At 38.9% G+C, this 72089-nt stretch overlaps 1 protein-coding gene across 1 annotated transcript; it reads right to left on the bottom strand.

Annotated features, from left to right (window-relative positions):
- Positions 1-29807: 29807 nt before the first annotated feature.
- On the bottom strand, positions 29808-30230 carry LOC145986839 (protein GVQW3-like). Its single transcript, XM_083121312.1, has one exon. It carries the CDS (start codon positions 30228-30230, stop codon positions 29808-29810), a length of 423 nt encoding a protein of 140 aa, XP_082977438.1.
- Between the last annotated feature and the right edge of the window lie 41859 nt (positions 30231-72089).

The raw sequence follows: 72089 nt of genomic DNA, 5'->3' as shown, positions 1-72089 counted from the left end.
CGCTCAAGCGTGGGAGATTCGATCGAGTATTTTCGAGCGAAAATGGTCAAATGCAGTACTCTAATAATAAACATACAACCATGCGAAAAGAAAAGAAGAAATGAAGCAAAACATACAAATATATTTTGTCACAAATTGACGTTCGTGTTAGTATTAAAGTCAATACACAATTACACAATTATTGTTAATAACCATTGATTGGTTGATTGATTTGCTTTATTTTACTTCGCTTCTTGTGTCACTTTTGGCTAATTTGCGAGGATGGGTATGAGTGATGATATGATGAAATTGATGAATGGACACTCGCAAACATCCATGCAAACATCCAGGATTCGAGCCCAGGACCCCTGGCATTGTAGATGTGCTAACCACTTTGCCACGGGGGCCGGCTGTTAATAACTATGGCACATTTCAAGTATAAATGATACAGTGTGTCCACAAAGTTCTGTCCCTTGCACTTTCAATAGCTGTAAGTTGGTAACGAAATGTCGGGAATGAATACGACTTTAACACAAGAGAGCATGATCCTTTGGCATGTTTTTGCGGTTGAAAGAAATACACCACGTACCTGAAGACACGCAGGAGGGGGAGGGGTGTCGCGCAGGGTGGAGAAAAAAAAGGAACAAAATCATAACTTCTCTCAGTTCCTGGTTTACGACAACTTTCTCTGAACTTTCAGTCTCTACGTACACATAAATGTCGAAAGAGGCTATTTTTTTTGGGTTGCAATGTATAGGGTGACAGAGAAATGAACTTTTATGACGTCAGCAGGAAAATCTACTTTTTGTACATTTTCACGGCAGTTTGCAACGCTGCGAGCATCAAATTGCGCGGCACGGTGTATACTGGGTATCTACACAACATGGGAAGAAAAAAGTACCGGCATTGACGAATACATATTTATTTTGTATTTTTTTTAAAATTAGTAACAAACAGTAAACTCGTCACATGGGTGGCATGGTGTTCATTTCCGACATTTCGTTACCAACTTACAGCTATTCAAAGTTCAAGAGACAGAAATTTGTGGACACTCGTATCAATTTACGTGTAGGATACTAGTCATAGTTCAATAATGGCCAACAATAAAGTAATACTTTTGTTGTTCAGTAACCATGCGTTTGCAAATTAAAATGGTCGGGACGAGATGGTGCTGTCATCGTCATTTTGTTGGCTCACATCACTGGCGCACGCAGAAAAAAAACGTCGAGAAAATAAAAAAATCGAACGGAAGTCGCAAATAAATCGGAGAAAACCAGTGATAAATACAAACTTCCGTTAAAATAACCCCGCATTACCATTCTTGCCTTTGAACAACTTTTAAAACGATGGTTAAGAACGGTATTTAAGAAATATGGTACAGTGTATCCCCCAGAACAGTTATGTTACAATTCCAGCCCCCTCCGAAAAACATTTTGCGTACGCCAATGGCTCACACCACCTATTTCTTAGTGATTTCTAGCCAAAGGTGCCGAGATCGTGCCAAGTCACATTTATTTTCACCACGGACTTGCATAATATTTGAAATGAAATTGAAAGTATATTTAAGGAATATCATGAAGACAGATGTTTTCGATCGATTAGGCTACAAAGTACGAGTAGCAGAAGAAATCCCGAGTGTAAACTCAGTTTTTTGGATTTGTTTGAACTTCGAGAACTGTTTCTCATAAGTGTGAAAATGCTGCTATATCATCTTGTACCGACCTCTTCAACTGAGAAATGAAAATGAGTACGTATGTGCGTGTTTGTATATTTAAGTATACATGTGGGTATACACCCTGTACATTTTGTATGTCTCGACCTTGAGTCAAAAACCCTGATGGAACTGATATGCAACCTATATCCAAACACCATAAGTTTGGTGCAGTGAATTTCGGTGAAGTCCGGAGGGCTCATTTAGCCAAATCCACTCTCCTCACCTCCTCGTTGGGGCCCCCTGGGATCTTTCAAGATGCGAAAGAGAAAGTGGTGTGCGGAAACAACGGAAGCTACCGCATATATATTTTCCCTAGAAAAGCTGCAATCATGATGAGTCATTCCAAGGCAAAATATTTCGGACGTAAACTAGCCCCCCATTCGGATGTCCGGGAGGGGGATGTCTGGGAAGGACGCATTATGACAAAGGACACTGATGGGGAAAAGAGAAGCAAACAGAAGGTAAGATTAAGGATTGGAACGTGGAATGTCAGAACCCTGTTACAGTCAGGAAAGCTGGAAAACTTAAAAGCAGAAATGAGAAGAAACAAAGTAGATGTTATGGGAATATCAGAAGTGAGGTGGGAACAAAATGGTGAAATAGTGAGTGATGAGTTCAAGATGTTTTATTCTGGAGGTGATCAACAAGGAAACCGTGGTGTGGGAATAGTGCTAGGACCACGTGTGAAACCTAAAGTTATAGCAGTGCGTTATGTGGATGACAGGATTATAATGGTGAAACTTCAAGGAAAGAAGAAAGACTTAGTGTTAATTCAAGTGTATATGCCACATAGTGGGTTGTCAGAAGAAGAAGTGGAGGAAAACTATGAGAAGATAGAGGAATTGATGAAAAAAGAGAGAAAGGGTTCGTGCATTATCGTAATGGGTGATTAGAATGCTGTAGTAGGAGAAAGGCAGGATGGAAGTACAGTAGGAAGATATGGATTAGGCGAGAGAAATGAGAGAGGGGAAAGCCTGGTAAATTTCTGTAAAAGAAACTCCCTAATTGTTGGAAACACACTGTTCCAGCAACATAAGAGAAGGAGATACACCTGGATATGTCCAAGAGATTCCAAAAGATACCAGATAGATTACATACTGGTACAAGAAAGATTTCGAAATTGTTTGAAAAATGCGAAGACATTGCCAGGAGCTGACATTAATTCAGACCACATCTTGCTAATAGGAGAAATCAATCTTACATTGAAGAAGATAACACAAAACCAGGTGAGCAAGAAACCCCACTTAGAGAAGCTAAGGGAAGAAGAAGAAAGACAAAAATTTGCAGAACATTTCCAAGGAAACTATACTAAGTTTAAAGCTAGTTGTAACAACAAGGATGAGATGTGGGATGGAATAAAAAGCTGCTTACAGAAGGCAGTGGATGAAACAATAGGCTACAGGGAAAGGAAAAGTGCAAAGAAACCATGGATTACTGAAAGTATGCTGGAAAAAATGGAGGAACGGAGAAAATGGAAGAATATAAATACAGAAGAGGGAAGACAATTACAGGATACTGAATAACCAGCTAAGAAGAGAAACTGACAGGGCAAAAGAACAATGGATGAAACAAAAATGTGAAGAAATTGAAGAACTGGAAAAAAGAGGAAGGTATGACTTGATGTATCGTGAAGTAAACTGCTTGGGCTTCCAAAAGAAGAAATGGAAAACAATGTGGATGATAGGAGACGAGGAAGGATGAGAAATCACAGACAGAAAAGGAATATCGAATGTGTGGGGAAAGTACGTTGAAGAGCTCTACCAGAAAGAGAATCGACCAGACAATCTGAATGTAGAAAATGAAGACGACGTGCCTGATGATGAGAGAGGATACTATATCCTGAATAAAGAATTTGAGCAAGGACTCAAAGAAATGAGGAATGGGAAAGCAACGGGCACTGATGAAATTCCTGTTGAACTTATCAAATGTCTGAGAGATGGAAAAAGAGAAATACTACACTTATGCAATGAAATCTATGAGAAAGGGGATTGGACACACAAGATTTCACGGAGACTATTTTGGTACCTCTGCAGAAGAAAAGCAATGCCAGAAAATGTTCTGAGTACAGGACAATCAGCTTTATATCTCACTCGGCAAAAATTCTTCTAAGAATTCTGAACAGACGCCTATACTCGAAGGTCAGTTAGAGGAAGAACAGTTTGGTTTCAGGAAAGGGAGAGGTCCAAGGGATGCAATTGGTTTACTGAGGACCATTGGGAAGAGATATTTAGAGAAAGGAAAGGAGGTGTTTGTAGTATTTGTAGACCTGGAGAAAGCCTTTGATAGAGTGAATTGGGTTAAACTCTCAGAAATTCTGAAGAAAATTCGGGTAGATTGGAAAGAGAGGAGACTTCTAAGCAACTTATATATGAATCAACGTGTTAAAGTGAGAACAGGAGACGAAATGACAGAAGGCTGTGAAATTGGAAGAGGAGTACGACAAGGATGCTGCCTATCGCCTACTTTGTTTAATATCTATTTAGAAGATATAGTGAAAAATTGTTTCCAGGGAACAGGTGTCAAATTGGGAGGAAGAAGAATAAACTGCATAAGATTTGCTGATGGCATGGCATTATTCGCTGAGGATGAAATAACCATAAATATTATGTTAGAAGAGTTAAACAGCAGCTGTGAGCAGTATGGGATGAAGATTAATGTAAAGAAGACAAAGGCAATGGCTATAGGACGGAAACCAAGGAATATTAATGTACGAGCAAACAGTGAAAGAATCCAGCAAGTGGATAGCTTCAAGTACCTCGGATGCACTATAAGCAGTGACATGAGCTGCAAACAAGAAGTGAAAATGAGAATCGCAATAGCCAAAGAAGCTTTCAATACAAGAAAAAATGTTTTTTTGTGGACCCATGGACATAGGTCTAAGGAAGAGATTAGTGAAATGTTTTGTGTGGAGTGTAGCACTATATGGTGCAGAAACCTGGACGTTGACAAGAAATGAAGAGAAACGGCTCGAAGCTTTTGAAATGTGGACATGGCGAAAAATGGAGCGTGTAAAATGGACGGACAAGGTAAGAAACGAAGCCGTACTGAAAAGAGTTGGTGAAAAAAGATCTATACTGGAGACCATCAAGAAGAGGAAAAGAAACTGGTTAGGACACTGTCTAAGAAGGAACTGCCTGCTAAGGGATGCCTTGGAGGGAATGGTTGAAGGAGGAAAAGTCCGTGGAAGAAAGAGATATCAGCTTATGGATGATATTAAATTAACTGGGTCGTATGCTATTACGAAGCGTAAGGCGGAGAATAGGGAAAGCTGGAGATTGCAGTGAAAAACCTGCCAATTAGGCAGAAAACAATGAATGAAATGAATATATATCTATGCATGATTCTGCTAATAACTAACTAACTAACTAACTCTCTAGCCTTCTTAAACCCGAAGGTTCATGGCTGCAGCAACACAGGCCTTCCATCTGTCCCTATCCTGAGCAAGATCTATATACTCTTGTTCATCCCTACCGATTTTCTTGTACGTTGTACCTCCATCTTCGTCTTGGCCTTCCTACAGGTCTCTTACCATCAGGTTTCCCAACAAGAATCCTGTAAACTCCTCTTTCCTCTCCCATACGTGCCACATGGCCTGCCCACCTAAGTCTTCTTGATTTAATCATTCTAATAATATCTGGACATGAATACAAATTATGTAGTCCTAAATTATGTAACCTTCTCCACTCACCTGTCTCCTCATCCCTTTTAGGTCCAAATATTTTCCTAAGGATCTTATTTTAAAATACTCTCAATTTATGTTCCTTTCAATGTAAGGGACCAAGTTTCACACCCATGTAGTACTACAGGCAAAATTACTGTTTTGTATTTTTTAGCTTTTAGTTTCTTAGATATTAAACGAGAAGACAAAAGTTTATGAAGAGAGAAGTAACATGCATTTCCTGAATTATGCCTACTTTTTATTTCCTCTTTAATATAATTTTCACTTGTTAATATTACTCCTAAGTATTTGAATTTGGAAACTGGTTCAAACGATCTGTTATCAATAATTAGATTTTGATTATTACCTAACACTTGGTTTCGGCCTGTAAGCATATATTTAGTTTTATCTTTGTTAACTTCCAAACCTATCTCTTTAGGAGTCTTGAAAAATATTTTAGCATTATTCTTAATTGTATTTATATCATCCCCTAATAAGTCTACATCATCTGCATATGCTAACAACTGAGTCACACCGTTTAATTTTAGTCCTTCGTTACTTTGTTTTACCTTTTACTAATTAAGCTATTCTGCTAATATTATTCTATTTGAATCTTACTCGAATACGAGGGGGGCTGGAAAGTTCATGAAATCACCCAGAAGAAATAAAAATTGAAACAAATCGTTGTAGCCATTAGAAAGAGCATATATTGTGAACCTCTTATCCTGCATATGATCCTTTTGTCATTGTTATTTTTTTTGTTTCACGTTCAGTAATAAGAGATGTCGGAGGATCTAAGGAAATTTGAGAATAATGAGCTTCGTAGTGCCATCAAATTTTTCGTGTTGCAATACAAATCCCTTATGGATATCCATAAAACTTTGCATGAGACTTTGGGAGAACATGCCGCAGGATATACAACAGGATCCAAATGGGTGAGGCATTTTAAGACTGGATATGGGGAGACTGAAAATTAACCCCGACAAAGTGCACGACATAATCATGGAGGATAGGCGCATCTGGGGATATCGCGTGAGCGTGTGGGTGTCGTAATATCAGAGTATCTGGACATGCGGAAGCTCAGTGCGAAATGGATCCCAAAATGTCTGAATGCTGACCTGAAGAGAACACGGGTGCAGATGTCACGGGAGATCGTGCGCAAATTTCAACACCCTGATGATTTTTAGCGCTGTCTGGTGACTGAAGATGAAACATGGATTCACCGTTATGACCCACAGACTAAACAGCAATCCATGGAGTGGCGCCACAGTGGGTCTCCTCGACCGAAAAAGTTCCGAAGCCAAAGGTCAGCGGGGAAGGTTCTGGCATCGTATTTTGGGATAAGGACGGTGTCATCCTCATAAAATAACTTAAACAGGGCGAAACCATCAATGCTGCTGTTTATTCCCAATATTTGATTGAATTGAAGGCGACTCTGAAGAAAAAACGTCGGGGAAAAGTGAGCCGTGGTGTGCAATTTCTCCAGGACAATGCGCCCTCGCACAAGGCCCATTAAACCATGCAATTGCTGGCGGATCTTGGCTTTACCTGTGTACCCTACCCACCCTATTCACCTGATCTGGCCCCATCCGACTATCACCTCTTTTCAAACCTCAAAAAACATCTCAAGGGCACAAATTTTCTGTCCGAAGAGGCACTGGTTAAGGAGGTGGAGGGCTGGTTTGCATGGCAGGACAAAACCTTCTTTTTGAAAGGGTTTCAAATGTTGAAACATCGTTGAGAAAAATGTATTGAGCTTCGAGGGGAATACGTTGAATAATGTATTAAAATGGTTTTTCCAGCTGCATTTCTTCTGGGTGATTTCATGAACTTTCCAGCCCCCCCTCGTACTTTAGTCAAATGCCAGTGTAGTTATGTTTTATCTCTGTCCTTCTATTTCGTTCGTTCTGTCTTATTTTAATCTACTGTATTGTTATAATTGGCATGTACGAATTTTCATTATTCTATCGTCGTTTGAGAACCAGAGGAACGTTACTCCAAAAGAGGAGCTTCGAATCTGGAACTTCAGGAACGACAGAGAGCAGTGAGATCGTATCAGAAGATATGGTGACTTTGTTTATTGCGGATATCTACATTTAACCCCAGTGTAATAAACTTGTTAAGTCGACGCGAACTTTCATTACTTATACCCGAACCCTGAGTGCATAAGAGCCTCATATCTCCGGCTAGAATAGAGTTAACATTATGGGTAAATCTGAATACTGATGACCATCACAACGTTGAACCCGGTACGTTACAGTGATTAACGCTCAACAGGTTCATTTCAGAAATATGGTGTCTGCCACGTCGAACCTGGAACGTTTCAGATAGTGGGACCCGTTTCTGATTTTTACTGCCACTGCAACCTGGGTGCATTTCTTACTGCGGGGTGCGAGTTCACTCAACACTAGGTCTGTAAACAGACCCACGCAGGCGCGGATACTACTCGTAATAAACAACTACTTTAGCATCGAAAATTTGGCGTATATATCCCCGCGTTCTAGTCTCGAACCCCTGTCAAAGACAAAATCTTTCTCAAATTACAATAAAATCTGTAGTTTATACATCTGCAAGTTTTGACAAATTATTCAAAGAGTTCTTTCTGAGTTAACAAATATTTGTACATTGTATAAATTTTAAACATTCAACTATCAGATACATCCATAAAGGTTAGTATTAGCAACATCTTTTTAATTTTTAATTGGTGTTCATTCAATTACGTCATGATACTTAGTACATCGGAACAATCAACTCTACTCCTTTGGTCAAGACAAATATTTCAGTTTTCAACCTTTAAACTTTGCACCTTATACATTTTTTTTCCTTTTCCTGATTCTGGTTGTTATATTAAATTTATCAAACATTGTAAGGGCGTAACAAAGTGCGCATTGGTTTTTTAGGAATGAATACGATTTATCGTAGTTCAGTCTCACCTTGATTTTCACCTCACCTACACGTAGTACACCCCGTTAACTGCTTCTTGCAGGCCGACGAGGCTCTGGCGCCTGGGCCCATGCTTTCTGGCGTTGTATTGGCCTGTGTGCTGAGTGTCCCTTGACAGCCTCAGCATTTAGATCAAGTAAGGAGATTTAAGTCCCAGAGATCATTTTAGTTCATTTTAACTAATGAATGAATGAATTAATTACTTTTCAAAATTGAGCGAGGAAGTTAGTAGTGTAGTTGATGCTATAACCAGGACGAGAAATGATGACCCCCTCAGGCAGATTTGCCTACACTTAAAACTAGCTCAACATGAGCATATGAGCTTATTGCTCAAGTGTGGAACCCTGTCTAATCCAAGATTTTTGTAAAAATGCCCTTGGGAATTTCCTGTGAAATGATGAGCCCTCTCAGATTGATTTGGCTACACTTACAAAAGCCACATCTGTGAGATTTTTGTCCATAATCCTGTCAAAAATATGCCCCTCTTGATATTTTTTTTGGATACACTTAAAACTAAGCCAAATGTATTAACACACACACACACACACACACACACACACATACATACCCCCCTCACACACATACACACAAACACATCTGTACTCCTCAGCCACTCTCACAATACTGGTTGATATGTAATGCAAGAGCTCTTGCATAATATTGGATAATAATTTGTTGCACAGCATGATGCAAGAGCTCTTGCATTACATATCAGCCAGTATTGTGAGAGTGGCTGAGGAGTACAGATGTGTTGTTACAGTGCTTTTCATACTACAGGCCTGTTTGGTTTAATATATAACATTTCTTATTATTCAATTTCTGATATATTGAACAAAAAGGCTTATATTTTGTATAAAAAAATCTGATATTTGTTACATCCAGCTTGTTTGTTGTAATCCACTCATATTTAGAGTCAGGCTTATATCTGTCCCAGCCTGTTATACAAAAATCAATACATAACACTCAATGCTAGGTCATTGCCATTCTAGACATGCATGTCTGTGCAGGTATTTGTGCTAGGTCAGTGTAGATCAATATTTATTCTCTTTTTCCACTTGTAGGCTATTAGCTTTACAACCTGTCATAGGTTTATTAAGTATAGAGTTTTGATTTGAACCCCAAGAAATTTTATATAAATACCAAAGCCAAAAATATTAACACACATACACACATACAAAATATACAAAGTGCACTGCTGAACCCAACTGATATTTTTATTAAGTATAAAGTTTTGATTTGAACCCCAGGAAATTTTATATAATAAACCAATAACAAAAATGCCAAATCAAAAATATTGCAATCAATGCAATAAAAATATATCCAGCCCCAATTGGGTTAAGCACCAAAAGAATTGTAATCCAGATAAAAGCAGAATACTTACAAAAATATGCCCCAAATGCCATAGAGAATATAGCATGCAATACTTCACATATAAACATACAGATACTTCTTCTGCACAGTCATCAACATTTCCAAACAAAATTGATTGGAAATATTTGTGTGATTGCCCTGTATAACTTAGATTGCAAGGCCAAATTTTGTAATTTTCTGAGCTTTTTACTATTTTTCTCCCCTTTGCAATAGGGTATATCATGTATGTGTTTCCGGCATAATCATACTGCATTTCTACAAGAAATTAAAAATTTATATTAAAACAGGATATTAGATACAAAAATATCTTGTTTCTGTCAGAAATTACATCAAAATTGTCTGCAAAACTTATGTATTTTTTGAAATCATTGGGGGAGCAGATGTTGTTGCATCCTATAGTTAGGAATGAAATATTTGGATATGATGTGAGAACCCTAATTATATTGTCATGATCTGGTTTGTATGGAAAATGAACCTATTTAACAGCATCTGGGTTCTTGGACAAGCCCGGGTAATTTGTCTGTTCCAGAACAAACTCATCATGATCCAGGATATAATTAAAAGTTAAAAATTTGCCAGTTGTTCCCCACAGTTTAGTTTTTATACATGATTTTGTAAATTTTGGAAACAGGTGTGTGAGAATAACGGGGCAAAAATAATTGTTAACAATTTCACACCCAACCCAATATCCAGAATAACAATTATAGAGCCACAAAGGCTTATAAGATTTTAATTTAATTCCTCTCCTATTATACAACTCAAAATGTGTTTTGGGATCTATGCTGGGCATCTACAATTGAAAAATTGTTAATGTTATCACATCCAATCTCATATTCAATATCTTCCTGACCATCTATTATCAAAAAAATAGATTCGGATGGGTAAATTGTAACTCTTATTACTTCCCCAAGTTCAATATTAAAATATGACAGAGTACATTTCTTGAAGAAGTAATTGTTTTTTGTGATAATCATAACATATGTCTCTTCTGTGTTTTTATTCCTAACAAAACCTCTTCCAAATGCCACGCATTTCAGATAAAAATCTAATGGGGCGATCCTCATAAGAATAAACAATAGCTTGGGTTAATGGATCCATGCTACAAAAGAATCAAAAATAAACCCCTGATATCTCTGCAATTTTTTTAAATTCAAAAAATTGCACCATTCCAAGCTCCAGGTATTGTATCCTGGAAACATTTTGGGTGAGTATTTTAATTTGCTCATCACACTTGACAGATAGGATAGGAAAATTGCACAGAGACGTGCTAACAATATTTTTTGGCTAACAATTTCAAGTTCCCTGAGTGGGAATATGTTGTTTCTAAGATCAGCATTAATTTTGTAGTACAGCATTGCTGTGGAACATGTTAAGTCCTTGGATTCTGTCACACCCATTCTAATACAATTAATATCACAAGTACCATTACAAGGCACGCACCGCATAAAATCATAATTCCAAGCGATGGCATGGAGTAATCATTTTTCCACGATTCCATATCATACAAAAAAATTAAACTGCAATTGGAGCTTCAGCAGTTCGGGACTGTGCAATATATTGTCTACAAATGTAGGAAAAATAATATTGTACGGGTTGCAAACAAAACTCCCAAAGCTTGTGTGTTTCAGGTTCCTGAAATTTGAAACAGAATCCAAACTATCTGGAAGTTCATAAAAGTGAAGCTATTCTACAAGCGGGTCTATCTCAGCTTTTGCATGATATATTTGAGCAAGAGGTGATGTGTTTATAATATTTGTTGGGTTGTAATATATTATTCCATAATTTGACCTATACTGGTGATACCTGGGAATGGATATAATTTTTGAATTTTGGCTGAATGAAAATATATCAATGTTCTGTGTGAAGTCTTTCAATTCTCTAAATTGATCCAATCTTGTGCTTATAATTGTTGCCCTTACAAGTTTTGCATATTTTATTTTATTTACAATCTGTGCAAACATCTTAAACCTAATAGGACCGAGCTCCATTATATCATAGGTTAAAACATCCAATGCGAGCAGAGATTCAACATTGTTTTTAGCAATAAATATGCTCTCTTCTATATCCATCATGTCCATAATTGATAAGGAGACACAAATTTACAACTATTGTAATTGATTGAAGCAATGCGGTGAAACTTCATATTGCATTGATTACATATTTGTTCTGATCAAAGGCATGAGCTATGGCACATCCAGATTGAATGGCTGCATATATTAAGTATAAGCCAAGAAAGAAAATGCACTGCATTAAACACAGACACCATATGTTCCATAATGCTCTGCTGTAATGCCGAGACTCATGGCCTCATGGTTGATGTGATACTCATTCATCATGTACAAATATAATTCATTTACACCTAGATCCTTCAAATTTTTACAGAAATCTGGAATATTACAAATATCTTCTGGTGAGCACAAGCTGTGATACACAGTGACATATTTTAAATTTGGAAATTTCTCTATGAGGATTTCCCTATCCTCATCTGTGGGGATACTATCAAAATGGATCCATGTGACTGTTTCTGTGTTTGGGATCATATCATAATATGGGGAGAGAAGAAAGGTGTGACCCACATTTGTTACACATTGCAGGAATTTCTCACCGTACAAATTTAATCTGTATGCATTTTGATATTGTTTTACAATGGGCCTCCCATATTTCAGTGAGAGCTTCTTTCTCAATTCTGGCCTGAGCTGAGACCTGACTTTCTCAATATCAACTTTGTCGTCAAAATAGAGATCAAATTTTTTTATGAATGGGTATATCTGAACTTTCTTCCATTTTTTTTCTAGATGCTCCAATCTCAACAAATTTTATGGACTGTGGTGGATCCTCCATTGCTTGAAAAGGCAAAACATACAAATTAAAAACTAAAAAATTGAACTACAGGCTCGTTGATATTATAGATGTTATACAAAATTGGATGTATTATCTTATAATGGAGCATGAGTCTCAACTGATCCCTAAGGCTCACATGTATTTTCCTATTATTCCCCCCAACAAACTGAACAATGTGCAGGTTTTTAAACACCCTTTTGAATTGCCTGCTTTCTGAAAAATCTGTATCTTGTAAAAGCCACTTGACCTTTGCACTTTCAGTTTTGGATCCCCCAATAGTGTCCAGATAATCATATGAGTATGCATATACAAATTGCTTGTCTGGTGAGGAATAATTGCGTTTGTAATCAGATCTGTCCCACTACAAGTGATCACCCCTAAATATTTTCTTAAACCCATCCATTACATCTTGTTTTGCAGACAGATTATATATGCACACAAGATTTATGGTTGATATGAATTCCAGATCCTCCAGGGTTGTGTGATCATCAATAAATTCATTTTTCAGATGCACTATGAGAATTTTCACAACAGTGTCCAATTTTTTAATCTCCTCAGCAATATTCCTGAGCGAATCTGGTTTAGAGAAATATACAAGCTTGGTGCTCAACATGTCTCTGCAATCAACATCCAAGTATAATCCCTCACAAACAAAATCCAAATTTTGCTTGCCCACAAAACTCATGTTGTGTTCAAGCAATGGGCCCGTGTAGACATATGGTCCATAAAATGAATTATAATCAGGTGGGGGCGCCTTATCTAAAAAAAATTTATCAATACATTACTTTGCATGCAATAGGTATTTCTACACTGCCCTCCAGAAATTAAGCAACAACAAGAAAATGTGAGGTAAAAGAAAAAACAGTTGGAGAAAAGAGAAGAAGAGTGGTGGGCACGCTGAAAGAAAGCAAGGAATGCGTTAGGGAAAAAAGGTGAGTCATAAGGTGCGATCATCGTGCCCTCGCACGGATTTCTGGCGTACCAGGTATTGGAGTCGAAGACGCGCGTGCACGGAAGAGGTCACCATTTGTTGCTTAATTTATGGAGAGCAGTGTATGTTAATAGCATATAATTCTACACACTAAGCATTTACATGAGTAACTTATTAAAACATGCAGCATAAGAAGAATTGTTGAATTTTACATTCATGAGGCATTTGCTGAATTGTACAATAAATTTTTTGTATTTTTCTACATACCCCAACTTCATATAAATAATAGGGGTTGGTTTAGATTTAATAGTGCACATATTATAACAGATGGGGAGGGGAATATATATTTCAACATACGTTGAAACGTTTATATATATATATATATATTATACTTGGATGTTGATTGCAGAGACATGTTGAGCACCAAGCTTGTATATTTCTCTAAACCAGATTCGCTCAGGAATATTGCTGAGGAGATTAAAAAATTGGACACTGTTGTGAAAATTCTCATAGTGCATCTGAAAAATGAATTTATTGATGATCACACAACCCTGGAGGATCTGGAATTCATATCAACCATAAATCTTGTGTGCATATATAATCTGTCTGCAAAACAAGATGTAATGGATGGGTTTAAGAAAATATTTAGGGGTGATCACTTGTAGTGGGACAGATCTGATTACAAACGCAATTATTCCTCACCAGACAAGCAATTTGTATATGCATACTCATATGATTATCTGGACACTATTGGGGGATCCAAAACTGAAAGTGCAAAGGTCAAGTGGCTTTTACAAGATACAGATTTTTCAGAAAGCAGGCAATTCAAAAGGGTGTTTAAAAACCTGCACATTGTTCAGTTTGTTGGGGGGAATAATAGGAAAATACATGTGAGCCTTAGGGATCAGTTGAGACTCATGCTCCATTATAAGATAATACATCCAATTTTGTATAACATCTATAATATCAACGAGCCTGTAGTTCAATTTTTTAGTTTTTAATTTGTATGTTTTGCCTTTTCAAGCAATGGAGGATGCACCACAGTCCATAAAATTTGTTGAGATTGGAGCATCTAGAAAAAAAAATGGAAGAAAGTTCAGATATACCCATTCATAAAAACATTTGATCTCTATTTTGACGACAAAGTTGATATTGAGAAAGTCAGGTCTCAGCTCAGGCCAGAATTGAGAAAGAAGCTCTCACTGAAATATGGGAGGCCCATTGTAAAACAATATCAAAATGCATACAGATTAAATTTGTACGGTGAGAAATTCCTGCAATGTGTAACAAATGTGGGTCACACCTTTCTTCTCTCCCCATATTATGATATGATCCCAAACACAGAAACAGTCACATGGATCCATTTTGATAGTATCCCCACAGATGAGGATAGGGAAATCCTCATAGAGAAATTTCCAAATTTAAAATATGTCACTGTGTATCACAGCTTGTGCTCACCAGAAGATATTTGTAATATTCCAGATTTCTGTAAAAATTTGAAGGATCTAGGTGTAAATGAATTATATTTGTACATGATGAATGAGTATCACATCAACCATGAGGCCATGAGTCTCGGCATTACAGCAGAGCATTATGGAACATATGGTGTCTGTGTTTAATGCAGTGCATTTTCTTTCTTGGCTTATACTTAATATATGCAGCCATTCAATCTGGATGTGCCATAGCTCATGCCTTTGATCAGAACAAATATGTAATCAATGCAATATGAAGTTTCACCGCATTGCTTCAATCAATTACAATAGTTGTAAATTTGTGTCTCCTTATCAATTATGGACATGATGGATATAGAAGAGAGCATATTTATTGCTAAAAACAATGTTGAATCTCTGCTCGCATTGGATGTTTTAACCTATGATATAATGGAGCTCGGTCCTATTAGGTTTAAGATGTTTGCACAGATTGTAAATAAAATAAAATATGCAAAACTTGTAAGGGCAACAATTATAAGCACAAGATTGGATCAATTTAGAGAATTGAAAGACTTCACACAGAACATTGATATATTTTCATTCAGCCAAAATTCAAAAATTATATCCATTCCCAGGTATCACCAGTATAGGTCAAATTATGGAATAATATATTACAACCCAACAAATATTATAAACACATCACCTCTTGCTCAAATATATCATGCAAAAGCTGAGATAGACCCGCTTGTAGAATAGCTTCACTTTTATGAACTTCCAGATAGTTTGGATTCTGTTTCAAATTTCAGGAACCTGAAACACATAAGCTTTGGGAGTTTTGTTTGCAACCCGTACAATATTATTTTTCCTACATTTGTAGACAATATATTGCACAGTCCCGAACTGCTGAAGCTCCAATTGCAGTTTAATTTTTTTGTATGATATGGAATCGTGGAAAAATGATTACTCCATGCCATCGCTTGGAATTATGATTTTATGCGGTGCGTGCCTTGTAATGGTACTTGTGATATTAATTGTATTAGAATGGGTGTGACAGAATCCAAGGACTTAACATGTTCCACAGCAATGCTGTACTACAAAATTAATGCTGATCTTAGAAACAACATATTCCCACTCAGGGAACTTGAAATTGTTAGCAAAAAAATATTGTTAGCACGTCTCTGTGCAATTTTCCTATCCTATCTGTCAAGTGTGATGAGCAAATTAAAATACTCACCCAAAATGTTTCCAGGATACAATACCTGGAGCTTGGAATGGTGCAATGTTTTGAATTTAAAAAAATTGCAGAGATATCAGAATCAAAATACATACATTGTTACATAATTAACACAAACTCATCCCCAGATGACATATGCAGCAATGTTGATGTATTTGAGTTTGAGGTTGGGTCATACATTCCAAATTTAATAGGGTATTCTGTCACAAAAACAAACAATAAAATTTATTATCACAGAGTTGATATTTGTTTCAACCCAAACGACAATGGCCAAGTTCTAAGATTATTTTGCAATGCTTCTCCCGATTTGCTTATCGACTACAGTACAGAATGGATGCATTTTGATCTTGTTGGTGGTTACAAAACTATATACACTAACCTAAAATATTATCCAAACTTGAAATATATCACCATAGGATATAATCTGTATAATTTGAAAGGTAAAATCACTTTAAGAGCTATCAATACAAGATACAAGAATGAGGTATTTTTGGGATTGATGTATAGGTTTGGGGTTTATTTTTGATTCTTTTGTAGCATGGATCCATTAACCCAAGCTATTGTTTATTCTTATGAGGATCGCCCCATTAGATTTTTATCTGAAATGCGTGGCATTTGGAAGAGGTTTTGTTAGGAATAAAAACACAGAAGAGACATATGTTATGATTATCACAAAAAACAATTACTTCTTCAAGAAATGTACTCTGTCATATTTTAATATTGAACTTGGGGAAGTAATAAGAGTTACAATTTACCCATCCGAATCTAATTTTTTGATAATAGATGGTCAGGAAGATATTGAATATGAGATTGGATGTGATAACATTAACAATTTTTCAATTGTAGATGGCCAGCAGAGATCCCAAAACACATTTTGAGTTGTATAATAGGAGAGGAATTAAATTAAAATCTTATAAGCCACTAAGAAGATATGGGACAAGAATAATAAGAAGAACAGACAGGAAATATTTTAAAACAAATTATGTAAAAATTTGCATTCAAAACCCAACAATTCACTATATTGGTGTTGAGTATTTCAACAACTGTGTATTTGTAGGTGAAACTATTCACCCGGGCAAGAGCCGTAAAATTATCATACCCAAGGGTATAAGATATATTGTTGTTAGGGTATATCTTGAATTCAGTGGAAATCACAACAATTACATTTATGCTTAATTCTTATTTTCTTGTAGATGAGCAAGTTTGTTAAATCTGAGGAGCTTAGCTATTTTGTTGATGAGTTTAATAATATATTGGGAAGAATAGTGTTGCAACAATAGAGAGTATCGGATCTAGAGGAACACACATACAGTATTTAGATTTGGGTAAAATAACACTTGAAGATTTGTGGCTCTATAATTGTTATTCTGGATATTGGGTTGGGTGTGAAATTGTTAACAATTATTTTTGCCCCGTTATTCTCACACACCTGTTTCCAAAATTTACAAAATCATGTATAAAAACTAAACTGTGGGGAACAACTGGCAAATTTTTAACTTTTAATTATATCCTGGATCATGATGAGTTTGTTCTGGAACAGACAAATTACCCGGGCTTGTCCAAGAACCCAGATGCTGTTAAATAGGTTCATTTTCCATACAAACCAGATCATGACAATATAATTAGGGTTCTCACATCATATCCAAATATTTCATTCCTAACTATAGGATGCAACAACATCTGCTCCCCCAATGATTTCAAAAAATACATAAGTTTTGCAGACAATTTTGATGTAATTTCTGACAGAAACAAGATATTTTTGTATCTAATATCCTGTTTTAATATAAATTTTTAATTTCTTGTAGAAATGCAGTATGATTATGCCGGAAACACATACATGATATACCCTATTGCAAAGGGGAGAAAAATAGTAAAAAGCTCAGAAAATTACAAAATTTGGCCTTGCAATCTAAGTTATACAGGGCAATCACACAAATATTTCCAATCAATTTTGTTTGGAAATGTTGATGACTGTGCAGAAGAAGTATCTGTATGTTTATATGTGAAGTATTGCATGCTATATTCTCTATGGCATTTGGGGCATATTTTTGTAAGTATTCTGCTTTTATCTGGATTACAATTCTTTTGGTGCTTAACCCAATTGGGGCTGGATATATTTTTATTGCATTGATTGCAATATTTTTGATTTGGCATTTTTGTTATTGGTTTATTATATAAAATTTCCTGGGGTTCAAATCAAAACTTTATACTTAATAAAAATATCAGTTGGGTTCAGCAGTGCACTTTGTATATTTTGTATGTGTGTATGTGTGTTAATATTTTTGGCTTTGGTATTTATATAAAATTTCTTGGGGTTCAAATCAAAACTCTATACTTAATAAACCTATGACAGGTTGTAAAGCTAATAGCCTACAAGTGGAAAAAGAGAATAAATATTGATCTACACTGACCTAGCACAAATACCTGCACAGACATGCATGTCTAGAATGGCAATGACCTAGCATTGAGTGTTATGTATTGATTTTTGTATAACAGGCTGGGACAGATATAAGCCTGACTCTAAATATGAGTGGATTACAACAAACAAGCTGGATGTAACAAATATCAGATTTTTTTATACAAAATATAAGCCTTTTTGTTCAATATATCAGAAATTGAATAATAAGAAATGTTATATATTAAACCAAACAGGCCTGTAGTATGAAAAGCACTGTAACAACACATCTGTACTCCTCAGCCACTCTCACAATACTGGCTGATATGTAATGCAAGAGCTCTTGCATCATGCTGTGCAACAAATTATTATCCAATATTATGCAAGAGCTCTTGCATTACATATCAGCCAGTATTGTGAGAGTGGCTGAGGAGTACAGATGTGTTTGTGTGTATGTGTGTGAGGGGGGTATGTATGTGTGTGTGTGTGTGTGTGTGTGTGTGTTAATACATTTGGCTTAGTTTTAAGTGTATCCAAAAAAAATATCAAGAGGGGCATATTTTTGACAGGATTATGGACAAAAATCTCACAAATGTGGCTTTTGTAAGTGTAGCCAAATCAATCTGAGAGGGCTCATCATTTCACAGGAAATTCCCAAGGGCATTTTTACAAAAATCTTGGATTAGACAGGGTTCCACACTTGAGCAATAAGCTCATATGCTCATGTTGAGCTAGTTTTAAGTGTAGGCAAATCTGCCTGAGGGGGGTCATCATTTCTCGTCCTGGTTATAGCATCAACTACACTACTGAAGTTTTTAACAAAAGATGTATTTTATTTTCTTGTTAGAGGCAGTGGCGGCGATTAAGGGTGCTTGGGGGTAGACTTTTTGCCCCCTCACTATGTCCTCTTAATGCTAAGACTTGTCTACCAAGAAAAAGTAAACTGTTCTTGCTCCCAGTTATAGTTCCAATCACCACTACTGCTTAGAAGCCTATCCTCAATTTTGATGTAGATAAAGGGGTTTACCAGAGTATTCTGTGACGGTATGAGATAGCCTATGTTGCTAATGTTCCCATACTATAAAAAAATACGTCAATCAATCAAATGATGCAGACATCGTTTCGTATGTTGGGACGATGCCGACGATTTCTTGACTCTGCAGCTCTACTATTCCCACTTAGAGGCCGTGTCCGAAAGGTGCAGGACCATCTATGATGCGGGCATCCTCCGAGTATGGTCTTGCAGTGCGGTCTTCAAGTCGTGGACTGGAAGTGAAAGACTTTCGAATTGCACTTCGACTGCAGCGCCAAATACGATCAGTAGATAAAACTGAGGACTCGTTTTTCCCGCGTTTTAAACTTTTTTCACCATAGAAATCACATAGCATTCTCAAATGTTCTTACACATACATTTCCACACGCGAGAAGAACTTCAACCAACAATTTGCTGGCCTAAACCTGTGTTGCTGGTTTTCTACCTCCTTCATTTCAAACAAATGAACAACGAGTGCGGAAATCACGTGACCAAGTCTGCAACCATCTGTATTCCGAGCTAGGGTCTCGATTGCTTGTGTACTTAACTCTTTCGAACCGCACTAGGTGACGTCATTTCCGTGAAGACCATACTTCAAGTCTTTCGGACAAAGCCCGAGTCATCTGGGATTGCATTTAGTGTTGCTCACGGGACGGGACATGTCCCGTCTCGTCTCGTGTCTCGTCTCGAAAACGAGACGAGACACGAGACGGGACAAGCCTTTTGAAATTCGAGACGGGACGAGACGGAATGCCTTTCTCGTCTCGTTTTCGAGACGAGACACGAGACGGGACGGGACGGCTTTTGAAAAGTCTCGTCTCGTCTCGAATGTCTCGAAAAAATAAAAGCAAAATTTTTAATCAGTTGCAAATACTTGTTTGCTTGGAATAAATTATTTCAATTAGAAACGTTGATAAGCGTGTGTTAAGTCAAAATAAGAAGACTATTCTAGAGAGAGGCATGAATGAATACCTAAACTTATTTCCTATACTCTTTCGAAACACATCGTTACTCCCCATTTTTTTAAAAAAAATTATTCCAGGTTAATAACTTTATGTTACGATAGTACTCCAGATACTAATACAATTCTGAATAACATCAAGTAAAAGGGCAGGTAGAGAAGGTGGAAGGAGGGGGCCAAAAGATCGTGGAATGTGTGCGTCCGAGGTTTATCTTGTAAAAATAGTCTCAGCTCTATAGGTTGGAAAGATAAACGGACCGACGGATATGGTTTATTTTTATTATTTAATTTTTACATCAAAGGGTGTACAGAAGTGATTGTTATTAGGAAGTAGGAAAAGCATTGTAGGAAACATGGCAGTACAAATTGATAAGGAGTTGTTGGGAAAGTTATTAAGGAGTCCAAGATATAAGCAAGACTAAGGGAAGGAGATAATTAGGGACAAATAATCTTGCATTATCCCACTCCGAACAGCTGAGAGCTAAAGAGGAGGAGAAAATACGGGAAATATGGAAAGAAGTAATTTGGTGATTTAGTGTTTATAGGGAACCACGACAAGATTTTACCACATGATTATTTGCACGGGTTGCGAAATTATTAGAATGTTATGGAAATTTCGGATATGTCTTTGTTGAGAAAATTCTTGTTGTTTCCCTCAGGCATTCTGCAGGTGGTTGGATTCGATTTTTTTACGTCAGTTTGAAGATTATTTCCAATGTTTTTTTATTTCTTTATTTCTTATTTAAGGAGAATACTATTCCTTGGATTGTAATAACGAAATACTGAGGCTGATATAGAATAGATTTCAAATGAAGGAAGTGCACTAAGTTCTGTATAATCGTCGTAGAAGGAAACTTTGTTCTATGAGGGGACTCGCCGATGGTACAGTGGTAGCATCGTCGCCTTGTAATCAAGGGGTCCCGGGTTTGATACCCGGTGAAGGCACATTGTGATTTGAACCCCACTTTAAACTGTGGGTCCAGTCCCGATTAGCCTTTCTGTAAATCAGATGAAGGAATGTTGTAGCTGTTCTTTTTATTCTGTAAATTTAGCCTTCAAGTTTATGAGCAACATACATGTAGTATCTACTGTCTACATTTTCACTCGTTATTAAACACATTTCACAAAGTAGTTTTATCGAACTTCAGAGGGAAGCTGACAGCAATGTCAGGGGGCGGGAGCTTGTTTACGACCAGGGTGTATTCCGAGACTATTTTTCGCCGTTCCCCACTGACAAAGGTTTCGCTTTGAACAATGGACACCGTTGCTTCAGGGGGCAAACACCAAACATAGGGCGAGGTTGACCTGCAGTAGCGGGTACGTGCCATAAATCCAGGCCTAAAGTAGGAATGAAAGTTGATGAAAGGGAGGGGCAATAAAAATTCTGTAATTTGGTTTGTTTGCTGACAGGAAGTTTTTCAGGAAAAGCTGAAAAGGAAAACGGCAGACTTTGAATGAAAGAGGGACAGTGAACACAAGTTATTTGTATTATTCGCCGACACACAAGCTTCCATTTCGAAGGTGAGGCTATCAGTAGCGAAGTTATTAGAGTGTTGGAAGCAATGACGACGCCAGAGGGGCAGGGGGACGCCCCATGTCAGACACTTCGCCCCCCCACCCGGGCCCCCAACTGAAGTTAATTAAATATCGAATAATAAGAGAGTTCATTTATAAGAGTATGACGATTTTCACCTTTTCAAAGTGGTGTATTCTTCATGATATCACTTTCCTGCTTATAATACCAACTTGATTAACAAATATTAATTTGCTTCGTCAAAGATTCGAGCGCCGACCTGGGCATAGGTGATTTCTCATTCATTTATGTCCTGTAATAGCCGAGATTAACCTAAGTTTTAACCAGTCTTAAGAACTGGGAAAAAGTGTTGAATGTGGATGATTTTAAAACATCACGAATATTTTCAGGACCACAAGACATCATCTGTAGTACGGGCATATTATTCTAATCGTGGTCGTTAGTGACAACGCTAATTATTAAAAGACATTCAAAGTTGATTCAAGATTTGGTTGGTTGGTGGATTTGGCGTTTGAAGTCCACTTTATGCACACTAAGGCTAATCGGGACAGGACTTATAGTTTAAAGTGCCTCCACTGGGTATCGAACCCAGGACCAAAGGCGATCGAAGAAAACCCGTCACTGTATGTCAGTTGTTGTGGATTCATCGCGGTTTCTTACTATTCAGGGACTTGAATTTCGAGATGATGAGTCTGAGGAAACCTTAACAAAGGGGATTTCTTCGATACTCTTGAAGCTAATGAGGGGATATTATTTGGAAATGTATTGAACGTGAACCTTAAAATGCAAATTACACTTAAAATTCGATTCAAAACATATCGCGGGCAGGTAAAAGAACGCTTATTAGGATTTGCCACTCTTCAATCATTGGATGCAGGTTCGCTCTTTCTCGTACATATCAAAATCGAAGAACTTCTTCCCACGAACTCCATAGGTGCCTGTAATTGGGTAGCATAGACATACGTTGGAGTGGTAGAGTAAGAGTAAGTATTACCAGGGTCAGAATATTTCTTGAATTATGAGATAACTGTAACCTTTGTCTGATTTTTTATCCTGTGATAACATTTCCCTGAAAGGTGAAACACAAATTTTGCCCAAAACTCTTCAGCGTTACGAAGATAGTTGTCCTTAAAATCTTTGAAAAGGCTTGCTCGAAACAGGATGCTGGATGCAAACTGCCTCATTTGGCTGTTCTTGCCATTGGGAAGAAATGTCAAGTCCTGGACGTACCAAAGGTGCGCAATGTGTTCTCCGAAGCACATAGAGCAGAATTCTCCTACAAGAGAATTGCACTTCACTAAGTGCCTCACATTGTTTCTAATACTTAAGAAGATTAATTTCTTCCAACGTCACGTTTATTTTGCAAGAAAATTAAACTCTTAGAAGCATTATTTTCATCATTTATATTATTATCTTATAACTTAAATATTTATATCAGTAGTTTCATCTCAAGAAAGACGATGAATTATAAAAGTATGAATGTCTTTCAATACTGAAATAGGCCACTAGAGACAACGCAACTTACCAATAAAAAAGAATTATGTCTTTATTAAAATGAATCATGTGGAGATAAACTAGTAATCAAGAAGTAAATTTAGGCAGTAAACGTCCGCTCTAAATAAAAGACACACACAAAACACCATACATGAATATAATAGTAATAATAATAATTATTATTATTATAATTATTATTATATAAGTATATATATGTGCAGTGTTTTCGGGCGTTTTAATGTGACTGCCCCCTTACAATATTTTGTTGCGAGGCTTCCCCACCCCCAGTCAAATTTCCCTGGCGCCGTCACTGGTTGGAATTAGGACGAGGAAAGTAACATTAACTGTTGACAGTGTTGCACCAAAGGACGTGATATGTGCTACTGTTTGTATAAATGATAGGAAATTTAAGCATAAATTTATAATTGTTGAGACTTGAGAGTTGGTTCCTTCATTTGATGTTAGGAAGAGGTTTTCTGAGACAGAGTGGGATTATTTTACACATACATGGGAAAGGGTGCTTGTTTAAAGATAGAGACGTATTTTGCACATATTTTAAAAGTTCAGATAAAACGAGAATTTAACCTTACTGTTATGAAAAGAAATAACGCAGTACGGGGAAATAATAACTTCACATTTTTCGCACCTGGTGAGAGGCAACACAAGAGTATTGCAGGAAGTCTATGAACGAGGATGAAGAAGGATATGTGAAATTTGACTTACCTGCGGGTGAATTAGTTTATTCTAATATTCTTAAGGTTGATATTGTTTTTTTTTGTTTTTTTTTTTTTTTTTAAGTCCACTTGATTCGCAAATAGGATAAATCGCGAACCGACCTACAGTTTAAAGTGCGATCCGATCCACTTTGTGCTTCCATTGAGTATCGACGCATGGACCCTTCATTACAAGACCTCGACGTTATTACTACGCCATCGGGGAGGCACCCAATTTACACAAATATGTTGATTCCAATAACACGTTATATGCATAATCTGATAATGATGCACTTTGGGTGCATCTAAACATATTTTTTTCAACTATAGCATGTCTAAAAGAATCATTCAAGTGAGATTTTTATAACTTCAGGAGGCACGGCTCTGTAAACATGCGATATAAACTTAATGCAGGTTTGCCTTCCATACGTGGTGGTTTTGTCACGTTTCTTCGCTTCGTAAAACATACACTTTTGCAGGAAAGGCTTCTTGCATCCTCCTGGGGCCTTGCTCTAGCTAAACAAAAAATATATTTGTTTAGCATAATCGAGGGTTACATATTCCTGCCGAACTTACTAGAAAACAAGGATTCTATTGGGATCATACTGCTTTGAATGACAGTATCAATGAAGTTTTATGTACGCTACTACTTATAATAATGAGCATAAAATATTAATCAGGAACTTTATTTTTCGTCAACTGGATGTAACATCTTTTTTTGTTATTCAGCAAATATTCAATTCATCACCTTTTTTGACATTAATTTTCTTGCCAGGACAGCTGTTTTTATGCAGGTTTTGACGATCTTAACTACACGTAAGCTAGATATTAGCTAATATTCGTGCTGTTATATTACTATTCTTCTACCATCTTTGTAACATGTCATGCAATAACAATAATAGAATTGATTAATTTACATATTCAAGTGAATAGACCTATGAATTATATTAATGCATTAATTTAAACATTTGCTTAATTGTTGTCGTTAATGTTATTATTATCATTTTTTCTGAAACACTTGGCTCGGACACCCTCCCCCGACATATATTTCTAGATGCGTGCCTGCCGAAGGATAAATTAGATCAAGCGGTGGTGGTACCGGACTTAGAGGCTAAAGGGAAAACAAAGAAGTATGTGCGTCATAAGCTGGGCATAAGAAACAGCACAATATCACAAAGAAACACTTTTTGAAACTTATGTCATAGAAGATGGTTAACAATATTAAGAACAATAAATGCTTTCTATTTGTAATATACTAAATATTGAAATTTTAAATAGTCTTTTGTGTTCGTATTACACATTTAAAAACTTTTTTGTTGCTCCCCAGCGCCAAGCTTAGAATTTAAAGAAAAAATGTACATTTTCATAGTGCACGGAAGTTCGACATTCAGAAAGAAAGAAGGTCTATTGGAAATCATTTCAAGACTTCCAAAAGGTATAGCAGTAATGAAAAAGAGCAATCACTTATACCGTGTTTGTTACAACCTGTCCGGCTTCCCGCGGTAGCTGATCGCTGGCTTTTCTAGCATAAACCAAGCGGTGTTTCTGCTGAAGACCGCCTGAACTCCGTGCTGGGGAAAGCGAAAGCCAGGCAGCAAATTAAAATACGCAACGTGGCAACAACGTCTACGTAAGCTCCTCTCTTCTGGCTTCCATTCGCTCCTCGCTGCCCAGCAGACGACTTTTTCTCGTTTCTCGTTGGCACCAAAACTGTCGAGCGATCGCTAGCGCGGGAAACGGGACAGGTTCTAACAAACTTGGTATAAATGTACGATGGATAGACAGTTGTATGAAGCGAGAAAAACCACAAAGTAGATTTCATAAGATACCTAGCAATCAGTAACCAAGAAACTGCATTTTTAATATTAATGTCCTCATGATTAACGAACCTTATTTATTCTCACCACGCAATGGGTAAAATATTTGGAGCTTTATCCCACTTTCCGGAAAATTATTTCGTGTTTCTGCTAGTTTTGACTCTTGTTGGCATGATATCCCGGATCACTTTTACGAGACGAGACGGGACAAAACGAGACGGGACGAGACGAGACGAGACAGAACCCTTCGAGACGGGACACGAGACGGGACAAACGAATATTTTCGAGACGAGACACGAGACGAGACAGCATTTTCACGAGACGGGACGGGACAGACCAAAGTCTCGTCTCGTCTCGTCTCGTGGGCAACACTAATTGCATTGCATCAAAACCATATTCCATCTACCCATATGAACACAAGATTGCGACGCAATGGTATATCATAAACAGTGTTTTGGATGTTAAAAGGGGAAAACACCCCACAGCGTGCTGGAATCGTTTTCCATTCGAATTCTCCTACGGGAACGTCGCATCGTTTCCATCGGATAGAAAGGCTTATTTTGTTCCTGTCGCCGTCCAAAGGATGGATTAAAAGCTGGTCCCGAGCATACTCCCTGTCTCGTTATTGGATTTTACTCCACTGTTAATGAGATTAGCAGTTGACAAAGCTTGAGTAGTTGAATCGCATTATTCTGCCAAGTCAGAGATAGAAAGGGAAAATTCAGGCGGACCATACTACAGTGACTTTCTGACCTTTAGCGGAAATTCCATGGAAATTCTTTCCTCTTTTTTCTCTCTTCTTATGACATGCATCCGTCCCACTGTCACGCTAAAAAAAATCAGGGTGCGACGTAATGTGTTTCTGAAGCAAGGGTGATGTTGACTTGTTTCTTTACTCTGCCCATTCATGTAAATTTTCGAAAACACAACAAACTAGCATTGAAGGAAGTTCATTACTGAGAAGCGGAATTTACGTATTAGCATGCTCATTGACGTCGCAAAGGGGAGGGGACCTGTTCGTCGAGCCCCCCTCCCCACCGGGCATCTTTTATTTCAAGCTACAAAAAATCGGAAAGATTATTATTTTTATTGTTAATAACGGAGATAAAGTTCTATCAGTTAGGATTCGAACACAATAAGGAAGCAGCAAATTCATTAAATTGAAAAAATGGGTAAAATACAGGAACCAGAATAAATGGTGTCGGGTCATTCCATGTCAAAAGTCAGGAGAGAGTGTATGAGTGGGTGGTAAGATTTAAAGACGAAAGACGATATGTCAGTGATGAACACGAGAGTGGGAGGCCAGTTTGCGTGGCATACTGAACCTGCATTCTGTTCTAGATTTCAGAGGGTTTCACTCCCTCTGACCACAAAAAATGAATAACAATCGTTGCTCATCTATGGCAAGTCAACAGTGTAGCGGCCATGTTGTACGAGCTACTGCGCAGGCGCATACCGCCCGATCGTCACGACACCTTTATGGCGTGTTGCTAAGGAACCTTTTTGAGTGCCGAAACACAAATTTTCGTTGTGCCTAAATCTCCATGAAGTTTAGAATAAAATTCCTGTCGTTTAATGATTTCCACTAGTGCATTTTTCAATTTGCTTACCTGATATTTGAAGTGATAAATTTTAGGTATTTTCATATTATTTGTAGTCCGAAATTTATAAAATATACTAATATGAAGACTTCAACATCAACCAATCAGCATATACGTAGTTGTGGTTTTAACATGGAAGTCAAGAAATTTAACAAATTTCGCACACATTACAATACAAAAAAGAATCTTCATAGGAACCCATTGCCGTCCTAATATGAAATTTTGCACACAAATAGTCAATTGATGTCTTCAAAACATATATTTTCAAAAAAAAAAATGGTGTTTTTGAGATTTAAAAAAAAAAGAAAAATTACAAAATGCAAATAGCACAGTCATGTTACATTTCAAATTAAATCTCATTAAGAGCAGAAGAGAATAATTAAGAGCAGAAAAGAATGACACCAATTTGAACTCTCTAGATGAAATAGTTTTTGATCTACAGCTGTTTAAAGATTTCGAAATGTCGTCAAATGTTGGGATTTTTGAAAGTCAATAACTCAAAAACTAAGAGCCGAAAAAATCTGAAATTTGGCAGTTTTTGTCCTCTTGATAGGTACAATGTATATACAAAAATCTAAAAAATATGAATCCTAAAGGATCAAAAATGATTTTTATCGGTTAATTTGACATGGAATGACCCTTTCCCAATTTTCAAAAGTACAAAAATTAGAGTTTTATGTGAGAGGTCATAAAATATAAACACGTTGACTAATATTTCTCATACGATAACCACATTGAAAAAAATATTAAAAAAACAGTTGTGTAGAATATTCACTCATCTGATGGATCGAGTACAAAAGTATGTACGAGGACCACTATTTATATTTTGAGCCTTGGCAACACTGATATGAAGTTAGGCGCGATTTGACGTTTGCACGGAATCGTCTGGCATTATTGACCATAACGTACTTCAAATGTTTTGTCAATAGCTTCATTTGTGTTGTTTATGTTGCCTTGGAGATTGCACGACAACAATAAAATGCAATTAACTCGTGAACATTTTCGTGCGATGATTTTTTACGATTTTCGACGTGGATTATCAAGACAAGAGTGCATCGATCAACTTACTTCCACATTTGGAGATGAAGCCCCATCCTTTGCCACTGTCAAACGCTGGTATAACGAATTTAATCGTGGCCGCCATTCGCTCACCGACGAGATTCGCGAAGGTCGTCCAAAATCAGTTGTTGTTCAAGAAAACATTGATGCTGTGCAAAACCTAATACTGCAAGATCGTCATGTGACATACTGTGAGATTGAGGCAACCATAGGCATTAGTTCCACCAGCATATATAAAATATTACATGATCATTTAGCTGTGAGAAAGGTTTGTTCTCGTTGGATCCCACACAATTTGACAAAAACTCAAAAAGACGCTCGCGTCAATTGGTGCAAACAAATGCTCAATAAATACGATCGTGGTGCTTCAAAAGACGTATATACGAGGGAGAATCAAATGAAAACCGCAATTAATTTTTTCCCACTATTTTAATGCAAGGATTATGTTTAGTTGTACATTATTTTTCTATATAGTCCCCTCCCAGTTCAATGCACTTACGCCATCGGATAGGTAGTGCTTCGATACCGCGTGAGAAAAATTCTTTCGGTTGACTGTGTAGCCACTCGTGCACCGCCGATTGGACGTCTTCATCAGACTTGAAACTCTGCCCACTTTTAATGGGTCAAAGATGTGGAAATCAGATGGTGCCAAATCTGGTGAGTATGGCGGATGTGGTAGTCACTTGAACCGTAGGTAATCGATGGTTTTCATGGTTGCACGAGCAGAATGAGGACGGGCGTTATCATGTTGAAGCAAAACACCTGCACTCAGCAATCCCTTCGCTTTGTGCTTATCGCTGGCCTCAAATTGTTCTTGAGAAGCTCCGTGTAGGTGGCACTAGTCACTGTCGTACGTGGGGGCATGTGGTGTTCCAGAATAGGACCTTTCTTATCCCAGAATAAAGTCAACATGACTTTCCCTGCAGAGGGCTGGCTGCGAAACTTCTTTGGTTTCGGCGAAAACAAATGTCGCCATTCTTTGCTTGCACGTTTCGTCTCCGGTTGAAAATGGTGCACCCAACTTTCATCCCCGGTGACAATGTGAGCTAGGAAATCCTCACCTTCCTCTTCATAACGCCTCAGCAGCTCTTGACAAGCATCAACCCGACGGACTTTCAGTTCCTGCGTCATCTGTCGAGGAACCCACCCGGGGGGACACTTTTCTGTAGCGGAGTTCGTCATGCACTATGTGTTGTACTGAACCGAAGCTCATATTCAGCAAGGAAGCCATTTCAGTCAGGGTGACACGCCGGTTTTCCTGAATAAGCCGATCTGCTGCGGCTATGGACTCCTCTGTCAGAACTCGCTGAGCCTGACCTTGACGGGGAGCATCAGTCAATAAAGTCGTACCTTCTGCGAATTTCTTGCACCAATCGTAGACTTGCCGCTGTGACAGACAGGCGTCCCCATACTTCGTCTGCATTATCCGATGAATATCAATCGGTTTCACACATTCACTCCATAAAAATAGAATAACTCCACGCTGTTCCTGCTTGGTGCAACTGCGTAGTGGTGCAGCCATCTTGAATCAGCTGTTACTCACATCCAACCCCACCTACCGGCACTGCTTCGTACTACCAGTTCGGAAAGACGTCAAGGACTGTGTCTGCAAATTTCCAAACGCCTAGAAGGAATACCAGATTTTTAATGGCACTTTTGCGGTTTTCATTTGATTCTCCCTCGTAAGATTGTAACAGGTGACGAATCATGGATATATGCATGTGAGCCGGAACGTAAACAGCAGTCGACTGAATGGGTGTTTCAAGATGAACCCAATCCAACAAAAGTTGTTCGCGCTCGAAGCACATCGAAACAAATGGTCGCCTGTTTTTTCGGGAAAACTGGTCATGTGGCAACTGTGCCTTTAGAGGAACGTAGAACGGTCAACTCTGAATGGTACACAACAATTTGTTTGCCAGAGGTCTTCGGTCAAATACGGAAAACAAACAAACGCCGTCGGATCATTCTTCATCAAGACAATGCCAGCTGTCACACATCTCGTCTAACAACCGACTTTATGAACAGTCAAAAAATCGAATTGATGGGTCATCCGCCGTACAGTCCTGATTTGGCACCCAATGACTTCTTCTTGTTCCCGAATGTCAAGAATAAATTGCGTGGACAACGATTTTCGTCGGCGGAAGACGCCGTTGATGCTTTCAAAAACCATATTATGGAGGTGTCTCAAGAAGATTGGAAAAACTGCTTTGACAAATGGTTCGAACGAATGCAAAAGTGTATTGACCATAAAGGAGAATACTTCGAAAAACAATAAAGCAGTTTTCAATGCCAAATTCCTGTTTTTTCATTGTTAGGCTCAAAATATAAATAGTGACCCTCGTAATAATAATAAGAAATCTAGAAAAATATAGGTTCATTTTTATTAGTTTGAAATAGTTGAAATAATCATAAGCATGAGGATGACAATTATCCTTATTATTTCTACTATTCAAGATCTGACACCCCTTTCCCCTATTAAAGATCCTGGCGACGCCCATGAGCATGCTTGATCTTCCTGATCAGAATGTAGGCATTCGCTAATAGCTCTTGATAAAGATGTCTGCAAGTACCTGCGTACAGAGCCTTTGTCTTGATTTCCTGCGTTTCCTACATAACGTCATTTTATATACGTAAACAGATAGTTCTTGTTCTTGTTTTGCACTCTCTGTAACTTAGCTAATGTTTGGTATATTTGTTCAATATTTTAGACTAGCTCTGATGACGTCAGAGAGTAGTGACTTACCTGACTCAGTACATCTTGAGACTCAGTTTTTCCGATATAGTAATTTTTTATTTAATGTTAAGAACAAAGTTAACAAATTACCACAAAATTGCCTCTAGTACGACCTTAATGTTGAAAAATCTATTAAGTTCTGAAAAGAGATGCTTAGCACAAACAGTATAGTGCTTGGTTAGAAAAGAAATATACTTTTTTACATTCACGAGTACTGAATTAGATTTTATTTAATAATGAACGAAGAAGCTTTCGCATATCCTAAGTGGCATATTGTGAATGCCATCACACTATCTTGGGTTTTAAATAAAATAGTGCTCTTTTTGTTTGAGAAAAGTACTACCACATTTTTGGTCCTTGTACGTGATACATTTTTACCTCCCCGATTGTGTAGTGATGACGGCATCGCTTTGTAATCAAGGGGCCCCGGATTAGATACCCGATGGAAGCACATACACAGTGGATTCCAGCTTGCCCCCGTGGCGTAGTGGTTAGCACATCGCACTACGACGCCAGGGTTCGAATCTCGACCTCAGCATGGATGTTTGTGAGTATCCTTTCATCATGTCATCACTCATCTCCATCTTCGCAAATTAGCCAAAAGTGGCACAAAAAGCGAAGTAAAATAAAGCAAATGAATCAATCACAGTGGATCCCACTTTAAACTGTGGGTCCAGTCCCGTGTAGCGAAACTCAAGCATGCCACGTATGTTACCCTGTTCTAATATACTTGAACTTTATTTTTCCACCTTTGATGCCCCGGTTCACCTCTATTTTACTAAACTTTGTCCTTCAAATTTAGCGAAAGCGTCTGATGTTGCGAGTGGGGGGTGAGAGATATCACATTTAGTATGCATCTAATTTTAAAAAGTATATTTGTCGAGAACAGCATTTACATATTTTATTTTTCGGCAACGTGAAGTTAACCCACCCAATTTTGGATCGGTCCCCGTTCCAAAGATACAGTAGCACTAACAAAAATGCATGCTACAGAAACCAGCGGTAACATACTACTAATTATAGGCAAAGTATCATGAGTTTTCTGTAAAATTCGTAAATCGTGAAGTTAACTCGCTTAATTTTGGAGCGCCCCTTACAAAAGTATAGGAACATTCACAAAAATAATTTCTGGCAGAAATTCGGAGTAACGTAGCAATAATGATTTGGTTACTTTTCTGGTCAAGTGCAGGGCAAGTTCACAGACTTTTGTTTTTCTCGTTTGCTGGGGGGCAAGGGCGTCCGGAAGGAGGGGCAAGTGGGGGCGGCGTGCCCCCCTGGAAAATGAAAGTCAACTTAAAATTATATATATCACACATATAATTTCATTTCAGCCACAATAATATGTGTTAATTACTGCGTGAATATGATAAAATCAAATTTACGCCATGATTTTTGAGGGAAAGACACTATTATTGGCGAAAATTAGCCTTGTTTGCCCCCTGTAAAAAAATCCTTCCTTGCCCCTCTCTGGAAAAAAATCCTGCGGACGTCCATGCTGGGGGGAGTGGGAAAGAAGGGGGTGAACGGACTGATCTCAGACCCCCCCCCCCCTCCTCTGGCTCTGTCGCTGATCGGGATGAAGATTCTACAGGCTTATTCAGCCAAATTCTGTACAAACCGGAAACACGTCACACGAGTTCGCCAGCGAGTGCGAGGCTTGTGCAAGCGAGGTGGGCAGAAAGCAACGATGCCTGATTACTCGGATCTTCTCCCTTCTGGTCCTGCTATGCCCATGCTTCTCCGTCTGTTTTAGGATAGAGGTCCCAACACAGACTACAGCGTTGCAACACTTTTCCGCTCTTGTAATTTTCACGTGTTGCCTGTTGACGTTCCAAAGGTGAGAGCGAGCTTCTGTTTAGGAATTTTCCCTTCCCTCCTCAAGATCAATTGTGGTAATACAAATGTCCGGTTTCACCTTTGGTTTATTCTTTCTGAACGCACTTAACAACAATTTACACGGCGAGGAGATACTGTTTCGCACCATGTGTACATTTATTTGAATATCGTCGGAATGGGCAATGCTACTGAAGAAAAACGTGGGGGTACAAGAGAGTATGAATTTCTCCACATGTGGCAGGTCGAAGCTGTTTTCAAAGTTGATTATTAAGCTAGATAAGACCTGTAAAAAATATGACGAATAAGAATTTTCGGAATCCCATGTATTCCTTATGGTGAATCAACTTCAACATCAAGTTACGGCTAATCAAATGGGAGTTTCGACGTTTCTGCTGGGCAATCACTTCTTCAAACTGCCCTCTTCCCGTTGATATCATTTTCAATTCCATCGGAAGTTTGATATTCCCAAGATAACAAATCAAATAATACTCCCATGTGCCCAATGCATTTCTCCTTGCCTCCTAGCAGTGTTGCCAAACCTGGTGCTCAAAAAAAGAGCTAAATTTCACCTTAAATGGAGTTAAAACTGACTTTCAAGGACCTACATTTACGAAGTGCTTTATAGAGTAATGTTAGTTGTCAAAGGGGCGGGGCGCTGCTATTACCGTTAACTCTAAATTGATGACAATTTATTTTTAGTTTTCACCATCTACAGGGTGGCGCATATTTTTTCTACCAATGTTAGTTGGCAACCCTGTCGGAACGCAGGTGCGCATGCGCACAAGTCTCCCATGCTTAAGTAGCTTCAAGTCGAGCAATCAGTCTGCCATGGAATGTTCACCTGTTCAGATACGAATCATGGCAGTGGACGAATTCATCCCAACGGGTTGCGTTCAGAAAACGGAGCAAGCAATGCGAAGAGAGTCCAAGGATGGCCGCCGTCAACCCGTGCCATAGCGTCAAAAGGCCATAGTATGGGTCAGACAATAGAAATCCAATGGCGGAGTGCAGAAACAGAAATCTCCAGGTCGGATGAGTCGTATTCTCTGGAGTCCTGATGCTTCTCAGTGCTGTGCCAGTTGCATCTCCTGTGTGCCACCTCGGTTGAACACCTCCACTGCCACGATTCGTGCCTGAACAGGTGAACATTCCATGGCAGAGTGATTGCCAGACTTGCAGCTGCCTAAGTATGGGATACTTCTGCGCATACGCACCTGCGTTCCGACAGGGTTGCCAACTGACATTGGTAGAAAAAATATGCACCACCCTGTAGATCCGGCGGCATCACCCATGGTCGTACGAAATCGAAAATAAAGGATTCCCTGATAACAATATTATGCCAATTTCACGTCAACACGGCGCTATGAAAAAAAAAGTAGCTTGGGGATATAAGAGGGGATGGGGCGACGCAGCCAATATAACAATATCACGTCACGTGCCAAATGTATAATCATGGCAAAAGTTGGTCTATGTGGACCGGAACCAGTGATGGTGTCATAGTGGGGAACGGGGCGGGCGCCCCAGTTCACAGGCAAACGAGTGCACGAAAGAGCCAGATCTGGCTCCAAGAGAGCTAAGTTGGCAACACTGACTCGGGGGGAAAAGCCGCGCGGAGACTGTCTCGCATGCCCTCGGTATTGTTCTAGATATTTCCATATTACAGTTACCTTGTTGCTATGCTATTTATGGCTTGTTGATAAATCTCTCAGTTCTTTAAATTATGTTGAGAGGTTGGCACATGAAGGCTATTATATTTGTCCATCCGATACTAGTTGCCTGTGACATCATAAATAATTGAAAAATTAAAGAAACCCAATATTTCAACTAAATAACAAACAACTACAATGTAATGTCAAGGGCATTTCAAAATATTTCAACTTGTGTTTGCTGAAAGGGACTACACTCACATATTGTAATTCTGGGAATGTACAGTCACGGACACTGCTGGCTTGTAATGAATATATTGACCTTCAATGGAATCGTTACAAGCCGGTAGTGTCCGTGACTGTACCTAAAGCCTGTTCGGCGAAAGAACAAACTTCAAAATTCTATTTTTGTCTTTCCCGACGAAACCCAGGGCGGGTCACATGAACCGCTGAACGAATCGGCTTTGTCCAGTTGCCGTGGTGAGGGGAAAGTCTCGTGGTATTCTGCGTTGCCAAATTTTTCGGTTTGGGTCGTTTTCGATACAGGTGGCCCCCTCAAAAAGGCCAAGCACAGCGAAGCCTCATGGTTGCCGCCGCCGCGTAGCAAGCGAATGGGTCTCCGATTCCCTGCCTGTCCCTGAAATGCGAGCGAAAGGTTCATGTTGACAGCAAAAGGTGTTGTGCACGACTGGAAAAAATCACAAAAGCATATTCTTTGGCCGATTGGTCATTGCAAGTGCTTTAACGTGGCCTTCAATTTCCTTCTTCTTTCTTAGGGCCGCTTTAGACTGAAACATTTCCTTACCAAATTTTGTTGACTTACATGCTTCAGAAATCGTATAGCATTTGTTTTATGGCAGGTAATACTTTTAACGTACTTAACGTTAGTATTTGCGATTGGGATGCGATGTGTGTAAAATTACATTTGCAATATGTACAGCACGAAAGGCATAAGAGTTACGAGCTTTTCATCTAATAACTAATAAATTAAAAGAGGAAGATATGTAATTTAAAAGAGGAAATGGTTGTTTAGTTGACGAAATATCTTGTAAACAAACTGAAACTCAACATATTTATTTGCAACGTTAAGTAACGCCTATATATAGAATTATTTCTGTCCATGAGCAAGTGCCCGGCGTTTACAATCGAAACAACTGATTTATTCTTTCATAAGTGTGCTGTATGCTCCATAAAGTGTGCATTTAAGCAGCGCCTCGATTTCTACCTAGGGCACCTTCATTTATAGAAAACGTTATTTCTCTCGGTTGAATAGTTATCGACTTTTAAAAATGTGAAGTGATAAATTGTTTACATCGCGCTCGGCCGCCATTACATCTGCACTCGTGACCTAGAACTCGCTTCTGATTGGTTAGCGAAGAGCTGAGGAAATTTGGACCGACCCTATCTGTGGAAAATGCTATGGAATTACTATGGTATTAAAATTCTACAAGATTTCTTGACTTCAATCGTAGCAGAAATGTTAAGAAAAATCCAAAGAAATGTGTTTTCTTCTAAAGGAGGCCTTATGTCACAACTGGAAGAAAGAAAGTTAATCCTTTGTCGTCCGCTGGAGCGAGAACGGAATGCGTAAACGCGTACCGCTTTTCATTTGTTTAACTTTAAACGTGGCAACGTCTCAGCGCCGGAAAAGAGGAATGACGTATATCCGGTTTTTACTGAACTTATCTGAATAAGTAGTATAGGAAAGGCGACCTATATCATGGGAATCCGCAACAATAGCGGCATCATTGTTCACGCAGTGCGTGTGACACACGATTAAAAACAATGAAACGAGAAAGCAATAACAGGCGGACATAAATCCCGAAGTCTTTCGCATCGACGCTTTCCTATCCAGATAAACGAAATTAAAATATACTCGCGCGTACATCCACCCCCTCACTCCCTCCAAAAAAAATAAAAAAAACGAATCTGTATTGCTTTTCTTCCCAAAGGCTTATTGCACTGATTACGTCACGCACGTGGCGTTTTTGGCGGAATTGCACGTTGACTAATTCCCCAGGGTGCCTAAGTTAATGTGATATCCTATCTCTCCCGAGCTTTGTTTCGAGCGTCCCTCGCCCCCCCCCCAACCCCCTTTAGTTTCAGTACACGTAGGATCTGATCGATCTTCGGCTAATTGGGACAGTGATCAATGACTGCTTCTCCTATGTATTTGCTTTTCCGGCAACATTGTTGTCGGTAGCTGCTCTCTAAGATTTAATACCATTCTACAAATTTTGCGTTTTCTCTTTATTATTGTTAATTTTGAATAGATGGGTGAATGCAGCGCCAGGCCTTCATGATGGCGCAGTTGTAACGTCGTCGCCTTCTAAGCAAGGCGTTCCGGGTTCGATACCCAACGGAGGAACGTTGTGGTTCGGATCCCATTTTAAACTGTAGGTCCAGTCCCGATTAGCCTATTGTGCATAAAGATGACTTAAAACAAGCCGTAACGCACGATGATGAGCAGGGAACGGATTTATATGCATTTACAATACGTAAGATATGCAATTATTTATTGATTTTTTATTTCATTTTATTTTTATTTGTATTTGTTTATTTTACTTCTCTTTTTGTGCCACTTTTGGCTAATTTGCGAAGATGGAGATGAGTGATGACATGATGAAATTGATGAATGGACACTCACAAACATCCACACCCAGGCCAGGATTCGAACCCGGAAGCCCTAGCGTCGTAGCGCGATGTGCTAACCACTCCGCCACGGGGGCTGGCAATTAATTATTGAGTTAATCAAAATATGGAATTAAATATGGACTTACAATTGTCAAAAATGGCAATTTTCATTAAACAGATTACACACCTAGATAAATAAATTACATGACATCAACTGTAATGCAAAACCCAACACAAAAATATGGTTTACCAAACTTTCTATTAAGTGCTGAATGGTAAATCTCCTATTTTCCCTGAAGACAGATTTATATTGACTGAAACTGCGTTCAATATCACATGAAGCAACGAGAGTATTATATTTATAATATTGAATGGATTTCACACGAAAGCTTGAGATTGCACTCTCTGTTGTTGACAAGAATGTTACAATGACAAATGCATTGTCTTTTGTCAAGATTTAAAATAAACAGAATACAAAACGAACAAACTACAGATGAATTGTAAACTTTTGGTATTTAACACAATAAAGAAACTGTAGTATTAGCATCAAAATAGAATATATGCCTGAAAATGTTTGAAAATATGGACATTATATGTAAAAATATACTAAAATATGTAAAATATATGCTAAAAGCCAATGTATATAAAAATATGCGTAATAAAACAGCGTTTTTGGAGCTAACATATCACGATTCGCAAAGATAATTCACAATGACATTGTTAACATTGTATGAAAATATGTATTTACATATAAATCCTTTCCCTGATAATCAGCTATAGTATATAGGCCTCCGTACTTTCGACGTGGCCTTTGGCCACGTATTCTACGCTCGCATGCGTGACCTTCGGCCACGTTGTGGACGCAATCACGTTATAGATGAGGTTCCTCAATGATCATAATGACCTTTTGAAAATGTCTGCATGTTGTATTGGATGAAGGGGAATCTGCATGTTTATAAGTCTGCTAATTTGAAACGTTTAGAAATTAACTTTATGTGTATACTCTAATACAGAAATTGTACAAATATTCAACACATTATTGTCTATTTTCATAATAATAAACTGGGTAATTATTGTCCGTTTCAAAATAGTCAGATATTTCATATAAACGAATTCAATAGCAACATTAAATTGAAAAAGCAATATTTACGTCTTTTGTTTATTTTCACATTTGTAAACTTAATTGAAAAATAATTGGTTTCCGTCATTCCCATCAAATTCCTACCTCTCCTCTGTAATACATTCTGATGCTCATGTTTTGAAATTCGAAAAGTCTAGCATAATTTCCTTACAGTAGTTTTCGCGGTGAAAATAAACTTTCTTTAAGTTCCCTAGCAACGTCTGTTTCCATGGGCAACAAGAAGCACAGCAAGCTCTAAAGAATTGTTTGTTATTATGCCCCTAAACATTAAGTTAGAACAAGCACGATGTGTATATTTTCGCATTGAGTATAAAAATGTACACGTAATTGTATCTGGACTGAATCTTCTTCTTATGTAGATGTCACCCTTGTTTGAGGCACCTTTTCAAAACCAGGAGTTCATTCATCTGTGAGTTTTTTTTATCTGTGAGAAATATAATGTAGCTAGACAATTAAGAATTGAAGGAAACAATGTGTGCTGAAAAAAATGCCCGTGGCAACGGGCTGCTAAGGACGTGAAAAGAAGGACATAATTGAGCGATTTTTTAATTTTCTCGGTCTTTTGGGACGATTTAATGGGGAGGGGGGGGGGGTCGTAATCGGGCATTTTTCTCCTCCGGGGCTTCCTTCATGGAGAGCATTTATGTCAGTGAGTGGGTGGTGGTATTGGGGCCTATATATTGGACGAAGATAACAAGGATGTTTTGCATTAACCTACTTTTTTCCTATTAGCCCTTCACCTAACTCCAGAGCCACCTGCCGCCGCTGGCTGTAAATAGGGTGCAGGTATTTATAATGGGAAACAATTCTGAAATTAAAGCGGTGCTTGTATGGTCGTTTCATTCACATAATGCCATACTTCTGAGCCAACACAATGGACTCTCACATTCAAATCATCTCCGAGGTCTGTTGCGCATTTTGAAGCGGACAAAAGAAGCCTTCGTGTATCGCGAAGGCAAGCGGTCAGCCCTCCCACGGAATTGCCGGCCACAATTAAAGGCAAGGGACTCCAGGCATATTTATGACAGTCGGATGGCGACTCAAGTGCATTTTGCGGTTATTATGGTCGAGGGTAGGCAGCGGTCAATTTATTACGGGAAAGATCAAACAAACTGCCTCCCTCCCTCCGATTGTCTCTTGAACAGTGCATTTTGGCAAAGTACCACAAAAACAGCCAGGAGAAGGGTGGTTTAAACATTATCCACAGACCTTCTGCGATTCAAAGATCTTTGTTCGGGTGGTTAAAAGTCCCTTTATATGAAATTGAATGCCAAAAATTAGGAATTCTGTACAATAAGCAATGTTTGGAAAAGTATTGTTTAAAAGTAACTCTGTTACAGTTAAGTTTGATTGATTTTCTGTATTTTACTACGCTTTTTTGCCACTTTTGACTTATCGCGAAGATGAGTGATGATGATATGATGAAATTGATGAAGGGACTCGCAAAGAACAGCCATGGCCAGGTCGGGATTCGAACCCTGGATCCCTAGCATCGTAGTGTGTTGTGAAAACCTCTCAGCCTCGGAGGTCGGCTATTATATTATGAATTGTCTGGGGGGACTCACTTATCGCACAACACTTGAGCAACCTTGTGTTCTGACGTCGCGGGAGAATACTTATTAAGTTTTAGGCTAAATGCCCAAGCTGTTAGCTGAGGCTAGCTAGATTTAGTTCTCTTAGCATAAATAGTAATTTTTCAGTGTTTTTATGCTAATAGAACCAAACCTAACAGACCTAAACTCAGAGAACTAAATGCATCATATCGACTGATGCACCAGAATGCATCAATTGATGCACTAAAGTGTGTTTTATGGCTTCTTCAAAGAATCAGATTCACAATTGATTTGGGTGCATTTTTGTATGTCGTGAAAGAAACACCAAAGTGCATCATTTGATTCAAGTGAGGATTGCTTTCAGTCGAGATGCACTTCAATGCATCAATTGATGCGTTGTGATGGACCTTGATGTGTTTTGATGCACCAGAATGCATCTTTTTTGATGATGCAGGAAGGTGCATCAATCGATATGATGCATTTAGTTTTCTGTATGTAACCTAATCTCGTAGGCATTTCTTGTCTGACTTCAGAACACAAGTTTGGATAAGGGTTGTGAAACAAAGGAGACCCATTCTCTGGCGCAGAATAACAAGAACAGACACACACAAGCTTACAGGGTGTCGCCAAGGTCCGTTTACTTGATACGATTATTTCTTCTGGTATTTATTTGCACTTTTTGTTATTTTAAGTCTCTTTTGATTGATTGATTTGGTGTTTTAAGTCCGCTTTATGCACAGAAAGGCTAATCGGGACTAGACCTACAGTTTAAAGTGCAATCCGAACCACTATGTGCTTCCACGGGGTATCGAACCCGATACCCCTTGATTACAAAGCATTGCGCCATCGAGGAGGGCCCATTTTTAAATCGCTTCTCTTCGTCACGGAGGCCTGCTTTGCAAAGTTTTAGGTGTGAGTAGTTATTGGTATGACCAGAACATTTACTGTTAATTTAAGTAATTGTAAGTTACTTTACTCCAGTTAACATATAAGTAAAACATAGTTTACGCATGAATTACAAAACTGCAATTTATTTCTCCGATGACCAGAAGAAGACCATTGATATTCAATAAATTACAACTAACCTAATATTTATAGTACAAAATACAGAGTAAAAAACACCCACAGGAACTCTCTACACTTGAAAGCAAAGATTAACAAAAGCCTTTATTATTTCTTGTTTGTTTTTACCAAAACAATATATACTAATTAAATATTTTTGAACCAAAAAGTTGTGGTGTGTTCAGTATGATTAAGATTATATTCTCGCTAGTGACTTGCCCATTGGTCTGGCTATGTTTTATTATATTTATATGTTTGTTCACCACAAATTATAATGTTGCATGAAGATTAAAATCATATTAAATAGGATTTGCAGCATTTGAGTATAAGAAAATATATGAACGAACAGAATTGTAGCTAGTGTCCTCAATACAGGCTTTTCTAGCATAATAATTCGTTGTGGAAAATCTGGTGGCATTTTTAGAATATAAAAATGTCCTCCCCGTATCACCCTAACACCTTCTTGTATATTCCACAAGGTTCTCCCTCCTAACCTGGTGGCGGTGTGGTTAGCACAGCGCGCTACGTTCCAGGGGGTTCGAATCCAGACGTGCTTGCTCCTTCATTATATCATCACTCATCCTCATCATCGCGGTTAGCCTAAAGTGGCAGAAAAGTGAAGTAAAATAAACCAAATCAATCAATCAACCACATAACGTTCTACCCTCAGATGTTAATATTACTATGCATGTAGCTGGGCGCATCCATGAGCTCCTGAAAAATATATTCGAGTGTCATTATAGGTAGGAAAATGGAGCGATATAATAATAGTATTTATATTTTCCTCAAGAAAATTAAGTCTCAAGAATTTGCGCCTATGACTTCATCATGTTGATGCCAAAAATCTTAAGTATTATATTTGAATATTGAATACTTCTGCAGAACAAGTAATGATATTTTGTGCATAACATGTGAACTTGGCATTACATTCAACAATAAAAATAAACATTTATCCATAATTTCTTACCTTAGATATTCAGTTGTCACATTCCCTTGTTTTCTCTTGCAGAAAATAATATTATGTGCGTTTTCATCATCTTTTAAGAACACGGAGATATTGCTGTTTGTGTGTCTGTATGACCATTCCAAAACAGGGTCTCTATTACATGACTTAAATTTAATGGAATGACTGCTTGAGCTGGTTTGGCAAAACAATTGACAACGAAAGTCAGTAACTGCTGTTACTGCTCAACAAATTTAGCCACATCGGTTAAACCATTTGATTCCAAAATAAGCCAACGTCGCTTTTATAATAAGATGCAAATGGATTTGTAATTAGTAAATGATTGTCATCTTGATTTGGATTCATGCACAGTGTTCTACAATAGAGCCAATTTTTTTTTCTGTACGATCCCACCTTTCTGCCAGTTGCCGCTCCTACGAAGAAACTTACAGTCAAACATCTGATTAGGCCTACCGCTGGCTGCCTGTTTGAGCAAGAAGCCTCTGTCCGAAAGTTCCAAAATGCAGTCTTGAAGTACGGTCTTGTCGGAAGTGGCGCCACCTAGTGCACTTCGAAAGCTCAAATTAAACAAGCATAAGAGTTAGCAGCACGCAGGAATCGATAATGGGGTCTTCCTCACTAGACTTCTGCACTCGTTGTTCACGTGTTTAAAATCGTGCAAGTCGAAAGTCACCCAGATATTGGATGTAGTTCTTCTAATGTGTGGAAGTATAAGTTTAAGAACTTTTAAAAATTCTGTGGGATTTCTATGGTTAAAAACTAGTGTTTAAAATGCGGGAAAAGTAAATGTTTTCTCGTATCTAGACTGATCGAATTTGGCGCTGCAGTCGAAATGCAATTCGAAAGATTTCCGCTTCCAGTTCAAGGGTTTAGGACTGAAGTGGAGAGAATTGTCCAAGGGTGTCACTTCAAGAACGGTCTTGCACCTTTCGGACACGACCTTAGAATCCCTTCTATCCGAAGCGGTCAGCAGGGAAACAGGATTTTATTAACATAACCGTTCCGCGGTTGATTATAACGTGGTAAGATTCTTTTTATAGTGGTCCATTGCCAGCTAGCTGTACTTCAACGCTTTACACTCCGTCCTCTTCCAACCTTGTAAATGAATCAGCAATACTCTGACGCACAAGTGCTGCCACTATTTTATATCCAACCCTCGTATTTGTTACTGGCGACCACGATATGGTGCTTGTGGCCAAACCGTTTTTCTATTTACACAAGTGGTTTGGATTCAAGAAATATCAAGTAAAGGGCAAGTCACTGCTATTACGAATTAACTATTTATGACAGAAAATAAAAAACACATCAATATAAATAATAACTCTGAAAGTTTTATACCCACTTTGCGCGCTTATGCTACTTTGACGTTGCACCGCCAGGATCGCTAAAAAAAGGTAAAGTGTTCCCCTGTGCTTAGCACCACGCCATGAAGGCGTATAGGGGGTGTGGGGGTGGCTAGTGTTGCAAAATTGCGAAGGACCAGCAGAACTTGCTTGATGTGTTGTAGATAGCGATGGCTGGTGCAAATACATTTCCCACGCATTCTTATAGTAATGTGTAGGGCTTGGATTTTGATGCAAATGCATTTTTTTTGGTAAGGCAGAAACATTGCATAAGTAGATAGAAACGTGTTTTACACGTAAGTGAATTAATTGGTATGCCTTTGTTAAGGCATTTGTTTGCATTTCTTGACCTTTTTTGGAGTAAAGGTCATTTTTTAAATTTTTTAAACCGTTTATGTCATTTTTCAGCCTTTTAAAAGTCATTTTATGCATTTTTCTACATTTTGGTGAAAGAAGGGACATTTTACATGCAAATGCAACCCTTTGAAGGAGAGAGGTTCCCGACTCTCGTCTCATTGCCTTCAGCGCAGTTCTGAACGACTGTGTTTAAGGAAACAAAGACATTTCTGTGCAGTATTGTTGTTGTTGACACAAGCTGTTGTGTAACAATTCAGCTCAAACAATGTGATTTCCCCCTCTATCAGTAAGTATATTGTCGCCAGATGGATTATTGTTAAAAAACAAGGGATACAGAGTTTTGAGCTCTGTATCGGACATTTTGTCAGGGAAGCAATTTGCACTCTATAGAATTGAAAGTGACTTAACAGCAAGTGATATTGTTCATTTCAAGTAGCCTACGCTCCTGTTGTGTGGGTGGAAGTCGAGAGAAATTGTTTCCGTGTACAAGGCTCTCTTGTCCGAAAACCGACAATCATTCACTTTTGAAAATTTACATATGATTTTCGTTGTGTACTGCAACTCAGTACTTAAAGTGTTAAAGATGACAAAAAGTGAAGTTTCTTACTTGTACTACCATACGCAATGAACACGTGATAGATACTGTAACGTTAATTTGTAATTTGAATTTCCTTTTGGTAGTTTATAAATTTGTTTTACAAATCTTTAAGAATTTTTAGGTCATTTTTCTAACTTTATAGGGCATTTTCTTGCATGTATTAGGTCATAAATGCAATTTTTAAATGTCATATTTTGGCAATTTTAAGATCATCAAAATCCTAGCCTTAGTAATGTGTATGTTGTTCCATCCCTTCCGAAAGATCAACCAGAGTTGCAACGGCAAATTGTTAGAGCTTGATTATATCATTAGGACGTTTGCCACGTGGCATGTGGTTGGTTCCCATATTGAATCTTTATAATGTGAGACATGTGAGTAAAACTTCCAGAGTTCTTTATATTGATGCTTGTTTGATTTTCTATCATAAATAGTTACATCATAATAACTGTGTAAAGCTGTTTTATTCTCTTTGACTCACCCTGTAAACTTTTCTTGTGTAGATTAGGTATTTTCCTAACAAATGTCAACTTAAATTGCGATCCCTATCTTCTAACCTCTCACGAGGATATCGAGAATATAAAAAGGGAGAGGGCGCGTTCTCATAGAATATGCAAACATATTTGCAGCATTTTATCCAGGGATATCCACCTCGTCACGTCTCAAACCCCTTTTCGCCAATCCCGAACCTTTCATCCTTCCCGCGTAAAAATTTAGGGCAGAAGAAGCCGGGAGATATATGGCCCCCGGTGGGTGAATTGTGGCGGGCTTTTAGTTCATATGCAGCCTGCAGCAAGTCGTCACATATTTATGATTCCATTTCGCGGCAGAGGGCGACAGAGTGGCTGCAAGTGCCAATAACAAAGTGTCACCGGCAGGAGCTATGGATTCGCATATGGATTTTTTTTTTAGGGAATTCCTTTGTCGATGCTGCTTCCTGCGTGAATCAATGATCGAGCCTCATGCGTGCGTCGCATTAATTCCGCTTTGGGCCTCTCATAGTAAAACGGTAGCGTCATCCTGATGAAGATGATGTTGCTAGAATGATGCTGGTTATCTGTCTTCAGCCTCGACCGACCTCCGTGGCGGAGCAGTTGCCGCAGCGTGCTACGACTTCTGTTCTGTTCTTCTGTAATCCAGGAAATGGAGTAAAGAATACGACTGGAGTACGGACACAAACAAAAGTGTATAATTCACCAACACAATAACAGAATTAGTACAACAACTTACATAATGGTATAAATGCTAGATGTCTCATCACGAAGGACGGTATAGATTTTTTGGTGCATACATGGAAACTATAACGCAGAAAACTGATGACAAAAAACACTTAATAGCCAGGTCTGGCGTGCACAGATTATGCAGATCAGGTCTGGCGTAGATCAGCATATACAGTATGTTCAGTCGGTACACGGCATGTCCCTTCATCAGTTTCATCAAATCATTACTCATCTTCATCATCGCGATTAATGTGGGGTGCAAAGAGTGACCGTTTGTCAAGACATCCAAATGTCAACTCCCTTCCACGTAGTGAACCCTGGGCTATGTTTTGCAGACTGGCCGACTCACAGCTAGTAGAGTCCTCTGTGGGGCCCGTGTCGTGTCGTCCTTATTATGTTTGTGTTGTTCCCTTCATTCATTTCATCTTATCACCATTCATCTTCATCTTCCCTTTTAGCCAGAAATAGCAGAAAAGCAAAATAAAATAAAACAAATCAATCAGTCAATCGCGATTAGCTAAAAGTGACAGAAAATCGAAGTAAAATAAACTATATCAATCAATTAATCAATCTTCGCTTCTACTGCAGTTGTAAAAGTTTTAAAACATGGATGTAGTTGGCTGTGAAAAGTGTATATTAGCAGGGAGGTATTTAAAGGAGTTTGAGGGGAATTTCCACTTCTCATGATCGAACCATCCCTTCCCTCTGCTTTGGCAGAATGCTACGCAAAAATATCGTTAACATCAGCGAAAATAGTGGAGACGGATCGAGAATGAGGAAGGAGGAACTACGTGGATTTGTGTGGGGCAAAAAGAAAGGGCCAGGATTGGCCTGGTTCAGACTGGGGGATGGACACAAGTTAAACTAAAACTGGAGGACGGGAGCGTAGACTGTCCGCTATGCGGTAAAGACGAGACGAAATTTCACATTCTCCTCCAGTGCAAAGAAACAGGGGAGGTAAGACAAAAATATATCAGGGAAATAAATGAAGCTAACATTGAGAATATAATGACAAGCGTTATTAGGAGGGAGAGACCGAGAGGGGGGGGGAGGCGCAAATAAGGAATCTGGGAACTTTCCTACACTATGTCTGGGCAAAGAGAGCAAAGAAGCTCAGTGGGGATAGCGGACATCTGTGAAAGGGGGGGGGGCTACTAAATAAATAAATGTGAGAAAATGTAGGAATCACTCAGGTAACCAAGTGTAGTGAAAGAGTTTAAATGAAATAGTGTTTGTGAACTCCCAAGCAGGGTGATTGTGGAAGTAGACTGAGAGGAGGAAGGGTGTAGGAAAATTGCACTAAAATTTTTCATCCTTGTATGGTATGTACAACTGTAAAGGCTCATACTGGAAATAAATGCTATTCTATTATAAATTTGTGAGGGTGTCACTACTGTACAGCACTCAAAAAACTGTCATACATTGTGAAGGACATCAGTAAGAAGCAATTATCTTGGCAAAGTATCGCTAGTTAAGGCCTTGTTTCAACAGTGCGAGACTTCGAAATTCGGCATGTTCTATCTTGTATGCGGGGCGCCAACCTTTGAAAAATATTTGGTTGGCTCAAGCACTTCAGACATAAGTTCACAAAAAAATCTCATAAATTTTCCCTTCTATATTTCATGATATTAATACACACCAACAATCTTTAAAAGAAAGTCTTACTCACTGATTTTATTAAGCTATTCACCATGGTATCATAATAATATAATAAGAAGAAACAATAACACGACAAATTATAGGGTGGGCTCAAACCTCACGGGCCCATATTAGTTGGCACCACTGCCTGTATGTATGCAACCATGCGGCACAGTTCAATGTGAAGCGTGGTCAGCACAGCGGCGATAATCTTCTTCCTTTCAAGTAGTTGGGTCAGTATTTTGAAACTTCCACCAGGGATCCATCCAGCACCTTCACACCTACGGTGAGGGCGCTAACCATTACGCTACGTGGGATGGGTATTGCAGATATTCTTCGAAATATTTCATTAGTAAAGTGCACAGATCAAATCATTCGCCGCAGTAACCCAAGAACACAAAATTTCTTGCGGTATAATTCCGATTAGCTCTTGCCTTCCGGTATGTGCACAGAAGAAGGATCATAATTGCAAACCCAAACAGATTCTTCGCCTCCTCACCAGCTCCTTAGGAGAAGAACGGAAGGTCCTTTCGGCTGCGATAAAGAGGGAGTCAATATTTGAACGCAATTTGCAACCCAAAGCGAATTCCTGCATGGAAAACGACGACCGTGCCGCAGATTCGCAGAATTCTACGCCGGCGACATTGCTTAAGTTTTCATTTCACAAACTGCTCTTTTGTCTTTTTTCTTTTGTCACCTTCGGCATGTCAAAGCGAGACTGCAAAATCGTTCTTTTTTTTCGGAACGCAATTTGCTTAATCATCCCTCGCTTCTTGCATCTCTCCTGCGCATTGGAGAACGTGAGGAGGAGATGAGGCCCGGAGAAACAACAAAAAACATCCCTCCGCGTTTACTACCTCTGCAATGGACGTTTAGAGCCGCGCTCGGAGGTTAATTGTTCCTCCAATTGCTAATCTGACACCCAATACGACAGCGTGTCACTTTCACGTGACACCGAACTTAACATAATGGCGCCATTAGCCTACGTAGCTGCTTCCGGTTCCCGATTAGCCCCCGTGCGCGTAATTGCCTTCCCTCCCCCACCTCCTTAGAAAGAAAGACGAATTTGCTTGCTGCTAGAAATGGCTTGGATACAAATGCTTCCTTTTTTTCCCATTCTGCCTGACCTCTTTTGCTTCCAGACATCGAAGCCGGGTCTAATGAACTTAGCAGAGCAAGGACTAACCGCGTTGTTTTTCACTTGCAAAGCCAATATTTCACTCCGTCCCTTTTGCGTCCCTGTGTTCTCTGCAAGCAGCGCAAACAACTCGCAGGCTGTGGTTCAAACTAGGCCAGAGCCGAAGTTCCATACGTCATTTGGGTACAGAGAGGAGAATAATAATTGCCTTCTGTTCGGACATCACTCTTGTTGATCCTTGGGTATGCAGTGAAGTTTCCTAAAATGACAAGCAGTTCTATATCTCTATTGTTACCAGCAAATGTTTCCAAAAAATCGAGCAATTCTAGCTCTCCACTGTTATGAGCGAAATCCCCTAAAAACGACATGCAAATCTAGCTTGTCTAGCTCCACCAGGAGCGTATATTCTTGGCTAGCTAGTCTATCTGCGAAGCCTGAAGTCTAGAGAATAAAATACACTAGAGAAATCGATCAGAAATTGTAAATAATATTATTCATATCAGTGAGATGGTGATGCTGATTCTGGAGTTGGCAACCTGATTTCTTATAAGTTGGCAACCTGATTTCCTATGAGTTGGCAACCTGATTTCCTATGAGTTGGCAACCTGATTTCTTATGAGTTGGCAACCTGATTTCTTAGGAGTTGGTAAACTTATTTCTATTCATAGCCTAAGACCACGTGACATAGTGAGATAGCCCACATCATAGAATCAGTATACGCCACTGAGCTCCACTATCAGCGAATTTTCCTGAATTTGAATTTGAAATTTTCGGTGCGTCAGCACGTAGCCTGTTTGCCCCGTCACATTATGCGGGGTCTAGTGCCTTACCATAACTAAAATAAATCTTCCATGATACAAATACAATGTCGATTAACTAAAATAGTCTTACTTCGGTTAAGAGCTGAGGCTGTAATGGGACACTCAGCACACAGAAGGACAAAATATTGAAGAACACACCCACAGCTCTACGAGGATTGTACTGGCCGTAGGTCCAGACCCCAGTCTGCAAAATGCAGTCCAGGGTGTATTACGTGGAAGAGTCACCCCTTACAACCCTTTTCCTGAAACGGCAAGCATCTCTAGCTCTCCACTTTTATCAGCGACATTTCCTAAAAGTACAAGCAAATCTAGCTCTTTACTGTTATCTGGGAAATTTCCAAAAAGGACAAGCAAATATAACTCTCTACTGTTATCAGCGAAATTTCCTGAAACGGTAAGCAACTTTAGCTCTACACTTTTATCAGCGAAATCATGTTACAATTTCTGAGAATTCAATGTGTTCATCTCGCCTGAGAGTTAAAGGTGAGATACCCCAAATGATAAATATTGTAAACCATAATAGTTTAAAATGGCGTTTATATTTTTAAAAATAATATGTACATTATCAAAAGCAATCTTTTTCTTGAATGATTAGCAAAATACTTTAAAATTATTACATAACCCATAAATCTCAGAGAAAACTTGAAAATTGATCAACACATTAGTTTTTTTTAAAAATAGAAAACTTTTCCTTAAGTAGGCATTCATATTTCTCCCAGACCTATTCTTAGTTCTTTATTTTCCCCTTCCTCTCAAAAATATTACACCTTTTGCATCAGCAAAAAGCTGAAGAATACCACAAACTCCAACCCTATTAGGGCACCTACGAATTTGAATATATCCTAAAATCCTTACGTTCAAACAAAGTAAAAAAAAGCAACTCTAATCAAAACACATACAATCAAAATAAATAAAAGAAATAATTCCAATAAATTAATCTAATATCATTTACTATGAAAAGGATAATTTATCTTCATTTTTGAATCTTAAATTCAATGCACTTCTCATATACAACCGTGCGTGTATTGTGAATGCACTTCCAATAGTCTTCTCTGGATTTTGCCTTTTCTCAGTCCAAGTATTCTAAACACGTGAATTCCCTTCCTAATTGTGAGTCCTCGTTTTCTTCTTCCGATGAGGATTCCAGAGCATAGGTTCTTTGGTCATCGTCATAATTTATTGGCTCAACCTGTAGTCTTCATCGTGCACATCTCCCCTTAATCGATGATTTCTTACACTTTGTCTGTAATTTCTTACATTTCATAAAATATCATGTTTTATTCAATTGTTATAATTATTACAATTAATTTTTTAGGAATGAAAGAAAGTGGGGCACTTCTTCTCACATGCAATCAATGTCCTTTTGCCGAAGGAGACAAAATAGCGTTTCCTCGCAAATTCGCGCAACGTGGGACATCTCACGTGGAATGACCTTTCATGTTCATCCTTTGCATAGGTTTATGTGTGTGTGTTTCACATTTTCCAGTATTTCACATTGGAGAAGATGTTTATCAATGTGTGCCTAGCCGATGGCGCAGTGGTAGCGTCGTCACCTTGCAATGAAGGGGTCCCGGGATAGATACCCTGTGGAGACACAAAGTGGTTCGTATCCCCACTTTAAACTGTAGGTACAGTCCCGATTAGACTTACTGTGCATAAAGTGGCCTTAAAATACCAACTCAATCAATAAATTACCTATGAACGTATTTGACATACCCGCTGGAACTTTAATATCAACGGGGGAATGTTTTGCTCGTGAGATAGGGTGGTTGTTTTGTTGGTACTTTTGTAGGTAGCCAATGATAGAGAATAGGTAAGATGCGACATTTTATTCAACTAATCTTCTCGAAGGAACATAGAGATGTTACATACATACGAGTTGGGATATTCAGTGTAGCAGCAGTAGTGACTTTAGTAACTCAGGAGTTCAAAACATTGTAACACGCTGTATATTGGAGCTATCTTGGATCAACTTGCAACACCTCTGTACCAGCTGTTACTTCTTTGTGGTACTGAATACGCTTGTGTGTCTTACACAGTTCTAGTACATGTTCTTACTTTTATTTCACCACTGATATCTGTGTAATATCATTTGTAGTAACAATCGACTGAAGTACTCCTTATATCGAGTCCTAGAGAGAGGTTTCTTGACTTTGTGTGTAAATTGTATCTGGTTTTAGCAAGAAACGCTTACATCCATATATGCACAGCATTGCAAATAATAAATTTTTAATCCATTGCACCTCACTTATCGTCAAGTTGTTATTCAAATTTTCTGATACTGTATTATGATGCAGGAATTCTTTACATTTTCTAGAAGTTTCTAACGCGAATATAATTTAATTTTACTTCGTAGTGTTTAAAGTTAGTGTGCTGCCATCTCTTTTTATTCTAGAAAGCTTGCTGCCCTTGCAACTTGTAACACGATATGTGGTGGTTTGTTTTTGCCTTCTACATCACAGTATTTCAAAGCCTGTGTGAACCACTGCCCGACTCGGGTCTGGTGCGGGACACATCCAGCTGCTAATAGTCACTACAGTTAATTGCTAAGAGGTCAAAACCTATCCCTCCTAGCAGGGGTGCCCGCCCATCCCCCCCCCCAAGGCCTATGACGCAATCCCCCCCCAAAAAGGTAGAGCATTTGCCCCGCCCCCTTTATGCCGAATTATTTACTCAAATTATTTTGGTCAGACAAAATTTGCGGAGCAATATAATATAGCCATCCTTAAGCAATATATGTTTACTTTAGGTACTGTAGGCTCACTTTCATGTTTACTAACATAAAACGTAAAAAACTGCTCAGGCCCACTGCCATTGTTGTAGATCCACCAACCCATCTGAAACCCTGGCGCGGGAGCAGTGGCGCTAGTGTCGTTAGTTAAAGTTACGGGGAAGCCTGTTGTTCGCATATTTTCCGAGGTTTCAGAAAGCTTGGTGGTGTACTGAACCTTATTCTTAGCAGTTTGTCTGCTTGATTAACCTTGTATTAATGCGAACAGCACGTCCTCCCTTTCCAAACCGATTCTAAAGGCATAAGAGGTGATGTTTCATTTCAACCCTATCGCCACGATCACCCACAGGCAGGTAAAAAAAACTGTACATAATAACCGTAAATAAAAATCAGTAACAAATCAATCAAACGAAGCGACTTCCCCCCCATTTTTTAGTGAAGATATATAGAATTGGTATAAAATTTTGTCCCACCCAAAAATTCCCATGACGCAAGCACGTCATGAAACGTCCCTGTGGGCACCCCTGCCTCCTAGCCTAACCACATACGCTATATTAGAACTAGGCGGAGTTGTAGGTTAAAATTGTTAGGTCAGGTTTAGAGCTCTTTAGCAATTAGTCTTAGTGACTGTTAGCAGCTGAATGTGGTCCGCACTATACCCGCTTGCCTCCACCCATCATTGTTTGTGGAATATAGATATTAGCCTTACCATCATTTCTTTCTCTTTCTCTATTCTCGTTCTCTCCCTCTGTTTCTTCTTTTTCCCCTTTTTCTATTCCCTCTCTTTCTCATTCTCCTCCCTTCTTTCTCTTTCTTGTCTTGTCCCTCTTTCTTTTTGTTTCTTCTCTTACCTCTCTCTCTTTCTCTCTTCCCTGCTCTCTATTTCTTTCCCTCTTCTCTCTATTTCTCTATTGTCCATCTCTCTCTCTCCTCTCTTTCTTTCCTCTTCCCCACTCTCTCTGTCTCTCCCTCGATCTTTCTCTCTTCTACTTTCTTGTTACTTTCTCAATATTCCATCTTTCTCTATCTCTTCTTCTCTCTATCTCTCTTTTCCCTTCTCCTTCTTTATCTTTTACAGCTTTATTTTATCTCTCCCTTTGAACCATTTTCCTCCACATTTTATTTCCTTCATTTCCCCACTCTTTCCTTCTCATCCTACCTTGCCGGAAGGTCGACCTTCGTCACATCCTTACCCTATAACAGGTCAGCGCACGGAATAAATTTAACCTTTAGAGAATCCATTTTTGGTTCAATTTTCTACTCTTTATTCCTCTATTTCTCTGTATCATATTCGCTTCTGTCCTTGTGCTTACTGACAATGAAAGGCAATAATAGCTCGTAATTACACTGAAGAAGGCAATCAGGATACTGGCTATTGTACTTTGCGTGCCGACGATTACTCTAAATTATTCACCCATCAGCCAAACAAATGAGGAAAATTTCGCGAGAGCAGCCTGTTAACTTTTGCAACTGTGCCCGCAGCTTGCTTTATTACCTCCAATAATTTGACCGGAGCATTAAATTCGAGCTATTGTTCTGTTCCGCGTTTAGTATATGGGAATTTCATTCTATGAGGATAAAGCGAAGTAGACAAAGGCGAAATGGAATTCTGGGTGAAGTTTCGATCACCACTTGTACTTATACGTCATCGTTGTGTGTTTACCTTGTCTTTGGAATAGTCTATAAAGCGGCCCATACACAGCCGTAAGACTACGTCGAAGTCATTAAATTTTGCACGCAACGTAGAAATCGGACAGTATTTTGGGAGCTGCGGATGTTACGCACCGTAATTTTCATACGCACCCAAAAGTTTAGGAGGCCTTAACTTTCAACCGTTACGCTCTAGCTTATGTTCTATTCCAATCTCTTTACTGGCAAGGTACATAGAGATTAGGTAAAGCCATCCGAAGATTGTCGATCTTGCACGAACGCGTGACGTCACCGGAGAAGCAGTGAGCTCTGCTGAAGCAGACGGCCCCTAGCATTTATATGGGAGATTCAGAGAGCGAAAGTATATTATTACTTATTGGAGGTGGAAAATATTAGAAGTCATCCTCCAAGATGGTATTGAGGCATCCTTTTAATGATTAGTAACATAATTGAAAACGCGCTACTTTTAAAAGAGGGCAAAGTACATGTGAAAAAATGTATTTCGAAAATCTATATTCCTAAAACTTTCTGACCTATGCGCTACAAAGATAATTGCGTGTTCTCCTTTAGAATATCGTCATTTTACAAATCGTAATATAATTTTAACAAAAACGTGGCATGCTAAAGAAGAATTAAAGAGTTTAAGAAAATAATTGATTAATAGACTTAGTATATTTTACCATAGTCTATGATTTTACTTCGCTTATCTGTCACGTATGGCTAATCGCAAAGATGAGGATGCGTGATGATATGATGAAATTGAAGAAAGGAAACTAGACTGAGGTAACACAGTGGAATAAGATTCACAATACTAAAATTAAAATAAATACAGTGGGAATAATAGAAATCAAAATATGTTGCAGCTAGTGACGGCGCAATAGAAAAGATGGAGGGGTACATCCTATTTTCCCGGGGCAATCATGTTTATTATTCCGTTACATACGACACAAAAATGCACATTTTGGCTAAAAGAGCATTCATTAATTTATTTATTTTTGTCGTTTTACTGGGGGCAGATAAGAGAGAGAGAGAGAGAGAGAGAGAGAGAGAGAGAGAGAGAGAGAGAAATTGTCGAACGAGAATAGGTGGGCGTTCCTGCCCCCCCCCCCCCCCACGTAGTGTGGTCACTGCCTATAGCTATCCTGGAGAAGAATGCACCAATTAATACGTTATTAAATAAAACAGATACCTTTAAAACTTTTAATCAAATTATTTGTGAACTATGATTTAAATAGTTTTCACAGCTTTCAATAGCATTTAGGCATGATTTCAGTTGACAAGAACAAAATAATCTTATTTCAAAACATAGAGCAAAATGAAATCCAACGCGCTTAAGTTAAAACTCCCTTACATTGGAAGCCTGGAGAGATCAAAACAGGGGTTCCTTCCTAACAAGATTTCTTGAAAACCATTTTACACATTTGAATCAACTTTGTGATAAATTGATTAGAAAGGATGAATCTTAACAGTAAAAGTTGTAACATTTCCCCAGCTACTATACTTTAGAAGATATTGGTTGTCAAATATCTCAATATTTGCATAAGGAACCAGCCTTTTCCGTGCCGAGCGTTTCGACGTAATGCTTCCACGGACAACTGCGCATACGATCTGCGCCGCCGAACGAGCACCCCCTGCTTTACTGGTATGAATACTTGCACGCAGTGGCGCCAACGTTTGAAAAACACTGGGTGGGCTTAAGTCGGATTTTTGCTTTATAATTCTAAGCAATAATACATGTTATATGTAGACTTAGGATTTGCTTGTTTCTTGGTTTTTAAAAAAATGTAGGTTTTTACGTTTAAAAACTGTTTCAGGCCATATGAGAAGAAAACATAAATTTTATAAGGTTGTTTTAGCCTATTCTATTTCAGTCATAAATGCCTATTTCGAGGTAACTGCTTTTTGAGTTCGGGAAAATGATGAGAAACCTGTCGATGTTCATCAATATTAGTGCCTATTTTGTATTTTTCGGGGCTTTTTTGCCTGACTATTTTTAGTTTTTAGTGCCTATCAACCCTCATCCTCATCATAAAACAAAATGTTTCATCATTATACACTTCAACAATTCTCACTGCTTAATTACTGACTGATTGTTGTTAACAAAATATCTCGTATTGATTTGTAACATCTGCAATATGATGCATTTCAGTGTTCTATATTATTTATACTTTCCGTGGTCACATTGTTGTTAGGGAAGTAAGGGAGGAAAAGGACTTTTAAGAGCGGGGACTTGATAACTCAACTAAAATAATATACCAGGCGTATTATTTGTGGGCTCGAGCCCCACACGCCCTTATAAGTTGGCGCCACTGCCTTTACGCAAAATGGAAACGCATTAATGCTTTTTGACTGAATAAAAATTCCAGACCCTTTGCTTCTGTTCCCGATTACGACTTGATCACTTTCACACCGAAGTGACAAGCGACAAGCGACGGGTCAGTTCAGCTTGTCAAAAAAGGTGCATGGGCAACAAATACATAGAGATAACACGTCGCACACTGTTGAGAAAACCGTCCCAGTCCGACAAGCGGCATGTTGCGTCACTCCGGTACGAAAGGTTGCATTTAATCCTGTAGGTTCGTTTCAAAGTGACAAATACTTATCAATTGTAATTTGTCGCATCGATCAGAAAACTCCCTTAAGTACAAGATATGTTAGGTGTTTGGGAAGCTAGAGTTATATCCATAGGCGCTGACTTCGGGGGCAAGGCACTATACAAGCCCCCAAATTCACATAGAGGAACACAGATATTAAGAGGCTACTTATATTTCCTCACTACATAGGAAGATAAAGGTTAAGACTGTCCAAATTCAAAAAGTGTATTGGGGAAAAGAAACTCGTCTCGAGAAGTTTTGTGGAGAAAACTGGACGCTTTGACGAAAAAGAAGACGTTCAGATACTTTACACGACCCTGCTTATGTGCAGAAATGAAAGTGAAAAATGCAGCTAACATTATCTTCTATTTTATTTTTCAGATCATCCTCGAAGGCTTTATATTTGCTGGTCTTGATACGGTGAATAATATTCCTGTTAGGAGTAAGTACTATTGTGAATGATAGTAGAGATGGTGGTAGTAGTTCGGAATGGTAGTCAGTGCTATAGTCCAAAAATTTTCAGAATGTACGTATATCTGGTTCGTAAACGTTAAGTGGCCTCCCCGATGGCGCAGTAGAAGCGTCGTCGATTTGTGATCAAGGGGTCCCGGGTTCAATACCCGGTGGATGAACAATCGGATCCCACTTAAAACTGTAGGTCCAGTCCCGATTAGCCTTACTGTGCATAAAGTGGACTTAAAACACGAAATCCTAAATCCTAAACATTAAGTGGAGACCATATTCCCATTAACTTTGAATTTGAACATGTTTCCACTAAACACATGGATTAAATTAATTAACATCTGCAAAAAATTTCCATTCATAGTAGAATACTGATGGTGACATAGCCCTACCAATAATTGTTATACGTGTGGCATGTTACGATAGAGAAGGCACTTTTTTTAAATTAAAAAAACATATGGGCTACAGTCACTGGCGTACGCAGGGGGGGCGGGGCTGAAGGGGCTATAGCCCCCTCCGAAATTTTGAGAAAATCATCATTTTCAAATAAAAGCAGTGAAGAACCCTGGGGAATACCAGAGTGGCAAATGAAAAGCCTCCTTAAAATACCTCTGTTGCCATTTTGAGAGAGGAAAATTGTAAAAATATGAAATATATATATTGTGTATGCAACCACGCCAGCGCCCCCACCGTTACAATTTCAGCCCCTCCCGAAAAAAAATCTGCCTACAGTAGGATTTTATACCGTACAGCAGGTCATTTTACTTTATTTTGTGTTGTTTTTTGTGAGTAATAATTTCGTATACTGTTAACATCTTTAATAATAGTGCTAATTACACTAAAAATTAATAACTGGGAAAATATTTACACAAAAATTCGTAAAAAATAAACAGAGAAAGCAACAATTATCTTTTCTCGTTCTCTCTGTGTTAATATTGAAATATAGCGTATCTCAATTATCGTGTTTAATGATAAGGGCGTTTATCGTACTGCTTCAACTGTTGTGGGAAAGAGAAACAAGAATCTTGATGAGACTTTCGCATGGGGCTTGTTCGAAAATAAATCTCAAGTCAAACTTCTAGATTGGTTTTGATAAATTTGGGAAACATCATATTAATCTCAAAAGACCAAACAAACTAGCAAATATTCTGCTAAAATTACCTTCGCACGTTGAACGTTTTTCTACAAAATTGTTATAGTAGCCAAATGATGACAATTAAATGTTGGTGTGCATCATGTATTCATCCTCTCTCCCGTCCTCAACAAGCCAGAAGTATTTTACCGTAATAAGCTCACTGGAGTAATGGGCAAATTACATAAATAAATACGAAAGAAATGAAAGTGCAGTGCGTTCTTTTTGGCTCTGGGCCGAGATAGCGCGTGAACAACTTTGAACACATCTTATAATACAGGTTAGTACTCGTTATGCAATACTATAAATATAATTGTCTACATGCGCAATATATGTGCGTAAATAAGCGAGACGTTACGGGACGAAAATGCCGGCAACTGCGTCATGTCACGCGCTATCTCGGCCCAGAGCCAAAACGAATGCACTGTAGAAGGTATATGCTAATGACTAAGGTTATTCAGAGGGTTTACGGCCCTGGTGGTAGTTGTGGAACTACGGCTTACTAGATCAGAATCGATAGATTTGAATAGTTCTGAGATACCGTTCTGTTTCTTTTGATCCTTTAAATCATCCTTTACATATTGTTCATAACGAACTATATAATGCTATCTAGCAAAATTTAACTAAGTTTACCACTAAAGTTTAACAAAAAAACTCACGTAAATAGCAATACAATGAACAAATCCAACTATAATTACCAAACAATAACATGAATATATAATTTAGCAAACGTTTTCTGCAACCAATCTCTTCCAAAGATGTGTTACACTATTCTTTCAATGTATTCATATTCTCCAACAGTACCAGCAGACACACAATGATGCCAAATAACCAATATCCATTTTCATTGTTGCTGAGCCCACGTGCCATTTTCGACGTGTTACCCACAATTCATCTGGAAACACTGCCGCCCCCGCCGCTGTTTGTCTGACCCAACAAAAACCAATTACATTTCCAATTAACGTTATCGCTCTGGGCCTCTCAGTCGAGGATCAATGCGTTATCCGAGGCATTATGAAGGCGTTGTCTGACATTCACTATATACGTATATATAGCACACATACATACAAGCACACATGCGCGCACACACACATGTGTAAAGATAAAGCTACACATGCCATTGTGACGTTTCGTGAAAGCATTTGTAGGTAAGGGTGCACCCATTAACAATCACGGACATTTATGAAGGAGATGTGATCTGCAACACAATCCGGCCGCTTTTATCCCGGTTCATTAGAGGCTAGGTGAACCCGAGAACCGTTCCATATAAAGACAGTGTGTTCCCATCTTACATGGTAACCTTGTATTTGTATTTTAGCGTCGCTTTTGTTCCACTTTTGGCCAATCGCGACAGTGAGGATGAGTGATGATGACATGATGAAATTGACGAAGGGACACTGACAAAAACTACCCCTGCGTACGCCAGAATTTGAAACCGGGAATTTCAGCGGCGAGATCCAAAGTCGACTGAGCCAGCACGTGATAGTTAGGTCCTACTGACCCCCCGAACCGTCACAAACACACACACACGCATGATATAATTCAGAGCACAAATGGCGTAACTTCACTTTTTGTGGAAATTGAGTTACATGTAGAACTTAGAACTGTGCAGTATCAACATTTCAGTGCTAGAAGTAAGTATCTCGTAAGTTTCAAATTCTTGCTCGTAGAGGCACCACTATATTTGTGCGCCAATAGCTAAGCACAGTACTAAGTTATGTAAATGACCCGCTTTCTCAAAACTATCTTCATTGGAGTTACGTCACTTGTGCTCTTAACCCCTCAGATCCCTATATCTATGTATGCATGTGTGTGTGTGTGTGTTATTGCATTCCCTCCCAGATGACATAACGGATAACTCTGCCTCCACTGGAGACATGGACCACACTTATAACTGTAGCCTACCTCCGTGGCGTGATGTTAGCACAGAGTTCTACAACGTCAGGAGAACCGGATTCGAATCCCGTCCTGTGCATGGTGTTCTTTGCGAGTGTCCTTCATTATTTTCATTTTATCTTCACTCATCTTCATCTTCGCAATTTGCCAAACGGCACAAAGGACTAAGTAAAATACACCAAATCAATCATTTAAACTGTAGGTCCAATCTCGCTTACCCTACGTGAGCATAAAGTCCATTTGAAACATATCTTTCGTGGTAGTTTCCTTGGGCGTCACACTAAAACGTTTGTAACCCTTACGAAGATTGAACACGGGTCCGCTCGTATCATAGAAAACAACGAAGCCAAAATCCAAATAAAGTTTAGTATACTATGTCCCGGGTATCTCTGGAGCAAGGCGCGCATAGCGGCAGAGAAGGGGGGAAATCGAGTGCGAAGAGCGAAGCAGTACACGCTGCTGCGAAGGCTGTAACGGCTGTCGCTTTCCCCCTCCACACAATCCAGTTGCCTCTCACGTGTTCATTGGTGGCGCTGTCACTACTTGCGCAGAGACATGTTTTCGTTCGCTTACTCCAGAGATGTCTGGGACAGAGTATATAAACCAGATCTTATCGCCAAGAGAAAAATTATACCTGATGGCATATAATCTATAAATGGCGAAAACGCTAATGTTTATCGCCGCAAAAAAGAATGGGAATAAATCAAGACAAGAAAAAAATTGAACGATCTCTGTATGTATGCCGTGCTGTTCGGGACATGATATAGAACCAACCGTAGCAAGAAATAATAAAAAAGTTAAGGGAAAGGATGTTGGGGGAAGTATTGTGTTAACATTTACGAGTCCATTCGACACCGAAGTAATACATTAACCCATTTCACAGCCGCGTGGTGGAAGAAAAGAAGAACATTCGTTACCTACGATTGAGAATTCTTGTAGTTTAATTTCACCGGGTTGCATAAAATATATATGCGGTATACGCACGATGATCATAATTCCTCCCCCACCCCCCTCTTTCGTAGCTTTTATCTCATCCTCTCATTTCTTTCATGAGCATCAGGATCCATAAATTTCGGGTGGCTTATTTTGCCTCTAAACGGAATCCGGGGGTTGGTTGAGGGTGGGGGGGGTGGATATAAAAGATGGAGACGATTTCCATTTCCATGTGGAAGAATGCCGGGTCATTTAGGATCTTGTTAATTTCCCTCTAACGTCTTAAGCAGAGGAAATACAAGGAAATATGAACCGGGGGGGGGGGGGCGGGAAAGGCAACATAAAGAGACAGGACTATTATGGTTTGTCGGTTTTCTCGTGAGCCTCTCTAAATTTTCCCTTCCCGGCGCCTCTTTCCTGTCTTCCTCAAGACCTATTTCCGGCAGAACGGAAAAGGAAGAATCGGAAATTATCCTCTCTTCAATACCAGCGACAATGGGCAACTTGGATGGAGAGAAATGTCACTTTCTCTCGTGGAAGATGGAGAAGAAATCATATTTTGCGATTTAAAGTGGGTCGGCTTAAGATTATATTTCACACATATAAAAATTATTTCAGTCAGAGCGTTGCAGGAACACTGAAGCAGTGTTTTGGGGGAAATTGCCTTTCTTCCAGCATCCCTCCCCTCCCTTCGGGAAAAATCTGAGGGACGTCTCTGTGTACTTCAATTGTTTCCTTCTTCGCTTTGTTTCTCCAATTGATTACACTTATTTATTGTAGGTCTGCCTCCATTTTCCCATTTTAACTTTTGTTTTCCTTTTGGCCTTGCAGAAATTGGTTCCCACATAGTAAAGTTCCGAGTTCTTCTGTTTACTTCTACACATTCTATATGTGCTAACCATCTGATTCTTATGTTCTGCATGGTTCTACTTCCTTCCATATGTTGTATTTGACCTAACCATCTGATTCTTATATTCTGCATGGTTCTATTTCTTTCCATATGTTATACAGGATCTATCCATCTGTTTCTCATGCTATGTGCTTTTTCTATTTCCTTCCATGAGCTCCATATTATATGTCATAACCATCTGATATTCTTATGCTCTGTTTTTTTTGTAATTTCCTGCCATATGTTCCAAATGATAAAACCATTTATTTCTCATGATATATGGTATTCTGTTTCTTTTGATGCGTTCTATATGGCACATATATCAGCGTTTTCTGATAGCTAACAAATAAGTGGTTCGTTGAAAAAATGTTTGTCCCAAATAACAATCACATGTAAGTAACGGGTTGGTCTAAACTTACAACTGATGATAAAAAAAGGTAAAGTGTTCCCCTGTGCTTAGCACCACGCCATGAAGGCGTATAGGGGGTGTAGGGGTAACGCCCACACTTTCTTGATCCGGTCGTGAGTGGGGGTGATGTGATCAGCATCACGCCCCTGACCGCCTTTACCCCCCAGGGTTTCCCCCAGGTACCCATGTTATTCGACGCTGGGTGGGCGCCGGGGCCGCTTCCATCGTTAGAAAAGTTCCCGGATTTGAACCGGCCGGGGATCGAACCCGGGACATTTAGCATGGTAGTCAGACGCGTTACCGACTGAGCCACCGCGGCCACCACAAAAGAAATTCAATCTTAGTTTACTTGGCAACATATTAATAACAAAAATGGTATGACACGAAGCGTACAAATTACTTAAATTACTTCCTTGTGTCATCTGCTATCCAACAAGGTACAAATGTTGCTAACATTCACATTTGTGTACAAGAAATAATACTTCATTCATCTTCATGTGAATGGAATTAATGAACAACAATTAAAGAACATTACACGTCTTGCTCAAAGTGGGCACCTCCGTTATGAATGCAGGCACGCAGGTTTTTAAGGACATTTGGTCTCTTAACTCGTGATGTGATGGTGTCCAGCTGTTAAGATCCTCTCCCTGAGCTCTTCTTGCGAGTTTACCGGTGTCTTGTAAACTGTTTTTCATTTGGCTCCAAATGTAGAAGTCGCAAAGCACAAATCGGGGGATCGAGCCGGCCAGGGAATCGAGCCGCCTCGGCCAATCCATTTCTTTGGGTAATTTTCATCCAGCCACTGTCACACGCCCAGGCAGAAGTATGGATGGGCGTCATTAACAATCATTTGATCGAGCCATTATTCCTGCCCCAAATCTTAAATGGCATTGCCTATGAACATTTTTTGAGGAACGGGATGGCAATGTTGTTGGAGGATGTGCTTCTAGCTACAAGACGTGACATGATTTACGAGCATGATGGCTGCCCAGTTCGATCCCCCGATCGATTTGACGCCATGTGACTTTTACATTTGGAGCCACATGAAAGACTTAGTTTACAAGACACCGGTAAACTCGCAAGAAGAGCTCAGGGAGAGGATCTTTACAGCTGGTCAACACATCAAGGACACCATCACATCACGAGTTACGAGACCAAATGTCCGTAAAAACCTGCGTGCCTGCATTCGTAACGGAGGTGACCACTTTGAGCAAGACGTGTAATGTTCTTTAATTGTATTGTTCATTGATTCCATTCACATGAAGATGAATTAAGTATTATTTCTTGTACACAAATGTGAATGTTAGCAACATTGTACCTTGTTGGATAGCAGATGACACAAGGAAGTAATTTAAGTAATTTGTACGCTTCGTGTCATACCATTTTTGTTATTAATATGTTGCCAAGTAAACTAAAATTGGATTTTTTTTATCACCACTTGTAAGTTTAGATCCACCCATTACTTACATGTGATTGTTATTTGGGACAAACTTTTTTCCAACCAACCACTTATTTGTCAGCTATCAGAAAACGCTGATATGTGTGCCATACAATGAGCTGTTTTTTTTCTCAATTCGCATTTTAATGTGGAAAATTGTCATTTAAAAAAAACAACAATAGAAATTCGATTATCTCGAAAACTATTAATTTTCGGACGGGGTATCATATGGTCAAATTTATTGCAAATTGCCTCTACTTTAAGCCCTTTCAGGGAATACATCTCATTACAGGTCATCCTGTATATATATATATATATATATATATATATACATACATACATACATATATGCACCCACAGAAAACGAAGACGGTAAATCAAAGAAAAATCTATGAAGAGTTACAGATGGTACATAATAAAATACCCAAATGTGATACAGTATAATATTAAGATGAAAATGCAAAAATTGGAAATAAGAAACATAGGAGACAAAAATGGAAGCAGAAAACCATAAAAAGTGCTGACCTCTTTGGCGGATTGGTTAACACAGCGCGATACGAAGCCGGTTTCGAATCCGGCTTGGGCATAAGTGTTCTTTGTGAGGGTCCCTTCATCCATTTTATCATATCATCATCCATCCTCATCTTCGTGATTAGCCAAAAGTGGCAGAAAGGAGAAGTAAAATAAACCAAATTAATCCATCAAGACCAGAAAATGCATTACTTCAACAATTCCGGTACATGTTCGTCGTCACGATTGAGTTATGACATAAAACAACATAAAATAACAAAAAACAACATAAAAATAACAAAAAATATACACATGTATGTTAAAAGTGTGATGTCCTCTTTCTGTGTGTGTGTGTGTGTGTGTGTGTGTGTGTGAGAGAGAGAGAGAGAGAGAGAGAGAGAGAGAAAGAGCATGTGTGTACGTAAATCAATATGTAGGTAGATAGATTTTCCCTAACTAGAAGCATCCACTGTGATAAAACTCCTGCTTTCTCGCTTCTTCCTGCCACACACGCACGCACGCGCTCGCGCCCGCAAACACACAGGCAGTATCCTCTTCTGACAATCCAATTTCACGGCCATAGAGGCCCAATCCTACAGGTCACGAGACCTGGAGTAAGCCAGGCCCATCGAATTCCAAGTTTCAGCTAACTCTATTAGCGGACTGCTCTTCCCAATGCGCCAGAGAAAAAGAGAAAATTCGCCACTTAAAAATTTATCCAACTCTTCACGACCTACTCGATGTTCGATTGGAAACCACCAATGATAGGAGGCGGAAATGTAGCCTCTACCTAAAACAGACTCTCGTATATTGAAGAGGGTTAGAGAAAGCGGGAAAATGGAGCGCGTAATGTTAATCGTGCAAATTAGGTTTGGAAAGGTTGTGTGGTTTTTGAAACCCTCTAAGCTAAAATTTGTACGTCTGACGTGGATTCGAGTCCTGGCCAGTGCAAGAGGGCTCCATTCTGCGTTTTTCAGCTATTTTTAGTGATATACCCGTTCAAATGCTACCTGTAAACCCACCTTCTTGGGACACTTCAAATCTCGATCTTTCCATTTAAAGAAGCGTATCATGCTTCACTGCTGCCATCTGTGTCGCGGTGCGAAACTATTTCCAAGTAGAACACAGCGCACACTTTTTTCTTTTTTTAGTTTGGTTGCTTTCAGACGCCGAACTCCATGGCGAGGCACTCGCCGTTTACCCCAAAAATTTCTCAAGAAGTTATTATATATAATCATATAGCTACATAACGTTATGCTAATCTTGCTTCTCCAATACATAGCTTGATCTCAGCGCTACTGGTTTCTATTGTTCCATTAATATACAATCTCCAAGAATGGTTGAGTAATATTCGCAAGAGATCCTAAAAACTAAGTAGCTGTCATATATTTCAATAGAATAGGATAGAATAGAATAGAATAGCTTGGGTCTTTATTTAAGCAGGCGTGTTTCGGCCTCATGGATCGTTCTTACAACCAACCCTTGTGACAACCATTGAAAACAAAACAAAAAAAAAATGAAATGACCATGATAACACAATAAAGATAATGTTATGCAATGATAGAATAATTCATTGAATTTAAAATTTTGAGTGCGTTAGCACTTAGTCTATTTTGCACTCGTCACTTTATACGGGGTCCAGCCCCTTACCAGAACTAAAGTAACATGACTGTAACGTCGTGTTGTAACGAAAATATTAAAATATTCTGAATTCGGTTAAAACTGAGGCTGTAAATAGGCACTCAGCACACACAAGGACAAAATAACACAGGACAACACAAAAAATTATACTGGCCATGCGATCAGTCGCCAGAGCCTCGTTCGTCTGCAAAATGCAGTCCAGGGTGTACTCCTTGGAAGTGTATAACCGATTGTTGTAGGACTTATTCTTCGGAACGAATGAGGATGAAAAAGGCTTCACTCCCCTTTTAAATAATAGACTGAGTCCCAAAGGCAATGGAAAATAAGCGCTCGTGAATTTCGGCGCGGGTTTGTTGCAACAGTCGGCGAAAGAAAGTTACAGCATCTCGTCTTTGCAGTTGATGTCCGCGAAACGCGAAAAGTTTTCAGTCATTCAAGCTGTCGACATTTTTTAGATTTCGTCACCGCGAAACACAAAAGTGCATGGATAGTTCGAGCCCAAAAGAGAACGCGAATGGTGAACCCGTAGTTTGAAAGACGAAAAGACTTTTAGTGTGATGGATCGGCGAGAGGTGGCTTCTACCGCAACTTTTTAAGGATACAGACAGGAGGAATGAAGAGGAAGTGCTAACCAGAAGTTGAAGATTATAAGTGCTCAGTGATTTTGATAGTGAGTCTTCTTTAAGTGTTGAGAGCTCTCAAATATATTGCCTTTTTAGCGTCGATCATTACAAAGTTAAAAGTACAGCGCTGAACTATACAACCGTGAGTAATATTTCTCAATGTGTTATATTAGCTTCTATGATATCTTGTGCTAGTTTTGAAGTATGGTTACATTTTTGAATCTTCACCGAGACAATCGGGGCTTTCTCTGTGAATCCCCGTATCTGGATCTTTCCGCATAAATCAGGTGAAGGATACTTACCAAGGGCATCCTCATCAGGGGCGGCGCCAGAAATTTTCGACCGGGTGGGCAGAAGCTGTATATTGATAGATTAGGGTGGGCAGGTATAAATGTAAGGTCATATATAAATATATGTTCCTGATTATATTATTTTCATCATATGAGTTTTGACTGAAACTTGGGGGTTAATGATCACTTTTCTTGGCTTACAACGTTATTGCAACTGACAAATGCATCTGAATGTTTGCAGTGACGGCGATCGGGTGCCAAAACGTGGAGGCAAGGACAGTTTACATTTTTGGTATAACAGTCTTAGCATTAAGATGCCATAGTGCGGGTGCAACAAGTTGCAAAATGTGGCGGGGGAACTCCCACCTCGCTACTCCTAATCACCGCTACTAAGTATTTGGATTAAAATTAATGTCTTATTGGGAATGTAAACACATACACACACACACGGAAAAACTAATTCTTTGTACATTCTGCATAAAGTATCCCTAGACTTATGAAAGGATAGTTTGATAAAATCATCGCTCAAAAGTAATAATCAAGTAACATTGAAAAATCTCTTAAGAATTGAATAGATTTGCTATGTTGCTATTCGTTTTCTGAAGTAAGTCTTCGTTACTCATGCGGGAGAAGTAACACACGTAAGGTTAGATGAACACGTGCACTCAGGGGGATCATTGACGCACCTGCATCATAGGAAATTTTGGGGGGACAAGATTTTAATACCAATTCTATAAATCTTCACACAAACCAAAAAAAAGGGGGGCCTTTCGTTTGATTGACTTGTTATTGATTTCCAGTTATGGTTATTATGTACAGTTTCTCTACCTACCTGTGGGTGATCGCGGCGTTGGAGTTGAAATGAAACACCAGCTATTATGCCTTTAGAATCGGTTTGGATGGGAGAAGGCGTGCTGTTCGCATTAATACAAGGTTAGTCAAGCAGACAAACTGTTAAGAATAAGGTTCAGTATTATAACAATGACAGTGAGCCTGGGCAGTTTTGTACGCTTTATGTTAGCAAACATGAAAGCCTAAAGTACCTAATGTATACATATATTGCTTTTATATGTCTGTATTATATTGTTCCCCAAATTTTGGGGGGATGGGCACCCCTTCATGCACTAAGGTAACAAGTCAGAGGCGAGGCGTCCGGTCATCGGGAGATGCGGCGATGACCAAGCAAAATAATGAAAATATTGCATTTTGAATATTTTAGAGAAGAAGTAAAAAATAAGTAAGCATACTTGCATATTTGTGCTAAATAAGCCAAGCGACAGCATGTAACAGCTCGACAGGGACGGCGACAGGGGTAGGCAAAAATTCCTGTGCCCACCCGCTTTCCCACCCAATCAAATTCAACAAGTACATAATACTTGGGGATATGTGAATGTTTGAATAAATAAGTCTATTCTGGTGTTCATTACATGTATATTTTACTCATAAATATTATCTATACTAGAAGAGTTCACATATCATCATCCCATAAAAAGCTGTCTTAACTTTGTCATTAGAAAGCAAAAGAAATTACTAGAAAACTTGAAACAAAATATACTGTCATCAATTGAATACTTCTATGATTAGAAGCAGCTAATAGGCTTAGGAGGTGCAAAATTATGCAGGGTATGAAGATGCCCGGCGCCCACCCAGCGTCGAATAACATGGCTACCTGGGGGAAACCCTGGGGGGTAAAGGCGGTCAGGGGCATGATGCTGATCACATCACCCCCACTCACGATCGGATCAAGAAAGTGTGGGGCGTTACCCCCACACCCCCTATGCGCCTTCATGGCGTGGTGCTATGCACAGGGGAGCACTTTACTTTTTATGAAGATGAGATCAGGATTAAGGGTGACCTTGAGGGCTGCAGCTCTGGGCCTTCTCTGGGGAAAACTGCGTGGAAAAGTACTGCATAAAGAAAAAAAGGAGGTACTTCGGATGTGATGAAAAAAATGTAGAAATACGTACAACTAACCACCCCATGTAGCTTAGCGAAAAGTTATAACTGAAACTGTAGAGAGGATTGGAGAGGAGTCTTCGTGTTGTAAGCTCCGGGCCTTCACATATCCCAGCCTGCGTATGTATAAACAAATAAAAAAAAACATCTTAGCATTGCGTCAATTAGCAACACAATAAATTTTTTCAACTTTTTAATTTGGTCCAGAAGTGTCTCTTTCTTCATTTCATTGCAATTTTTACATACATGTCATCTTCAAATATCTACGTGGTATACAAACAACAACTTTGTATTAGTTCTACTAATAAATACTAAGAAGAAGTAATGACAATAATGACTACAATACCGAGGTGTATACATTTTGATGGGTGGGTTTGGGAAAAGCAACAGAATTATTGAACTGATAATGGGTGGCTAATTCTATTTAGAAATCCTATTTCCACACATAAATTTTGCCTATCCGTTACGTTACTCATGCGATTTTTCTTGTGATTAACTTACATAGAATCAAAAGAAGAAAGGGGTTGGTAGGAAGCTTTGTTTTGAGGGCATCAGAGAACTAATCACGATAAGAATTGTTTAAACTTTCGAAGCATCAGAGGTTCAGCGAAAAGGTCAACAGAATCTGTAGATGCAGATGAAGTAAAGAAAAAGGTGTCATGAAGTATCCATTGGATAATTTTGTATGTTTGTTTTTAAATCCACTTTTATGCTCAAATAGGCTAATCGGGACTAAACCTACAGTTTAAATTGGAGTCCGAACCAGTGTGCATTGTGCTTCCACCAGGGGAGGGGGCAGTAGAAGCCAGAACCTCTTCATTATAAGTCGCCAACGTTATGCCATTGGAGATAAAATATGTAGAAATAACTCGCAGGGAAGGTGTTATATTATCACCATAGAATATGCGTTCATTTAAAAGGGTGTATTGCCAGAGAGAAATGTTTGAGACTTTCGGAAAACAACGTTATTGTTCACGGAGTTAGCTGCCTTGATCCAAGAATGAAACAATGTGAAATTGAAACTACCACCTCAACTTTCGAAGTGGTATGAACTAATGAAACTCCACTTTTGGAAGAGTAAGTTGTTGCTGATTCTACTGATTTGTTCTATGTGAAGTAATTTGGCTAATGGCGACGATGAGGTTCAATGTTGATTAGGCGAAAGTGACGAAGAGTGAAAACAAATACACGCAGACAAAATACAACCCACCACAAATTATTATTTTTACTGTGGTTCCAGGTGCCAGAGATTCGTTCACCTGCAAGATTAAAGTTAAAGCTGTCGAAAAGATAGCGCCTTACAACGCAAGTCATTTGTGAAAAAGAGATGAATTACCGGGTATGGTGATCAATTTCGATGAATTCCTTGTGTCCAAAATCAAATTCTACAAAATATAAACTATCTTTTTCTTGTTACCTCAGTACATGTGTTCATCTAACCATATGTGTGTTACTTCTCTCGCATGAGTAACGAAGACTAACTTCAGAAAACGAATAACAACTTAGCAAATAATCTCTTCAATTATTAACAGATTTTTCAATGTTACTTGATCATTACTTTTGGGTGATGTTTTGTCAAAGTAGTCTTTCATAAGACTTGGGATACTATATGCAGAATGAAGACGTGTGTGTGTGTGTGTATACATTCACAATAAGACATTAATTTTAATCCAAATATTCAGTGGCTTCGATTAGGAGGAGCAAGGGGGAAAGTTCCCCACACAACATTTTGCCACTTGGTGCACCCGCGCTATGGCCTCTTAATGCTAAGACTTTTCAACCAAAAAAGTAAACTGCCCTTGTCCCCAAGTTTTGGCACCCGATCGCCGTTACTGCAAACATTCATTCAGATACATTTGTCAGTTGCAATAACCTTGCAAGCCACGAAAAGTGATCGTTAACCCCCAAGTTTCAGTCAAAATCTCATATGATGAAAATAAAATGATCAGGAACATGCATTTAAATTACGAGAAAGTAATTTTATTCTTCACCATTGTCTACCATTGCACTTGAAGGACAAAATGTGATGCAACCGATTCATATTTATTTCACTACATTGACAAGAATGAAAGAATGTGATTAGAACGTATGGCTGCCCACACACAAAAACTTCCTTGAAATAATTGTGTCCATCGGAGACAAAGAAGTAGAACAAGATGTGTGTGTGCAAGTTAAGAGAAACATTTGAAAAATAGAACAAGTGAAAGGGAGAAAGAGGAAACAAGCTGAGAAAGATATAAGAAGGCATTAAAGAGTAAAAAAGAAAATATGAAAAGTAAAGGGAAAAGAAGTGTAGGGAAATTGGGCGTATAAGAGAGGAGGGGATGTAAAATGGACGGACAAGGTAAGAAACGAAGCCGTACTAAAAAGCGTTGGTGAAAAAATATCTATACTGGAGACCATCAAGAAGAGGAAAAGAAACTGGTTAGGACACTGTCTAAGAAGGAACTGCTGCTAAGGGAGGCCTTGGAGGGAATGGTTGAAGGAGGAAAAGTCCGTGGAAGAAAGAGATATCAGCTTATGTATGATATTAAATTAACTGGGTCGTATGCTATTACGAAGCGTAAGGCAGAGAATAGAGAAAGCTGGAGATTGCAGTGAAAAACCTGCCAATTAGGCAGAAAACAATGAATGAATGAATGAAAACATACGTATATGTCATACATATATATGGCCTTACGTTTATAACTGCCCACCCTAATCTATCAATATACAGCTTCTGCCCACCCGGTGAAAAATTTCTGGCGCCGCCCCTGCAGCTCGAAATGCGCAAGAGATTCGCTAATCTTAGCGCATCGAAATGAGGCCCTAGTACTACCCCTCGCGCCGAACCCTCCCGCCAAGTTTTCCATTGAAGGCAATGGTGTTAGTAGCCTCAGCTCATCGCAGAAGTGGTGCGAATCCCTGTTGTCTTTGCCGGTGCCGAGAACAGCCGAACGCTTCCGAACAGGGCAGACCCTACGACAAGGTCCAACAACCTCTACTTTCTCCCACTCTTGAAGGTCTGGGTCATAACGGGCCCTTTTTTCAGCCCGAATCCCCATGCTTACAGCCACGGCAAGGTTTCTCTGGAGTCATCAAGATTCTTCCGGGTGTACAGTGGCGTGCAGAAGGGGTTGGTGAGGGTCATAATCCCTGCTTAGGCTCAATAATCTTACAAAAGAAAAAGAACGTCCAAGATAGGAAAAGATGACAAAATTAAGAATTCAGGAATGACTACTAAAAAGTACATGTAATCCCTCCCCATTCGAAAATCCTGGGCACACCACTGCGAATGTCTGCTATTTCCACTTGTTAAGAGGAAAAGCACACATTGAATGATATGAAATGTGCTTTTCATTATCAAAACATCAATTGACGGCGGACCATAAGAGACCTTTAAACGTGACAATTGAGGTGTTTTCATTTCAGTTTCCATCATATTTAATAATTCTGATCGAATGGGATAGAATTATGTGTCTTTTGTAATCGTAAGGTCTGTAGTATGATCTCTTACATTGAATTGGCAATGACCTTGGCATTTATCGCACAGATATATTGTACCC

This window comes from Lepisma saccharinum, chromosome 4 (genome assembly GCF_977018435.1).
Source record: "Lepisma saccharinum chromosome 4, izLepSacc3.1, whole genome shotgun sequence".
Taxonomy (NCBI): domain Eukaryota; kingdom Metazoa; phylum Arthropoda; class Insecta; order Zygentoma; family Lepismatidae; genus Lepisma; species Lepisma saccharinum.
The sequence above is the reverse complement of the archived record's forward strand: the minus strand, read 5'-3'. Positions and strand labels throughout refer to the sequence as shown.

Excerpts from the sequence above, each read along its gene's own strand:
- LOC145986839 (XM_083121312.1), bottom strand. The coding sequence starts at position 30,230 with ATGGCTGCACCACTACGCAGTTGCACCAAGCAGGAACAGCGTGGAGTT.